This window comes from Heptranchias perlo, chromosome 10 (genome assembly GCF_035084215.1).
Source record: "Heptranchias perlo isolate sHepPer1 chromosome 10, sHepPer1.hap1, whole genome shotgun sequence".
In the NCBI taxonomy this organism is placed as follows: Eukaryota; Metazoa; Chordata; class Chondrichthyes; order Hexanchiformes; family Hexanchidae; genus Heptranchias; species Heptranchias perlo.
In genome coordinates, this window is record NC_090334.1 from 38,550,156 (window position 1) to 38,622,244 (window position 72,089).

Here is a 72,089-nt window from a genome sequence, read left to right on the forward strand (position 1 = left end):
TACTCAGAGAAGCTGTTGCAATCAGTTTTGAAGAAAATAAACCTTCACATAAGACAACAACCAAACAAGCCACAGAAAGTTCCCTTGAGCAAAATATTTTTCTTAAAGCTGCATTTTAGCAGCTCACTTGTATATGAAACTTCTTCAGGACCAAACACTAAATACTCATCATCATTACACAGTTAAGATATGAGAGTGTCATTGTACAAAGCAAGGTCATCTCCTCCAATGAGGGCATCACCCAGGCAGTCGTGACAGACCACCACCCTATGATCTTCATTCTAGCCTCCTCAAAGTACACAGGGGTTTTTTGATGCTGCATGCCCCCATTGTTTTCTTAGCAAGGTTTTCTGTTAAAGACTGTTAAAACAAGGTATAGTGATACAGTGATCAGTTTAGGCTGCAGCACACTGTAAATGGTCTTATGTATAGTTTTAGTTAATGAAAAGTACTTTCACAGGTGACCTAATAGCTGCAGAGAATACATCTGCCTTGGCAGTTGTATATGTGGATAACATGATGCAGTTGTCATTCTTTCTCACCGGCATCTTTTGATGTTTCCAGTTTGTTTTTGGCATACTGTATCACTTAGCATCCTTCATTACTCCCCCTTATGTTGCAATCCTAGCAGGTTATTGGATAAATTTGAGCTAGCCATATAGTTTGCGAAGTCACTGAAGGAGACATGTCTGATAACTGCCGAGTACCTTGATACCCATAACTGACAGTCTCAGGTTATTCACGTTCATCCTTGGGGGGGGGGGGGGGGGGGGAGTCAGAGACATTGTGGGGGATGGTCATCGGGGGCATTGGTTAGTGGGGGGTTGGAGAAAGTGGGGGGGGGGTGCTGTTGGACAATGGGGGAGGGGTCAATCATCAGGGAAGGTCGGAGACACCAGTGGGGGTCGGATATCAGGGGTCGATGGTCATCGGGGAGGTCTCTGGTCATCGGGGGAGGGGGGGTTGGAGACATGGGGGGGGGGGGGGGTCGGATATTGGAGACCGGTGATCATCGGTGGGGGGGGGGGGGGAAACCAGTGGTCATTGTGGGGGGTTGTTAGTCATCAGGGGAGGTCGGAGACATCTATGGGGGGGGGGGGGGGTGGTGATGGGGTCAGACCTGGAGGGGGGGGACGCAGACATCGGTGGGGGGGGTGGGAGTTGGCCTATCAGGTATGTGGGATCGCGGCAGATAAGCTTGTTGGGCCTGGAGGAAACACTCCTACTCCTCCTGGCCCACAATAAAGGCACTTACTTGTTGATCCAGGCCTTCTCACCTTCTCTTACATGGTGTGAAGCAGGAGGCCTGGGAATCCCGGCCCCCGGGAGTTAAAAATAAAAAAGCTATTAAAATGGAGGCCCGCAGCCTCTTTAAGAGATTTCAGTGACTGACCCGCCTCCTGACATGGGGTTGGTCGCCCACCCTCGACCTGCCTCTGTTAAAACTGAAAATGGGCAGGTTGAAGGCGAATTGGGGTGGGGTGGGTGATAATTGTATATAAATCAATTACATCAATTGATGAATGATTAAGCTGAAGTGCATGAGCAATTGGGAATGCTCTGCCTTCCATATATAAGGGAGTAGGCTTGGGGAGATGTGTGAGGGATGTATTGTGAGTTTTAGCAAATAAAGTGACAATGGTTTTAGTCCTCCCCCCCCCCTCCCCCCCCCCCTCCCCCCCCCCCCCCCCTCCCCTCCCCCCCCCCCCCCTCCTCCCCCCCCCCCCTCCTCCCACCCCCCTCCCACCCCCTCCACCCCCACCCCCCCACCCCACTATCTGGCTGTTCATTTATAACCCTGTAGTAGAGGATGCTTGCCTAAAAATGGAGACTGGAAACTGAGGGGAAAAAAAAAAATTTTGGATATAGAATGTGAAAGCCAAGTGCTGTTGTGAAGAATAGTGAAAAAACAAGAGTAAGTTGATGAGGTATGATTTCCCTCTGATGTTTCTGGAATTTGAACCATTTGACCAATGGGGGGGAAAAAAAGTTGATTTGTGGATGTGGGTTGCTGCTCTGCTGAAAAGACAGCAAGGGTTGGCCTTGGCATTATTGCTTCCTGAATGCAGTAAGATTAGGAGTAAAGTGTTTTTGGAGCTAGGAGTTGTTTGTTTGGAGGAGGAGGAGGAGGAGGAGGAGGATGATGATGATTCTTGGACAAAATATGATGATGATGATGATTCTTGGACAAAATATGGTGATGATGATGATTCTTGGACAAAATATGATGATGATGATGATTCTTGGACAAAATATATTGATGATGATGATGATTCTTGGACAAAATATATTGATGATGATGATGATTCTTGGACAAAATATATTGATGATGATGATGATTCTTGGACAAAATATATTGATGATGATGATGATTCTTGGACAAAATATATTGATGATGATGTTGATTCTTTGGACAAAAATATATTGATGATGATGTTGATTCTTGGACAAAATATATTGATGATGATGTTGATTCTTGGACAAAATATATTGATGATGATGTTGATTCTTGGACAAAATATATTGATGATGATGTTGATTCTTGGACAAAATATATTGATGATGATGTTGATTCTTGGACAAAATATATTGATGATGATGTTGATTCTTGGACAAAATATATTGATGATGATGTTGATTCTTGGACAAAATATATTGATGATGATGATGTTGATTCTTGGACAAAATATATTGATGATGATGTTGATGATGGGACAAAATATGATGATGTTGATGATGGACAAATATGATGATGTTGATGGGACAAAATATGATGATGTTGATTGGGACAAAATATGATGATGTTGATGATGGGACAAATATGATGATGTTGATGATGGGACAAAATATGATGATGTTGATGATGGGACAAAATATGATGATGTTGATGATGGGACAAAATATGATGATGTTGATGATGGGACAAAATATGATGATGTTGATGATGGGACAAAATATGATGATGTTGATGATGGGACAAAATATGATGATGTTGATGATGGGACAAAATATGATGTTGATGATGGGACAAAATATGATGATGTTGATGATGGGACAAAATATGATGTTGATGATGGGACAAAATATGATGTTGATGATGGGACAAAATATGATGTTGATGATGGGACAAAATATGATGTTGATGATGGGACAAAATATGATGTTGATGATGGGACAAAATATGATGTTGATGATGGGACAAAATATGATGATGTTGATGATGGGACAAAATATGATGATGTTGATGATGGGACAAAATATGATGATGTTGATGATGGGACAAAATATGATGATGTTGATGATGGGACAAAATATGATGATGTTGATGATGGGACAAAATATGATGATGTTGATGATGGGACAAAATAAGATGGGACAAAATAAGATGGGACAAAATAAGATGGGACAAAATAAGATGGGACAAAATAAAATGGGACAAAATAAGATGGGACAAAATAAGATGGGACAAAATAAGATGGGACAAAATAAGATGGGACAAAATAAGATGGGACAAAATAAGATGGGACAAAATAAGATGGGACAAAATAAGATGGGACAAAATAAGATGGGACAAAATAAGATGATGATGAGACAAAATATATTATTGATGATGATGATGATGGGACAGAATATATTGATGGGACAGAATATATTGATGATGATGGGACAAAATATATTGATGATGATGGGACAAAATATAATGATGATGATGGGACAAAATATAATGATGATGATGATGATGATGGGACAAAATATAATGATGATGATGATGATGATGGGACAAAATATAATGATGATGATGATGATGATGGGACAAAATATAATGATGATGATGATGATGATGGGACAAAATATAATGATGATGATGATGATGATGGGACAAAATATAATGATGATGATGATGATGATGGGACAAAATATAATGATGATGATGATGATGGGACAAAATATAATGATGATGATGATGATGATGGGACAAAATATAATGATGATGATGATGATGATGGGACAAAATATAATGATGATGATGATGATGATGGGACAAAATATAATGATGATGATGATGATGATGGGACAAAATATAATGATGATGATGATGATGATGATGATGATGGGACAAAATATAATGATGATGATGATGATGATGATGATGATGGGACAAAATATAATGATGATGATGATGATGATGATGATGATGGGACAAAATATAATGATGATGATGATGATGATGATGATGGGACAAAATATAATGATGATGATGATGATGATGATGATGATGGGACAAAATATAATGATGATGATGATGATGATGGGACAAAATATAATGATGATGATGGGACAAAATATAATGATGATGATGATGGGACAAAATATAATGATGATGATGATGATGATGGGACAAAATATAATGATGATGATGATGATGATGGGACAAAATATAATGATGATGATGATGATGATGGGACAAAATATAATGATGATGATGATGATGATGGGACAAAATATAATGATGATGATGATGATGATGATGGGACAAAATATAATGATGATGATGATGATGATGATGATGATGGGACAAAATATAATGATGATGATGATGATGATGGGACAAAATATAATGATGATGATGATGATGATGGGACAAAATATAATGATGATGATGATGATGATGATGATGGGACAAAAATATAATGATGATGATGATGATGGGACAAAATATAATGATGATGATGATGGGACAAAATATAATGATGATGATGGGACAAAATATAATGATGATGATGATGATGATGGGACAAAATATAATGATGATGATGATGATGATGATGGGACAAAATATAATGATGATGATGATGGGACAAAATATAATGATGATGATGATGATGATGGGACAAAATATAATGATGATGATGATGATGATGGGACAAAATATAATGATGATGATGATGATGATGGGACAAAATATAATGATGATGATGATGATGATGGGACAAAATATAATGATGATGATGATGATGATGGGACAAAATATAATGATGATGATGATGATGATGATGATGGGACAAAATATAATGATGATGATGATGATGATGATGATGATGATGGGACAAAATATAATGATGATGATGATGATGATGATGATGGGACAAAATATAATGATGATGATGATGATGATGATGATGATGATGGGACAAAATATAATGATGATGATGGGACAAAATATAATGATGATGATGATGATGATGGGACAAAATATAATGATGATGATGATGATGATGGGACAAAATATAATGATGATGATGATGATGATGGGACAAAATATAATGATGATGATGATGATGATGGGACAAAATATAATGATGATGATGATGATGATGGGACAAAATATAATGATGATGATGATGATGATGATGGGACAAAATATAATGATGATGATGATGATGATGATGATGATGATGATGGGACAAAATATAATGATGATGATGGGACAAAATATAATGATGATGATGGGACAAAATATAATGATGATGATGGGACAAAATATGATGATGATGATTCTTGGACAAAATATATTGATGATGATGTTGATTCTTGGACAAAATATATTGATGATGATGATGATTCTTGGACAAAATATATTGATGATGATGATGATTCTTGGACAAATATATTGATGATGATGATTCTTGGACAAAATATGATGATGATGATGATTCTTGGACAAAATATATTGATGATGATGATGATGGGACAAAATATAATGATGATGATGGGACAAAATATATTATTGATGATGATGATGGGACAAAATATATTATTGATGATGATGATGGGACAAAATATATTATTGATGATGATGATGGGACAAAATATATTATTGATGATGATGATGGGACAAAATATATTATTGATGATGGGACAAAATATATTATTGATGGTGGGACAAAATATATTGATGATGATGATGGGACAAAATATATTGATGATGATGATTCTTGGACAAAATATATTGATGATGATGTTGATTCTTGGACAAAATATATTGATGATTCTTGGACAAATATATTGATGATTCTTGGACAAATATATTGATGATGATGATTCTTGGACAAAATATGATGATGATGATGATTCTTGGACAAAATATATTGATGATGATGTTGATTCTTGGACAAAATATATTGATGATGTTGATTCTGGGACAAAATATATTGATGATGTTGATTCTGGGACAAAATATATTATTGATGATGATGATGAGACAAAATATATTGATGGGACAAAATATATTATTGATGGTGGGACAAAATATATTGATGATGATGATGGGACAAAATATATTGATGATGATGATTCTTGGACAAAATATGATGATGATTCTTGGACAAAATATATTGATGATTCTTGGACAAATATATTGATGATGATGATGATTCTTGGACAAAATATATTGATGATGATGGGACAAAATATAATGATGATGATGATGGGACAAAATATAATGATGATGATGATGGGACAAAATATAATGATGATGATGATGGGACAAAATATATTATTGATGATGATGATGGGACAAAATATATTATTGATGATGATGATGGGACAAAATATATTATTGATGATGATGATGGGACAAAATATATTATTGATGATGATGGGACAAAATATATTATTGATGATGATGATGGGACAAAATATATTATTGATGATGGGACAAAATATATTATTGATGGTGGGACAAAATATATTGATGATGATGATGATGGGACAAAATATATTGATGATGATGATTCTTGGACAAAATATGATGATGATTCTTGGACAAAATATGATGATGATTCTTGGACAAAATATATTATTGATGATGATGATGATGAGACAAAATATATTGATGGGACAAAATATATTATTGATGATGAGACAAAATATATTATTGATGATGATGATGGGACAAAATATATTATTGATGATGATGATGGGACAAAATATATTATTGATGATGATGATGGGACAAAATATATTATTGATGATGATGTTGATGGTGGGACAAAATATATTATTGATGATGATGTTGATGGTGGGACAAAATATATTATTGATGATGGGACAAAATATATTATTGATGATGATTATGGGACAAAATATATTGATGATGATGATGATGGGACAAAATTTATTGATGATGATGATGATGGGACAAAATATATTGATGATGATGATGATGGGACAAAATATATTGATGATGATGATGGGACAAAATATATTGATGATGATGATGGGACAAAATATATTGATGATGATGATTATGATGGGACAAAATATATTGATGATGATGATGGGACAAAATATGATGATGATGATGGGACAAAATATGATGATGATTCTTGGACAAAATATGATGATGATTCTTGGACAAAATATGATGATGATTCTTGGACAAAATATATTGATGATGATGTTGATTCTTGGACAAAATATATTGATGATGATGATTCTTGGACAAAATATGATGATGATGATGATTCTTGGACAAAATATATTGATGATGATGTTGATTCTTGGACAAAATATATTATTGATGATGATGATGAGACAAAATATATTGATGGGACAAAATATATTATTGATGATGAGACAAAATATATTATTGATGATGATGATGAGACAAAATATATTATTGATGATGATGAGACAAAATATATTATTGATGATGATGATGGGACAAAATATATTATTGATGATGATGATGGGACAAAATATATTATTGATGATGATGATGGGACAAAATATATTATTGATGATGATGTTGATGATGGGACAAAATATATTATTGATGATGATGTTGATGGTGGGACAAAATATATTATTGATGATGGGACAAAATATATTATTGATGATGATTATGGGACAAAATATATTATTGATGATGATTATGGGACAAAATATATTGATGATGATGATGGGACAAAATATATTGATGATGATGATGGGACAAAATATATTGATGATGATGGGACAAAATATATTGATGATGATGGGACAAAATATATTGATGATGATGATGATGGGACAAAATATGATGATGATTCTTGGACAAAATATGATGATGATTCTTGGACAAAATATATTATTGATGATGATGATGATTCTTGGACAAAATATATTGATGATGATGATGATGATGATGATTCTTGGACAAAATATATTGATGATGATGATGATGATTCTTGGACAAAATATATTGATGATGATGATGATGATTCTTGGACAAAATATATTGATGATGATGTTGATTCTTGGACAAAATATATTGATGAGACAAAATATGATGATGATGATGATGAGGGGACAAAATATGATGATGTTGATGGGACAAAATATGATGATGGGACAAAATATGATGTTGATGGGACAAAATATATTATTGATGTTGATGGGACAAAATATATTATTGATGATGGGACAAAATACATTATTGATGATGAGACAAAATATATTGATGATGATGATGAGACAAAATATATTGATGATGATGATGAGACAAAATATATTGATGATGATGATGGGACAAAATACATTATTGATGATGATGGGACAAAATATATTGATGATGATGAGACAAAATATATTGATGATGATGATACAAAATATATTGATGATGATGATACAAAATATATTGATGATGATGATGATGATGATGGGACAAAATATATTGATGATGATGATGATGATGGGACAAAATATATTGATGATGATGATGATGATGGGACAAAATATATTGATGATGATGATGATGATGGGACAAAATATATTGATGATGATGGGACAAAATATATTGATGATGATGAGACAAAATATATTGATGATGATGATACAAAATATATTGATGATACAAAATATATTGATGATGATGATACAAAATATATTGATGATGATGATGATGGGACAAAATATATTGATGATGATGATGATGGGACAAAATATATTGATGATGATTATGATGATGGGACAAAATATATTGATGATGATTCAAAATATATTGATGATGATACAAAATATATTGATGATGATGATGATGATACAAAATATATTGATGATGATGTTGATGGGACAAAACATATTGATGATGATGGGACAAAACATATTGATGATGATGATGGGACAAAATATATTGATGATGATGATGATGATGGGACAAAATATATTGATGATGATGATGATGATGGGACAAAATATATTGATGATGATGATGATGGGACAAAATATATTGATGATGATGATGATGATGGGACAAAATATATTGATGATGATGATGATGATGGGACAAAATATATTGATGATGATGATACAAAATATGATGGGGATGATGATGGGACAAAATATGATGGGGATGATGATGGGACAAAATATGATGGGGATGATGATGGGACAAAATATATTGATGATGATGATGGGACAAAATATATTGATGATGATGGGGATGATGATGGGACAAAATATATTGATGATGATGAGACAAAATATATTGATGATGATGATGGGACAAAATATATTGATGATGATGATGATGATGATGAGACAAAATATATTGATGATGATGATGATGATGAGACAAAATATATTGATGATGATGATGATGAGACAAAATATATTGATGGTGATGATGATGGGACAAAATATATTGATGGTGATGATGATGGGACAAAATATATTGATGATGGTGATGATGATGGGACAAAATATATTGATGATGATGATGATGATGAGACAAAATATATTGATGATGATGATGATGATGAGACAAAATATATTGATGATGATGATGATGATGAGACAAAATATATTGATGATGATGATGATGATGATGAGACAAAATATATTGATGATGATGATGATGATGAGACAAAATATATTGATGATGATGATGATGATGAGACAAAATATATTGATGATGATGATGATGGGACAAAATATATTGATGATGAGACAAAATATATTGATGATGGGACAAAATATATTGATGATGATGATGATGAGACAAAATATATTGATGATGAGACAAAATATATTGATGATGAGACAAAATATATTGATGATGATGATGAGACAAAATATGATGATGATGATGATGAGACAAAATATGATGATGATGATGATGAGACAAAATATGATGATGATGATGATGATGAGACAAAATATATTGATGATGATGATACAAAATATATTGATGATGATGATACAAAATATATTGATGATGATGATACAAAATATATTGATGATGATGATACAAAATATATTGATGATGATGATACAAAATATATTGATGATGATGATACAAAATATATTGATGATGATGATGATGATGAGACAAAATATATTGATGATGATGATGATGAGACAAAATATATTGATGGTGATGATGATGGGACAAAATATATTGATGATGATGATGATGATGAGACAAAATATATTGATGATGATGATGATGATGAGACAAAATATATTGATGATGATGATGATGATGGGACAAAATATATTGATGATGATGATGATGATGGGACAAAATATATTGATGATGATGATGATGATGGGACAAAATATATTGATGATGATGGGACAAAATATATTGATGATGATGATACAAAATATATTGATGATGATGATACAAAATATATTGATGATGATGATACAAAATATATTGATGATGATGATACAAAATATATTGATGATGATGATACAAAATATATTGATGATGATGATACAAAATATATTGATGATGATGATGATGATGGGACAAAATATATTGATGATGATGATGGGACAAAATATATTGATGATGATGAGACAAAATATATTGATGATGATGATACAAAATATATTGATGATGATGATGATGATGGGACAAAATATATTGATGATGATGATGGGACAAAATATATTGATGATGATGAGACAAAATATATTGATGATGAGACAAAATATATTGATGATGATGGGACACAATGGGCTCGAATTTAGCAGGCCTACGGGTTCCCAGCGGGTGGTCCTCCGGGAGCGTGGAAAACGCGGACGGCTAATCGTGTGCGTCCCCCACGCGATCGCGGGATAATTGACCTGATTAAGCCCTGCTTCCGGGTTCTCCGCTCCCCAGCTGCGTGCCGGCCGGCTGCGCATGCGCAGTACCGTCGACGCGATGTAGGAGCTCCAGTTAAAGGGGCAGTCTCCCAAAGCCCCTCCTGCTGCAAGCAAGAGGTTTGAGACAATGGCTCAGCAAAGGGGAAAGGCTGCGCCCCGTGCGGACAGCACGGTTGTGAGGACAACACAGTGTGCTGAGAGTTCGGTACGTGTGGGAGTTGAAGGGTTAATCTCTTTAAATCTAGTGCATATTGCTTCAACTGTTTAAGGTCAATTTAAAAGTTTAAATTTCTAAGTTTCTGTCAGGCTTCAGCAGAGAGCTGCTGTAGCAAGTTAATTGGTTAGCTAGATTCAATTGGTCCCTGAAGGTGGGGCAGGCCTGACTCATCTGAGTCTCAACTGTAGAAATACAGGGGCCTGTCAGTGCGGACAGCACGGTGTGAGGACAACACAGTGTGCTGAGAGTTCGGTACGTGTGGGAGTTTGGTAAAGTGGGCGAAGGAGGTGCTGCTTTGCCTTGCTTTTCCTGCAGAGCGGTAGTGGACCTGAGAGCGGTGAGCGGCGGGAGAGAGCGAGACCAGAGCGGGGATAAAAACAGCGCGGAGAGAGCGAGAGTTCAGTCGGTGAGCGGCGGGAGAGAGCGAGACCAGAGCGGAGATATAAACAGCGCGGAGAGAGCGAGAGTCCAGTCGGTGAGCGGCGGGAGAGAGCGAGACCAGAGCGGAGGTATAAACAGCGCGGAGAGAGCGAGACCAGAGCTTACTCTGAGAGCGAGACTCTGAGACCAGCGGCAGTTCGGGGTGACGTCACCAGTCAGAAAGTGACTCGGCACAGGGGAGGCAGCTGATTGGTGAGTAGGTTCAGGTGAGTATTTCTACCATTTTACTGTAAGTAAAGTAATAAGAAAGGGAAGATCTGCAGGTTTTATAGCAGATAGTGTTTTTTTTTTAGTGAACCTAGGTCCCTAGTATAGTTAACATTTTCTAATTTCAACGTAATTTAAAAGGGGTAACTCAGCTAAGGCAAGTCATGGCAGCAGACCTCGCACCCGTGATATGCTCCTCCTGCAAGATGTGGGAAGTCATGGACACTACCAGTGTCCCTGCCGACCATGTGTGCGGGAAGTGTGTCCACCTGCAGCTACTGACCGATCGTATCTCGGAGCTGGAGCTGCGGGTGGACTCACTGTGGAGCATCCGCGATGCAGAGAAACTCGTGGATAGCACGTTTAGCGAGTTGGTCACACCGCAGGTAAAGGGTATACAGGCAGGAAGTGAATGGGTGACCACCAGGAAGAGTAAGAGATGCAGGCAGGTAGTGCAGGGGTCCCCTGTGTCCATCCCCCTCTCAAACAGATATGCCACTTTGGATGCTGTTGGGGGGGATGACTTATCAGGGGAAGGCAGCAGCAGCCAACTTCCTGGCACCACGGGTAGCTCTGCTGCACAGGCTGGGAGGAAAAAGAGTGGCAGAGCTATAGTGATAGGGGACTCAATTGTAAGGGGAATAGACAGGCGTTTCTGCGGCCGCAACCGAGACTCCAGGATGGTGTGTTGCCTCCCTGGTGCAAGGATCAAGGATGTCTCGGAGCGGCTACAGAACATTTTGGAGGGGGAGGGCGAACAGCCAGCTGTCGTGGTGCACATAGGCACCAACGATATAGGTAAAAAAGGGGATGAGGTCCTAAAAGCAGAATATAGGGAGTTAGGAGGTAAATTAAAAAATAGGACCTCAAAGGTAGTAATCTCAGGATTGCTGCCAGTGCCACGTGCTAGTCAGAGTAGAAATAGGAGGATATTTCAAATGAATACGTGGCTAGAGGAATGGTGCAAGGGGGAGGGATTCAAATTCCTGGGACACTGGAAACGGTTCTGGGGGAGGTGGGACCAGTACAAACCGGACGGTCTGCACCTGGGCAGGGCCGGGACCGCTGTCCTAGGAGGAGTGTTTGCTAGTGCTGTTGGGGAGGGTTTAAACTAAAGTGGCAGGGGGTTGGGAACCTGAGCAGGGAGAGAGAGGAAAGCGTAACAGGAAGGGACAGAACGTATGGAGTAATAGGTAAAGTGTTAAAAAAGGAAAAAGCAGGAACTAAGCGTCACAAAACAGATTTGAAAGTTCTTTATCTGAATGCACGTAGCATTCGTAATAAAATGGACGAGTTAACGGCACAAATAACTACGTATGGGTATGATCTTGTGGCCATTACAGAAACATGGCTGCAGGGTGACAACGACTGGGAATTAAATATGCCAGGGTATTTAACAATCAGGAAGGACAGGCAGGAAGGAAGGGGAGGTGGGGTGGCTATGTTAATAAAGGAAGGAATCACTGTAATACAGAGAAATGATATTGGGACAAAGCATCAAGATAATGAAACAGTTTGGGTGGAGATAAGGAATAATAAGGGAAAAAAAACATTAGTGGGCGTAGTATATAGGCCTCCTAATAGTTGCAACTCTGCTGGAAGAAGTATTAATCAGGAGATAGTCAGGGCATGTAATAAGGGAACAGCCATAATTATGGGGGATTTTAATTATCATATTAACTGGACAAATCAAATTGGGCAGAGCAGCCTTGAGGACGAGTTCATTGAGTGCATCAGGGATGGATTTCTTGAGCAGTATGTAACTGATCCTACAAGGGGGCAGGCAACCTTGGACTTGGTCCTGTGTAATGAGTCAGGATTAATTAATAATGTCCTAGTTAAGGATCCCCTTGGAACGAGCGACCACAACATGGTTGAATTCCATATCCAATTAGAGGGTGAGAAGGTTGATTCTCAAACAAGCGTACTGAGCTTGAATAAAGGAGACTATGATGGTATGAGAGCGGAATTGATTAAAGTGGACTGGGAAAATAGATTAAAGGGTAAGACGGTACATGAGCAGTGGTGTTCATTTAGGGAGTTATTTTACAACTTTCAAAATAAATATATTCCACTGAGGAAAAAAGGGTGTAAAAGAAATGACAGCCATCCGTGGCTAAGTAAAGAAATCAAGGATAGTATCCGACTAAAAACAAGGACATATAAGGTAGCCAAACTTAGTGGGAGGATAGAAGATTGGGCATTCTTCAAAAGACAGCAAAAAGTAACTAAAGGATTGATTAAGAAAGGGAAGTTAGATTATGAAAAGAAATTAGCAAAAAATATAAAAACAGATAGCAAGAGTTTCTATAGTTATATAAAAAGAAAAAGGGTGGCTAAGGCAAACATAGGTCCCTTAGAGGATGAGACCAGGAAATTAATGGTGGGAAACATGGAGATGGCAAAAATGCTGAACAAATATTTTGTTTCAGTCTTTACAGTAGAGGACACTAAGAATATCCCAACACTGGACAAACAGGGGACTCTCGGGGGGGAGGAGCTAAATACGATTAAAATCACTCGAGATGGTACTCAGTAAAATAATGGGACTCAAGGCGGATAAATCCCCTGGACCTGATGGCTTCCATCCTAGGGTCTTGAGGGAAGTGGCAGTAGGGATTGTGGATGCTTTGGTGATAGTTTTCCAAAATTCCCTGGACTCAGGAGAGGTCCCGGCAGATTGGAAAACTGCTAATGTAACACCGTTATTTAAAAAGGGTAGTAGGCAGAAGGCTGGAAATTATAGGCCAGTTAGCTTAACATCTGTGGTGGGTAAAATTTTGGAGTCTATTATTAAGGAGACAGTAACGGAACATTTAGATAAGCATAATTTAATAGGACAAAGTCAGCATGGCTTTATGAAGGGGAAGTCATGTCTGACAAATTTGCTTGAGTTCTTCGAGGATATAACGTATAGGGTGGATAAAGGGGAACCAGTGGACGTAGTGTATTTAGACTTCCAGAAGGCATTCGACAAGGTGCCACATAAAAGATTATTACTTAAGATAAAAAATCACGGGATTGGGGGTAATATTCTGGCATGGGTGGAGGATTGGTTATCAAACAGGAAGCAGAGAGTTGGGATAAATGGTTCATTTTCGGACTGGCAACCAGTAACCAGTGGTGTTCCACAGGGGTCGGTGCTGGGTCCCCAACACTTTACAATCTATATTAACGATTTGGAGGAGGGGACTGAGTGCAACATATCAAAATTTGCAGATGATACAAAGATGGGAGGGAAAGTAGAGAGGGAGGAGGACATAAAAAACCTGCAAGGGGATATAGACAGGCTGGGTGAGTGGGCGGAGATTTGGCAGATGCAATATAATATTGGAAAATGTGAGGTTATGCACTTTGGCAGGAAAAATCAGAGAGCAAGTTATTTTCTTAATGGCGAGAGACTGGAAAGTACTGCAGTACAAAGGGATCTGGGGGTCCGAGTGCAAGAAAATCAAAAAGTTGGTATGCAGGTGCAGCAGGTGATCAAGAAAGCCAACGGAATGTTGGCTTTTATTGCTAGGGGGATAGAATATAAAAACAAGGAGGTATTGCTGCAGTTATATAAGGTACTGGTGAGACCGCACCTGGAATACTGCATACAGTTTTGGTCTCCATACTTAAGAAAAGACATACTTGCTCTCGAGTCAGTACAAAGAAGGTTCACTCGGTTAATCCCGGGGATGAGGGGGCGGACATATGAGGAGAGGTTGAGTAGATTGGGACTCTACTCATTGGAGTTCAGAAGAATGAGAGGCGATCTTATTGAAACATATAAGATTGTGAAGGGTCTTGATCGGGTGGATGCAGTAAGGATGTTCCCAAAGATGGGTGAAACTAGAACTAGGGGGTATAATCTTAGAATAAGGGGCTGCTCTTTCAAAACTGAGATGAGGAGAAACTTCTTCACTCAGAGGGTGGTGGGTCTGTGGAATTTGCTGCCCCAGGAAGCTGTGGAAGCTACATCATTAGATAAATTTAAAACAGAAATAGACAGTTTCCTAGAAGTAAAGGGAATTAGGGGTTATGGGGAGCGGGCAGGAAATTGGACATGAAGCTGAGTTCGGATCGGTCAATGCCCTGTGGGTGGCGGAGAGGGCCCAGGGGCTATGTGGCCGGGTCCTGCTCCGACTTCTTGTGTTCTTTAGATTTGTGGTTGGGATCAGATCAGCCATGATCTTATTGAATGGCGGAGCAGGCTCGAGGGGCCGATTGGCCTACTCCTGCTCCAATTTCTTATGTTCTTATGTTTTTCAGACCTGGCACTGCAGCTGATGCTGGAGGGCGTGAGGAGGAGGAGGGAAACGCTCTTCCCAGAAGATGGACGCAAGTTCCCTGCCGCCGCCACCAGGAAGGCATGGGCAGAGGTGGCGGCGGAGGTGAGCAGCAGGGGCAACACCCCAAGGACTTGGGAGCAGTGCCGCAAGCGCTTCAATGACCTGACTAGGTCTGGCAAGGTGAGTACACCAACGCACCCTCCCACATCCCGTCCCCACCATCACGCCAAACAGATCACAACCCCTCCTGCACAGCCACCACTGCGCTCCATCAGCAATCCTCACAGCCACTCATTCACCATCCTCGCCGTGCACGCAAGTACCCACCGTCCCTGACCCCACCCGAACACTACCACACACCCCAATCCCCATGCAATGGGATGGGCACGTGGCCCACGCATCCTCCCATCCATCCGCGCCACGCTCAACCCAACCACACCGATGCTCGATGCGTCTCACGATGCAAGACGCACCCACTCACACATCTGTGTTTTGCCTTCACAGGAGAAGAGAAGCAAGAACAATAGGGAAAGGGCACGCACCGGAGGTGGGCCGCCGCAAATGGTGGAGCTCACCGACGCAGAGGTGGAGGCGCTCGACCTCGCCCGCACGCGACATTGCCTGTCGGTGGCCGATGGCGAGTGTGTCGCTGCCGAAACGGCCGGTAAGGGAAAGCTGACACTGAACACCCATGATCGAGAGTTACCGTATCATCACCTGCCATCAGGCGCACTGTCAAGTTGGTCCACATGCCTCAAAGTGCCCTCTGTTCTCTTGCAGGTCCGTCTTTGGGTCAAGCGAGCGTGGAGGGCGATTCCTCAGAGGACATGGCGGTCTCTGAGGGTGCATCGTCACATCAGAGCCAACCATCCACCAGCGCAGAGACACGCACCTCGGTGGGTCCCCCTCGCCAACTAGTTGGGGTAGCACTTGGTGACTCACCGCGCACGAGTGAGCATGAGCAGACCCTGGTGGCAGGGGCAGCCGCGGAGGGTCCGCGACGGAGGGAGCACTCATCTCCAGGCTCTGCTCAGCCGGACCCAGATGCTGAACCCAGGGGGCCACCAGTGAAAAGGAGAGTCGTCGAGGGGCACCAGCTAATTGCTGAGGTACTGGGAGAGGTGCCGCGCGCATTGTCCACAATTGCGCAGGCGATGGAGGAGTCCAACTCCTGCATGTGGGCATTGGTGGTGCAGGCACAGGAGGGTACCGGCGACACAGTGTCGCGGGTAGGTGCGGGACTGTCTGCGGTGGAGGACAGGCTGGCCTCCCTCGAGCGTCACGCACAGCTCCAGATCGAGTCCATTCAGGCCCTGACAACGTCTGTACGGATTCAGGGTGAGCAACATTCCGACGCCATCAACAGGCTGAGGGATACACTAGGGGTGGCCTTGCAAGGCCTCACACATGCCATCCAAACTGCCGTCCAGCAGGGTGGAAGGGGTGATGTGGGCCGAGGCCAAGAGAGGGATGATGGTGACCGGGGACGTGGAAGCGGGGACGCTTCTCAAGGCGCCCCCACGTCCCACCCGTCGCCCACCTCTCAACCAGTATCCGCAATGGTGCCTCCTCTCCAGGTGGCCGAGTCTGCCTCTGCCCCGGTGCAAGAGGAGCAGTCTGTGGAGGTGCCGTCACGGGCACCGAAACCCAGGGGCCGTCCGCCAAAAGCATCTACCCGGTCAAAGCAAGAACACGAGCAACCTGCCACTACCTCTGCTGGAGCCACAGGGGTAGCACCACGTAGGGGTTCCCGGAAAAGAATTGCAAAGGCCTTATAATCACAAAGGGAATACACCAGGGTGTTTATTAATTTGTATTTTTTTTTATATAATGTCACATTGGAGATATTAAATATTCTATTCTCACCACTCCTGCCACCTCTCGTCCATTCTTCCGCGGCTTGTGCAATAGGTGCGTTCCGTGGAGGCCATCATGACGTCTAACACCTGCTGCCACCCATTGGGCACACTGCTGTGGGTGCAGGATTACTGGCAGCACTCTTCAGTGGAGGGGGCTGGTATGGCCGCTCGCATGTGCAGGTGAGGAGATGCGAGCACCTCGCAGTGTCTGACTCTAGGAGAACCGTTGACGTATGAGTGCCTCCCTGGCCCGGCGACCATCCCGGTGAGTCGCGATTCGGCGCATGGGTCGTCCACTATCCTCTGGCGCGTCCTCCGCCTCCGCCTCCGCCTCTTCCTCCTCCTCCTCCTCCTCGCCCTCGCCTTCCTCAATGTGGGTGGCGGGTGTGGATGGGGCCTCCTCCAGCGGCACCCCTCTCTGTTGGGCCATGTTGTGCAGGGCACAGCAGACAACTATGATTCGTCCCACTCTGAATGGTGTGTATTGGAGCGCTCCCCCAGAACGATCAAGGCACCTGAAGCGCATCTTGAGAAGCCCTATGGTCTGCTCAATTGTAGACCTGGTAGCAGTGTGGCTGTCATTGTACCTACGCTCCGGCTCGGTGATGGGGTTCCTCAGAGGTGTCATGAGCCACGTGTGTAGGGGATATCCCTTGTCGCCGAGGAGCCAGCCGTTGCCGGCGTTGGGTGCCTGCAGGATGGGCGGGACGGCGGACTCCCTGAGGACGAAGGCATCGTGGCAGCTGCCGGGGTATCTGGCGCACACGTGTAGGAATCTCTGGCGGTGGTCACAGATGAGCTGGGCGTTCGTGGAGTGATACCCCTTCCTGTTGATGAACAGCCCTGGCTCATGCGGAGGTGCCCGTATTGCGATGTGGGTGCAGTCGATTACACCCTGCACCCGTGGGAAGCCGGCCATGGCATGGAATCCAACCGCCCTCTCCATCTGGCTGCGCTCGTCCATGGCGAAGTTGATGTAGTGCGAGGCCCTGCGGAACAACCCATCGGTCACCTGCCTTATGCACTTGTGTGCAGAGGACTGACAGACCCCGGTGATGTCCCCGGTGGCACCCTGGAAGGAACCGGATGCGAAGAAGTTGAGGGCAGTGGTGACTTTGACGGCGACAGGTAGGAAGATGCTGCTTGGTCCATCAGAGAGCAGCTCGTCGTTAAGGAGGCTGCAGATGTCGGTGACTACCTGGCGATTGACTCTGAGCCTCCGTATGCACTGCTCCTCGGAGAGGTCCATGAAGCTGAGCCTCACTCTGTACACCCTGTGCGGAGGGTAGTGCCTCCTGCGACGCATCTCTCTGTGCGGTTGCCCTCCCTCCTGCTGTGCAGGTGGGTGTGCCGCAGCACCGTGTTGGGGGGGCCCCACGTCTCCGAGGTGGACGGCGTGGACTGCGAGGCTGCTGGGGCTGGTCATCCTGTTCGTCCTCCGACGATGTCAACGCACCACCCATCTGGCAGGTGTTGGTCTGAGGGGTTGTGCAGGGTAGGTGGGTGGGTCCTCGGACTGGGGCTGCGGTTTCGTGTCGGTCTGTCCTCTGGCTTGGCGGGGGGGGGTGGAGGGCAGGGGTTGCCCTATGTGACGCAGTGGCCTCCTGCGTGGGTGAGGGCTCTCCCCCGTGGAGCGCACCTTGGCACCTGCCACAGGCTGCTGGCTGCAACACGCTTGGTTGGAGAGGGACTGTTTCCCCCAGTGTGTGAAACTCACTGCCTTGAACGTAAAATCCCACACTTCCTCTTTTGACAGCTGCTTCAGCTCATTAACTGACCACAACGAGCAAGTTAAGTACTCTCAAGTGGAACCCCGCTGGCTTTAATTGCCTGCGGGATTCCCACCAGCGGGGCTTGCGCGCGCAGCCCCGCAGGTCAGCGCGGTACCCGGAAGTGGCCGGGATTTCGTCGCGATCCGGTCACGTGACCGGATATCGGGATTTTCTCGGCCGCCCCGCTGGGAACCGGCCGGAAACACGATCCCAAAATCGAGCCCAATATATTGATGGGACAAAATATATTATTGATGATGATGAGACAAAATATATTATTGATGTTGATGATGGGACAAAATATATTGATGATGGGACAAAATATATTATTGATGATGATGATGATGAGTCAAAATATATTATTGATGATGATGGAACAAAATATATTATTGATGATGATGATGGGACAAAATATATTGATGATGATGATGATTCTTGGACTAAATATATTGATGATGATGTTGATGATGGGACAAAATATATTATTGATGTTGATGATGGGACAAAATATATTATTGATGATGATGGGACAAAATATATTATTGATGTTGATGGGACAAAATATATTATTGATGATGATGGGACAAAATATATTATTGATGATGATGATGTTGATGATGGGACAAAATATATTATTGATGTTGATGGGACAAAATATATTATTGATGATGATGTTGATGGGACTAAATATATTATTGATGATGATGTTGATGATCGGACAAAATATATTATTGATGATGATGATGTTGATGATGGGACAAAATATATTATTGATGATGATGTTGATGATGGGACAAAATATATTGATGGGACAAAATATATTATTGATGATGGGACAAAATATATTAATGATGATGATGAGACAAAATATTTTATTGATGATGATTATGTTGATGATGGGACAAAATATATTATTGATGATGTTGATGATGGGACAAAATATATTATTGATGATGATGATGTTGATGGGACAAAATATATTATTGATGATGATGATGGGACAAAATATATTATTGATGATGATGTTGATGGGACAAAATATATTGATGATGGGACAAAATATATTAATGATGATGATGAGACAAAATATATTATTGATGGGACAAAATATATTGATGATGATGTTGATGATGGGACAAAATATATTATTGATGATGATGATGTTGATGATGGGACAAAATATATTATTGATGATTATGATGATGGGACAAAATATATTATTTATGATGATGGGACAAAATATATTGTTGATGATGGGACAAAATATATTAATGATGATGATGAGACAAAATATATTAGTGATGATGATGAGACAAAATATATTAGTGATGATGATGGGACAAAATATATTAATGATGATGATGGGACAAAATATATTGATGGGACAAAATATATTAATGATGATGTTGATGATTGGACAAAATATATTGATGATGATGGGACAAAATATATTATTGATGATGATGGGACAAAATATATTATTGATGATGATGGGACAAAATATATTATTGATGATGATTGGACAAAATATATTATTGATGATGGGACAAAATATATTATTGATGATGATGATGATTGGACAAAATATATTATTGATGTTGATGGGACAAAATATATTGATGGGACAAAATATATTGATGGTGATGGGACAAAATATATTGATGTTGATGGGACAAAATATATTGATGTTGATGGGACAAAATATATTGATAATGTTGATGGGACAAAATATATTGATGATTATGTTGATGGGACAAAATATATTATTGATGATGATGTTGATGATGGGACAAAATATATTGATGGGACAAAATATATTGATGATTATGTTGATGGGACAAAATATATTATTGATGATGATGTTGATGATGGGACAAAATATATTGATGGGACAAAATATATTATTGATGATGATGTTGATGATTGGACAAAATATATTGATGATGTTGATGGGACAAAATATATTGATGATGATGTTGATGGGACAAAATATATTGATGATGATGTTGATGGGACAAAATATATTGATGATGATGATGGGACAAAATATATTGATGATGTTGATGGGACAAAATATATTGATGTTGATGGGACAAAATATATTGATGTTGATGGGACAAAATATATTGATGATGATGATGATGGGACAAAATATATTGATGATGATGTTGGGACAAAATATATTGATGATGTTGATGGGACAAAATATATTGATGTTGATGGGACAAAATATATTGATGTTGATGGGACAAAATATATTGATGATGATGTTGATGGGACAAAATATATTGATGATGATGTTGATGGGACAAAATATATTATTGATGATGATGTTGATGATGGGACAAAATATATTGATGGGACAAAATATATTGATGATTATGTTGATGGGACAAAATATATTATTGATGATGATGTTGATGATGGGACAAAATATATTGATGGGACAAAATATATTATTGATGATGATGTTGATGATTGGACAAAATATATTGATGATGTTGATGGGACAAAATATATTGATGATGATGTTGATGGGACAAAATATATTGATGATGATGATGGGACAAAATATATTGATGATGTTGATGGGACAAAATATATTGATGTTGATGGGACAAAATATATTGATGTTGATGGGACAAAATATATTGATGATGATGATGATGGGACAAAATATATTGATGATGATGTTGGGACAAAATATATTGATGATGTTGATGGGACAAAATATATTGATGTTGATGGGACAAAATATATTGATGTTGATGGGACAAAATATATTGATGATGATGTTGATGGGACAAAATATATTGATGATGATGTTGATGGGACAAAATATATTGATGTTGATGGGACAAAATATATTGATGATGATGATGGGACAAAATATATTGATGATGTTGGGACAAAATATATTGATGATGATGTTGGGACAAAATATATTGATGATGATGTTGATGGGACAAAATATATTGATGATGGGACAAAATATATTGATGATGGGACAAAATATATTGATGATGGGACAAAATATATTGATGATGATGATTCTTGGACAAAATATATTGATGATGATTCTTGGACAAAATATATTGATGATGATGTTGATGGGACAAAATATAATGTTGATGATGGGACAAAATATATTGATGTTGATGGGACAAAATATATATTGATGATGATGGGACAAAATATATTATTGATGATGATGATGGGACAAAATATATATTCTTGATGTTGATGATGGGACAAAATATATTATTGATGTTGATGGGACAAAATATATTATTGATGATGATGATGTTGATGATGGGACAAAATATATTGATGGTGATGGGACAAAATATATTGATGGTGATGGGACAAAATATATTGATGATTATGTTGATGGGACAAAATATATTGATGATTATGTTGATGGGACAAAATATATTGATGATTTATGTTGATGGGACAAAATATATTGATGATGATGTTGATTCTTGGACAAAATATATTGATGATGATGGGACAAAATATATTGATGATGATGTTGATTCTTGGACAAAATATATTGATGATGATGATTCTTGGACAAAATATATTGATGATGATGATTCTTGGACAAAATATATTGATGATGATGGGACAAAATATATTGATGGGACAAAATAAGATGATGTTGATTCTTGGACAAAATATATTGATGATCATGTTGCTTCTTGGACAAAATATATTGATGATGATGATTCTTGGACAAAATATATTGATGATGCTGATGATTCTTGGACAAAATATATTGATGATGCTGATGATTCTTGGACAAAATATATTGATGATGATGATGATGGGACAAAATATATTGATGTTGATTCTTGGACAAAATATATTGATGTTGATTCTTGGACAAAATATATTGATGGAGACAAAATATGATGATGGGACAAAATATATTGATGGGATAAATGATGATGAGACAAAAGATGATGATGTTGAGACAAAATACATTGATGGGATAAATGATGATGATGAGACAAAATATATTGATGGGATAAATGATGATGATGAGACAAAATATATTGATGATGATGATGATGAGACAAAATATATTGATGATGATGAGACAAAATATATTGATGATGACGACGAGTTTGAAAAATGGATGGTCGTTCCACGGAAGAATTCATTATGTTTAAATTATTGGACTGTGCTAAAGTATCCCATATGGACAGGAAGCTTGTCTTAACTGGTGTTCAATTCTCTGACAGAGACTCTGTTAGATCAGATGTCTGAAGCTTTAAAAAAATTCCTAGGGAAATATTCATTCCCTTTGGCCCTCATGGATCACATGGGGCCTTCTGCTGTAACACACAGAATGGAGGATTCCATGGTGACCAGGTTTAGAGATGATGCAGACACTGAAAGCAGGTGCCAAGCTTGATTTTGGAATTCTCACGAGACTGGATGGAGATGTCAATGTGATGAATGGATTAGGGACGGGCAGACTAGGGATGAGTGCTAGCAAAGTGGATCTGGCTATATAGACAGGTAGCAAATTGGGTACAGGAATTATGCCTGACTGAATTCCAGGAATGGCTAAGGACAAATCAGGAGGTGCTTATGTTGTAGCTCTCTATCATTGTGATGAATTTCCCAGAGTGTGGATGCAAGGTATTTGAGACCACTCATGTGGACTGTAGCTCTGAGGCAGAGGATGAAATTAATACATCTAAATAAATTATTCTGGTCATAAGGAGTTTTAATCTGGTGATGAAAGTGTTAGTTGTGGATTCTTTCAATTGTATGGTACTAGATATTGTGTGTACTTTGACTGTTTGTGGGGTGGATTGGTTAACATGTTACCTTGACTCACTCAGCAGTGAAGATTGATGCAAGGCTAAAGAATACAAAAGTTTGACCTGCTTTTTGATTTGGTGATGACAACACCTTGAGGTCACTCAAGCAAGTAGTCATACCATGTAAAATTGCTAGCGAAAGCCATTTTATAAGCACAGATGTAGTCTTGAGTGAGATACCTGTGCTTTTGGGAAAACCTTCCATGGAACATGATAAGGTGATTATGTAAACTGTCAGTCAACTGATTTTCCAAATCAGTGCATTCTTGTGTCACCTTTAATGAAACCTAATGTTTCTCATCAGCATGTCAGACAGGTATTAATGGCATTGGGTGTTCACAATAGGTGAGGAAAAAGACAAATTGTCCTGAAATTACATAAACAATTTGCCCACCCTGCTGGCCAATGTTTAACAATTCTGCTGAAAGATGTGGGTGTAGTGGATAAGTGTTCTTGGCTGATAGAAGAAATTTGTAAAGTATAGATGGATGCTTCTGTGTCCTATTGTAAGTGTCCCTTTGGCATAGGAATTTAACAAGGTTGTGGCCATGGATTTAAAGGTATAGAACAAAGCCAGAAATATATTCATCCCACATTTTATTGACCTACCTACAATGTTTAGTATTTCTTCCCTAATACATAATAAGGAGGTTATTCTTGATCAGATTATGGAAAATGGATAGGGACTGGGCTTGGGATACCAGCCAAATTTTTGACTGATAATGGAGGGAAATTTGCTCATAAACTTCAGAGAAGTGTGAAAATATAAACATACTTGTCATGACTACAGTGGCTGAGAGCCCTTTTAGCAGTGGTCTTTGTGAAAGGAATCTGACAGTGAACATCACGTCAGCAAACGATCATGTACTAAGAGTCTCAGATACAGCAAGAAGGAGATCTTGCAGTCGTAGTCCCTATGGGTGTAGAAGCCGGAGCTTGAATAGATCAGACAGTGAAATGATGACCACTGAACCATCACGTCATAAAACGAGAAGCAGAAGTCCTCCTAACTGAAGTTTTGGTGGCTGCTAATAGACTTGAGGATAGAAGAATAAGGGAGGCGAAACAGAGGGAGTCGGAAAGAATTTGCCATTTATTCTGAGGTGCCAGATAAGGGTCAACCAGCTTTGTCACATAGATGGGTTTGCACTGAAAGTCCTTGCAGATGAGACTTATAAGTGAGGTTGGTAACTAGGGGTTTTGAGGAGAAATTGGGTGATATAGATGTTAGTGGATTCTCCCACTGCTGGAAAGGTAATTTTAATCTTTTTGGCTCTTTTGGCCACATATTCTTGGGCGTGTAGATTGACTTAAGCTGCATTTTTGCTGGGCAATACTTTTCAGCGAGAAGTTTTTCTGAAACCGCTTAGAGGCAGCAGATACAGAAGGAAAATTATGGAAGCTAAACAAATGCATGTATGGCCTGATTGATGCTTCTAGGGCACAGTATTTTTCGGTGAGATCTGTTTTGCTAAAAATAGGTTGTGTTCAGCTAAAAGCAGATTCCGCCATATTTTATTGATACCATAAAGGCAAACTTTCAGGCATCTTTATGATGCATGTTAATTTCTTATGGGGAGGTACTGCAGAATTTGAGAAATTCATCACTGTTAAAATTGGGAGTCGGGCCTGTGGGGCTTTTAAATATATTGGTTTTGATATCAAGCAAAGTGGGTCTTGTATAACTTTAAATCAGCAGTCCCATTTAGAGAGTGTTAATCCCATCACGGCTAACTGTACTAGGTCATCACAAAAAGGTAATGTTCTGTCTCTTTAGAGAGAGAGAGAGAGAGATTATGAACTTTGAGCACTCAGGCTAGACCTAATGCTAGTTTTGATGTGTTGGCGTTAAGTGCTTCAATGAAACACCCCATAGCAGGGAATGTTTTAAGGGCGAATAAAACATTATGGAAATTAAATTTCCATACATGTGTGCTTAAGTTCCCATCCTTAGGTGACCCAAAGAAAATGAAGTTCGTTATCTTTAGTAATGCATCACATGCTAATCTTCCTGATGGATATTCTAGTGCAGCAGGTTTCATAATTTTTCTTGTGGGTGAAAACGGGATGTGTTGCCCTTTTGGCTTGGGGAGCTAAGAAAATAAAAAGGGTGGTTAAAGTACTCTAGTTGCTGAGACACTGGCTGTCACAGATGCAGTAGATATGGGGATATATTTGGCAAATATTTTGGGTAACATCCTGTATAATGGGAGGACTGATGCTAGTATACCCATAGAATGTTATGTGGACAATCGGTCCTTAGGGGATAATGTACACTCTACTAAAAATGTAAGTGGAAAACATCTACGGATTGATCTTGCTAGTTTAAAACAAATGCTGGAGAGAAAGGAAATCTCCAAAATTAAATGGGTAGATTCAAGTCACCAACTATCTAATTGTTTTACCAAAAGAGGTACATGTACAAAGAGGCTTATCCTGGAGAAGGGTCAGATCACAATGTAATGTTTTGTTGAATATGATTTATTTTTATTTGCTTGTGTTTATACATTGTCCTTTTTTGATTTTTTAAAAAGAATCTGTTAATTGTATATAAATCAATTGATGAATGATTAAGCTCGGGTGCACGAGCAATTGGGAACGCTCTGGCTCCCATATATAAGGGAGAGGTTGTGGGTTTTTGGTGTGAGGGATGCATTTGATGTAATGTGAATCCCAGCAAATAAAGTTTATAAGTAACTAAATGTTTTCAGTTGTTCACTGTCTGGCTGCCCATTTATAACCTGGGGAGAGGACAATGGGAACGTGGCCAATTGCAGGTCTCCTGTTCCTTCTAGCTCCACATCATACTTGCCTTTTTGCTTGCGGCTGTTAGGCTGCATCTACGCCTGCTCCGCTTAGCAGCTCAATTTCCGAGAAGAGTCCTAAAACAGGCAAAAGGCCCATTAAGGGGCCTAACACCTATTTTAGGTGGCTGCCCCAGATGCCTGACAATGGGCCAGTCCCAAAATCAGGTCGGACATCTTTCAGGCATCCTTGGGGCGCAGGACATTGGCCCCCAAATTTTGCCCATTTTATGCCCATATAATGGGTGCAATGAGATGCAATGTATACCCCTTTAGTATATCATGAATTACTTAATTTTTATTTTACAGCTTCCAGTGTTATTTATTGTCTTCAGTTCTGAATTTTGCAATGATTTTTGTTCATTAAATTATAGTTTATATTCTGTAGTTGTTGTCACTTTTTAAAAATGTTATTCCCTTAACATATGACTAGAATGTATAACCGTATTATTTAAATGTTTGCGATTTGATGCAATTCTACACACTTTTTTTAAACAAAGCTATGAATTTCCCCACAGATTTTACAAAGAAAATTACATTATAAAATCCATCTTGAACTGTTAGAATACAACTTATGGTACACATCAGTAAAACACAAGCTAAATGGAATTTTGCTATTGTCCAAAAAATCCATTACAGTTCCATTTACAAAAGCCATGAAATGCTTTTCATATGCCACGGTTTGTTTCTAACAAATAAGTACATTTTACAGATTGCTTCCCTTTTCTGGATAATAAGCCCCAGAAAGTACTACTTTCCTTCAGACTGGGAGAAATATATAACACTAACTCAATAAATCCTTTACCGCACCATGTAGAATCACGACCTTTTGTGTATTGTTCAGTGGCTGATAAAGACCATGGGCTCGAATTTAGCAGGCCTGCGGGTTCCCAGCGGGTGGTCCTCCGGGAGCGTCGAAAACGCGGACGGCGAAATTAGTGGGTTGCCCACGCGATCGTAGCAGGCAACACACTAATCGGAATCAATTACCTGCTCCTCCGGGGTCCACGGCGCTGGCCTGCGCGTCGGTCGGGCTGCGCATGCGCAGTACGATCTGTCAGCTGGAGGCTCTCTAGTTAAAGGGGCAGTCCTCCACTGACAGATGCTGCAACCAATGGGACAAATTGCAGCATGGAGCAGCCCAGGGGGAAGGCTGCTCCCAGTTTAATGATGCCTCACCCCAGCTATCATCAGATGGGGTGAGGAGGACAGGGAGGACACAGATCTTCCCCCTGGCGGGCGGGAGGAAGCGGCCTGCCTCTGCCACCAAGAAGGCCTGGCTCGAGGTGGCAGAGGGGGTCACCTGCGCCACCAACATATGGCCCACCTGCATACAGTGCAGGAGGCGCTGCAATGACCGCAGTAGGTCCGCCACAGTGAGAACACGAAGTCTTTCCCCTACACTCCGTCTGCCACAACACTGCCCCCACCCCAAATCTCCTTCGGCACCGCCAACACTATTCTGTCACATCACCCTTCATACCCACTCACACCCCGTCCTCATCTTACCTCCACCAACTCACCTCGCCAGTACTCACCCTGCCACTAAAACGCAACCCACTCCTCATACAATCTCATGGCTCCATCCCATACTCACCCTCTCGTGCATCTCCCTCACGGCCAGCCTCACTCAACCTGCCACCACCTGTGCTGCAGCCACAGGGCATGCATCACATATGTGCAGTAGGCAGGGTAAGGCAAACGTCTCGTCAGCATGAAGGGGGTGCACAAGGGTGTCTGAGGGTTTGTCATGGGTGTTACCCATATTGAATTTCAGAGCCACAAACAGCACACATTATATTGACACCACCACTGCCATGTCTCCGCGAATCCTGTCCGTTGTGTCCAATAATGCCCGCTCCTGGGTATCACTATGAGGACCCACCACTGATGCCACCCATCGTGTTACTGCAGAGTAGGTGCAGGTGTATTTGCAGGGCTCGTCCGCGCAGACGACTGAGAGACATCGGCGGTGTAGCCGGCTGCACCCTGGAAGGATGCGGAGGAGAAGGTGTGGAGGGCAGTGGTGACTTTGCCAGCGACAGGTAAGCAGTTGGTGCTGGGGCCAGCCAGGAGCAGCTCGGCATGAAAGAGGCTGCAGATCTCCACGACTACATGTCGAGCGAATCTGCGCCTCCCTGTGCACTGCTGCTCGGAGAGGTCCGGGGAGCTGCGCCTCGGTCTGTGGACCCTGTGGCGAGGGTAGTGCCCTCTGCGACGCGTCTCTCTCTGTGGTAGCCCTCCCTCCTGCTGTGCAGGTGGGCGTGCAACAACACCGTGTTGGGGGGATCCACGTCTCTGCGGCGGACGGCGTGGACTGCGAGGCTGCTGGTGCTGGTCATGCTCTTCGTCCTCCGAGGGTGTCCACACACCACCCAACTGGCAGGTGTTGGTCTGAGGGGTTGTGCAGGGTAGGTGTGTGGTTCCTCGGACTGGGGCTGCGGTCTCGTGTCGGTCTGTCCTCTGGCTTGGCGGGGGGTGGTGGAGGGCAGGGGTTGCCCTATGTGACGCGGTGGCCTCCTGCGTGGGTGAGGGCTCTCTCCCGTGGAGCGCACCTTGGCACCTGCCACAGGCTGCTGGCTGCAACACGCCTGGTTGGATGGAGACTGTTTCCCCCAGTGTGGGAAACTCACTGCCTTGAAGCTAAAATCCCACACTTCCTCTTTTGACAGCTGCTTCAGCTCATTAACTGACCACAATGAGCAAGTTAAGTACTCTCAAGTGGAACCCCGCTGGCTTTAATTGCCTGCGGGATTCCCACCAGCGGGGCTTGCGCGCGCAGCCCCACACGTCAGCGCGGTACCCGGAAGTGGCCGGGATTTCGTCGCGATCCGGTCACGTGACCGGAGATCGGGATTTTCGGGGTCCCCCCGCTCGAAACCCGCAGGTAACCCGACCCTAAAATCGAGCCCCATATGTTAGTGGATTTTTCCCATTACTGTCTTGCAACAAAAATCCTTCAACAATAACTTCAGCATATAATCCCAGCCTGAGTGGTTATTAAACAACAAGCTATAATAGATTGAATCACAACAGTGTAATAATTACAATACAACTGTCTTCAGATTACATTACATGACAAGCAATTAATACAACTTGGTTTTCCCAGACTCAAACTGATCAGGTCTGACCTCTTAGGCTGTCTTGGGCTGGACTTCCAACTGTCCATAGAACCATAGAAAAGATACAGCACAGAAGGGGCCATTCGGCCCATCGTGTCCGTGCCAGCTCTAAGAACAACCAGGTGCCCATTCTAATCCCACCTTCCAGCACCCGGTCTGTAGCCCTGCAGCTTACAGCACTTTAGATGCAGGTCCAGGTACTTTAAGAGTTGAGGGTCCCTGCCTCTACCACCAATTCAGGCAGTGAATTTCATACACCCACCACTCTCTGGGTAAAAAAGTTTTTCCTTCTGCCACTCAGCTTCAATCTATGTCCTCTAGTTCTTGAACTCTCTGCTAGGGGAAACAGATACTTCCTGTCTACTCTATCTGGGCCTTTCATAATTTTGTACACCTCAATCAAGCCACCCCTCAGCCTCCTCTGCTCCAAGGAAAACAACCCCAGCCTATCCAATCTCTCCTCATAGCTGCAATTTTCAAGCCCTGGCAACATTCTTGTAAATCTTCTCTGCACTCTCTCCAGAGCAATCACATCCTTCCTGTAATGTCCAGAGCTGCGCACAATACTCCAGCTGTGGCCTCACCAGCGTTTTATACAGTTCCATCATTACATCCCTGCTTTTGTATTCTATACCTTGGCTAATAACGGAGAGCATTCCATATGCCTTCTTCATAACCTTATCTACCTGTACTGCCACCTTCAGGGACCTGTGCACATGCACTCCAAGGTCTCACTTCCTCTACCCCTCTATATATTCCTGTTTACTGCATATTCCCTTTTTACTGTTGGCCCTCCCTAAGTGCATTACCTGACACTTCTCCAGGTTGAACTCCATTTGCCACTTTTCCACCCACTCCACCAACCCATTGATATCATCTTGGAGTCTACAGCTATTCTCTTCACTATCAACTACACGGCCAATTTTTGTCATCTGCAAACTTGCCAGTCATGCCCCCTACATTCAAGTCCAAATCATTAATATATACCACAAACAGCAAGGGACCCAACACTGAGCCCTGTGGCACATTATTGGAAACGGATTTCCATTCGCAAAGACATCCATCGACTTTAACCTTTGTTTCCTGTTACTGAGCCAATTTTGGATCCAATTTGCCACATTTCCCTGTATCCCATGGGCTTTTACTTTTCTGACCAGTCTGCCATGTGGGATCTTGTCAAATGCCTTACTAAAATCCATGTCAACAACATCCACTGCACTACCCTCATCAATCCTCCTTGTCACTTCCTCAAAGAATTCAAACAGATTTGTAAGGCATGACTTTCCCTGAACAAATCCATGCTGACTATCCCTGATTAAACCATGCCTTTCCAAGTGACAGTTTATCCTATCTCTCAGTATTGATTCTAATAGTTTGCCCACCACCGAGGTGAGACTGACCGGCCTATAATTGTTCGGCCTTTCCCTCGTACCCTTTTTAAACAATGGTACTACATTTGCAGTCCTCTGGTACCTCCCCTGTATCTAGTGAGGATTGGAAAATGATCCTTAGAGCATCCGCTATTTCCTCCCTGGCTTCCTTCAATAGCCTAGGAAACAATCCATCCAGCCCTGGTGACTATCAACTTTCAAGGATTCCAGTCCCTCTAGTACTTCCCCTCTCATAATGTCTACCTTATCCAATATTTCACACCCCTCCTCTTTAACTACTACATCTGGATCATCCCTTTCCTTTGTGAATACGGAGACAAAATATTCATTTAAATCCCTACCCACATCCTCTGCTTCTATACACAAGTTACCCTTATCGTCCCTGATAGGTCCCACCTTTTCCTTAGCTATCCTCTTGTTCTTAATGTACTGATAAAACATCTTTGGGTTTTCTTTAATCTTACTTGCTAATATTTTTTCATGCCCTCTCTTTGCTTTCCTTATTTCCTTTTTTACGTCACCCCTGTACTTTCTATATTCCTCTAGGCTTTCTGCAGTATTTAGTTTTCTGTGACAGTCATCAGCTTTCTTTTTCTTGCCCCGTATACTTCTAGACAACCAGGGGGCTCTAAATTTAGCAGTGCCACCCTTTTCCTTTGAGGGGACGTCTCAGACCTCTAACTTTTGGGAGGGAGCATGCCCTATCTTTATACTATTCAGCTGCGTTGTTCTGTATGTAAGCGTCTCTGGGCTATCTCCTAGTCATAAGTCATCCCACTGAGCTGATGCCACGTTAGCAACTCAAGATAAGCTGTTTTACATAATGTAGCTAATAACCTTAACCTTCATTTCTGTTTACAAGCTGTTAGGTTCCTCTGAGGAATGCGTGACCCTTATGAGTGCAGCCCCCCTATTTGGCCTTGCATGGCCCCACCAATGTCTGTTTCTTAGCAACAACATCTCCCGTCTAGATACGGGCCATCTCTTGACCTTTTTGGGTGTTATATTTCTGAAGTTTCAGCATTCTGTCTTTTACAAACAGTCTTTGTTCATGCACCGAGACACAACTTACCACCCCCTCCCCCCCCCCACCCCCAACTCCAACATCTGCCCTCTAGCTAAGGTGCTTGGGAGCTCTATGCGAGATGGGATCCTTGACTAGTAGTTTTAAACCATATTCTTACACCATACAAAAAGAAAGAACTTGCTTTCATATAAAGCCTTTCATGACCTCCGGACCTCCCAAAGCGGTTAATAGCCAATGAAGTACTTTTAGAAATCTTGTCACTGTTGTGATATCGGAAATGTAGCAGTTAATTTGCACACAGCAAGGTCCCACAAACAGCAAGGTGATAATGACCAAATCATCTGTTTTAGTGATGTTGGTTGAAGGATAAATATTGACCAGGACACTGGGGAGAACTCCTCTAGTCTTCTACGAAATATTGCCATGGGGTCTTTTACATCCACCTGAGAGGGCAGACAGGGCCTCGGTTTAATGTCTCATCCAAAAGACAGCACCTCTGACAGTTCAGCATTCACTCAGCACTACACTGAAGTCATAGGATTTCAGATTTAATCAAAAATGTAATGTTACTAGAAGTGATGTGCAAATTTTCAAAAGGTGAGGATTGGTGACCTGGGTCAGCAGACATAGAGCCAATCTTAAACCAACAAAACTCTACATTTGAGAGTTTTTCCAATAGCAGCCGTGGGTGGGGATGTCCTGGTAACACTGTTTGCATTCAAATGATGCATTCTGACTAACTTCAGGCACTTTTACACTTTGCAGTTTAGATCTTAATCTTTTTTTAAAAAAAGGAAAAATGAAATGACATTTGGATTTTCAACAAGACCATCAATTCCCCAAAGGTTACCTCAACATCCACTCTCCCACACCAATTTTCCACTTCCCCTATCTCCTTCACTACTATCCATTCCCATCACTCCAAGTCAGCTCCTAATCTGAGTCCTGCTATGAAGTGGTTACAGCTGTTGCATATCATAGGCATGAACTCCTGTTTTGGTGAGAATTTCTATCTTATAGTGTGCAATGGTGAGAATCATTTAGCTGCAGGATGCAGGTAGGAGCTCACAGAAGAGGGACCTGATCCATGCCGATTTTTGTCAGCAAACACTGGCTTGTAGACCCGGCCCCTCAAATACTGACAGTGGGAGATGTATAAGGCTTTGGGGTGTCAACGTCAAGATGCAATTATGACCGGCTTGAACTTGCTTGGAAAACAGTCTCAGCCAATGACGATGGCGATTAGTGGGAATCGTGAGGAAATGCCCTTTAGTGGCAGGTTTAGAGTAGCACAGGAACAACTAGTTGGCACTCGAGCCAACAGCATCACAAGCCTGCTACACATGAGAGAAGGCACTACCTCCCAGAAATAATACCACCAAGACCTCCATCAGTGCCTTTACTGAAGTCAGAGTTGAGAGCAGCCAATCATCAGTGTAACTCCCTCAACTGAAGGAATATTTATGGCACATCCACAACACATATGCACTTTTAATGTATCTTACAGTCTGTCTTTTTGTGTAGAAAATAAATTCAATTGTTCAAAAGCTAAACAAAGTGACTGACTGCTGAACTGTTGCCCCCAAGCAGCATTAAACATGGACAAATTGTTCATTGGTGCATTGTCCTAAAGCTATGCCACTTTTTTGTCCTGTCTATTTGTTCAGTAAAATTGGCCAGCATATGAATACTGGGGCTGTCTCAAAGTAAACAGAATCAGACTGAGTTGGATTCAAATCTTTAGGTCATATTGTATGAGTGGCATAAACTAATTTGTTTTGCATACATGCATTAGTCACATCTATACCCTAGGATACCATCACTTGCAAATGGTTTAAGCATGGTAGTGATTCTTAAGAGAGAACTTGAAAATAATTAAGGGAAATAAAGAACACAAGTTTTGCCACTTTGCATATATTTTATGTCCTGAATTATATTATACCTATTGGTTGAATAGCATGTTAGCCTTAGATGTTGCTGTGAAGAAAGAATTAGACTCCAGGGTCAAAAAGTTAAGTTCTATTAGTTTTAAAAGTAATGACTCATCAATCATCACTAAAGTATGGTTGTATAACTCTTTGATCCACATAATACTGCTGTAAGGATGAAAGACCAGAAATATAACTGGAGCGGGACAAAAGAGGATTGATGCATTTGGCCATAAATGTCCCTGAAAATTCCAGAAGACCTGGCTCCAAGACAGAATGGAGAACAGCATCATGTCAGAAAATATGACAAAACACCAGCACCATGTTCAAACAAGGAATTGGTCATATGACTTACATTACTCTGACAAGATTGTCCAATATGATTCATGACAGTCTGGTGCAATTATATAGTGCAAATTCTGTTGGTATACTATTGAGCATATGATTGTGAAGAGTCTTTCTGCTGTGTAAAAATTCATTGCAGATGGGATTGAAGAATATATTGAGTAGCAGCACTGGCTGATTACAGCTAAAATAGAGTTTGTGCTTTTGTGGTACATTCAAAGTAGGGTGACTTTCTTACAATCAAGACTATGCACAAGCACAAAATTATAATATTTTGGGATTTATATGTTCACACATGTTCAATGTTGGCGAGTTTTCAGGATGTGTAAAGACTGGTGGATACTTATAATAGTTAGCGCTGCCTGACATTCATACCAGGGACCTAGTGCAATGATGGCAGATTGGCACAGACCGAGAACTTTTATGCTGCTTTCATACTGGTATCATTGTGGCCTCTACTTCATATTGCTTTGATATCCATTTCACTCAGCACCTAAACTTTTAACTGCTCCATGTTATAGCTGTTAATTTGAAGTCAGGAGGATCACAAAGTAGTAAGAAGCACATTCAAATAATTTAATTTTTCCTGTAAGTTATGCAAACTATCTTGTGGTCAAAAATAAACAGTTTTGTCTCATGTGAAAATGATTTAACTGCTGAGAAAGGCATACTTTTTCTTCATTATCTAATTTATTACTTATGGCCATTCAAAACAATCCTAGAAGTAACAATTCATCATGTGATAGCTGCATGAAGGAATAAAATATAAATAGAATTTAGGAAATTCACTGCTATGGATTTAACAGTATTTTTGTTGAAGTCGTGTTGCACTTAATTAATAATTGATATACTTAACCAAAGATTGCGTTGATTGCTAATAAGAAAATTGGGATTTTAACAAACTACAGGGTAAAAGCTAAAACTGTAGTGTGGTACTAATTGTATTGTTGGAAGTGCCATCCTTTGGATGAGACATTAAACCATGTCAGGTGAATACTATTCAAAGAAAAGGAGGGTGTTCTCCCAGTGTCTGGCCAGCAACAACAACTTGCATTTATATAGCGCCTTTAATGTAGTAAACCGTCCCAAGGCACTTTACAGGAGCGATTTGTCAAACAAAATTTGACACCGAGCCACAAGGAGATATTAGGATAGGTGACCAAAAGTTTCTTCAAAGAGAAGGGTTTAAAGGAGGAGAGAAAAGTAGAGAGGTTTAGGGAGGGACTGCCAGAGCTTTTGGCCTAAGCAGCTGAAGGCATGGCCACCAACCAATGGTGGAGTGATTTTAAAATCCTCCCTTGGCTAATATTCATCCCTCTGTTAATACCATCAAATGCAGATTAATTGATCATTCACCTCACTGCCATTTGAGGGATTTTCCTGTGTGCAAAATGGCTGCTGTATTTTCCTACATAAGTGAGTGCACTTCAAAATAATTCATGAGGTAAAGTGCTTTGAGATGTGAATATGCTTTACAATGCAAATCTTTCTTTCCATACAAAGATAGTATTGGCTGCATACGTTTGAGTGGCCTTGAAAAAATCTTTCCATATACACAGCTTAAGTCCTCAAACTCCAGTGCAAGAAGATTTTGTTGCTTTATCACAATGTTTAAAACAGATTCTGTCACTTCAATACAATCATTTAGGACAGGGTGCAAGGTTTAAACCTCTTTACAATTAATCTAATACAACCTGCAATGTTCCCATTCCTTCCATTGATGCACATTGAATGTTGTACATTATTTCAAAATTTAAATTCAAATACTTATTTGTCACTTTTCTCTTAAACATTGCTTTTGTAATCTGCTTTATGACAGGCCCATTAATAAACCAGATTGGGGTGGGGGTGGGGGGAAAGCAGCTGCTTAATTCTTAAATTTACAGGCAGATTTGTACTTTGGAGGAAAACGTGCCAGCTGCCCAGATATCCTGCGGCGACCGTCTTCCCCCAGCTATCCTGCGGCGACCGCCTAGTTTGTATGCCAAAGTACCGGTACTTTGGCATACAAACTAAAAGGTCCCAACTTTGAAGCCCACTCCATGCTAAATCGGCTGTTCTCAGGTGTGGTAATAGTGGAGTCTCTAGAATTGAGCCCAGCACCCTGGCAGTTGGGAAAAACAGCCAGGGTTCCCACTCTTGACAATCTGTGCTGGAAAATGAAGGTGGATTGACACTGAGTGAGGTCAGGATTAGTTTTGATAGTCAATGTGAAGGTTTGCGCATGAGGTATCATTGTCATTTGGAGGGCTGGGTGAAACCTGGAACTCTATTCGGAAGGTGAGGGGGAAAAATGGAAGAAAAAATGAAGGTGTATTACACTATATTGTTTGTATTAGTGTTTATGGTAGAACAACACCTGATTGAAATAAATTTGCTGCAAACGCTAGGTGACACCAGATAGATTAATAAGTATTTTATTTTGCAAAGACTGGTTCTGCTGTGTGCATCTTGGAAGCAGATTAGAGAAAATAAAATGAGCTAAAAATAGTCTCAATGTGATTGTGCTAACGGTACAAAAACATAATCAGAGGGCCGGTAGCATGGCTGCAGCTATACAACCGCAAAAACTCTGTTGGGTTTAAGTGTGCTGGTTGGTATGGGAAAACACATATCTGACAGAACATTGACCCTCATTATTGATTCTCCAGTCAACTTTACAGAAACGGATACCGTCAAGATAGTCCTGTGGTGGGAGTGAACTAAAACATGAGACACACATTCTCCTTCTTAATCAGAAAGTTCATTAACTTTTGACACATCTTGCATTAAATAAACTTATGGGTAATTACTTCCTTTGCAGAAGGACTGGTTTCGAGTGCCCAAAAGATAACCTGCAACCTGTCACGGCTCATTGCATTGACATAGATCTTGCTGATCGTGCAGTTCAATCACAAGTTCACCACAAAGAGCAGTAGACATAATGAAAAAGTAATTTGCTGTTATTAGTTCCTCTATTTACTTTCCAATTGCCCACCAAAAGCAAAAAAAAAATGTTGATTGGCCGAAATAAGTAAACTCCACTTAACAATTACCACTTCCACTGCAGCTTTAGAATACTGTATGGTACACCTGATTTACACACTACTTTTGGGGGCATGCACATTCTGTGACTCCGAAAATTCTAACTGAAACGGTAACGACAAAAATGAATCATGTTTCTTTAAGGCTCTGATTGTTCTTTTTCCAACTTCTGATATAATGCACAATTTTTCTGGTCACCCTCCTAATTCAGACTATGTAGAGCTCACCTTTCTAACCCTTTACTTCCTTGTTTTTTTTGGCTCCTCCAAAACAGCAATCGAAAGCGACTTACGTGTCAGAAACTGGATGGCACTACAATTTCAGAATGACTAGTGAAACATTGTAACACAGCTTACTATTACGCTGGTTGTTATGGAAACAATTTTCATTTGTCTTACTTATTTTATTATTGCAACATAACGTTTTACTACCACAAAAAAATCTCCGTGCAATTTATTTGCCGCAGACATGTGCAGCTGCTAAATTAATTATTAAGTTCTCTGGTCCATGCTTGTGCTCCACACAAGGCAGTTGTTCTGCCTCTTTCACACACCAACGATTTTCCCTTTTGTTTTCGTCGAGGATTGCTGGTGTTCAACTTGTCGTTACTCTTAACATTTGAGTCAAATACTCAATCGTCAATGTTATTCTGACTCACTCCACTTCACATGGGACTGCTTTGAGACTGAGAATTGAATACAATATGTTCGTGTTCTCCAGTCTGTAGAACGTGAACGGAATTGTTCCAATTTTAAGGAAGAAATTATTTGAAACATCAAATTACCTTTAGTTTTTTGGGGGATTTAAGAAAGTCTGTTTTACCTTAAGTTTGAGGGAGGTTTAGGTTTTGTCAGACACTGCCAGAAGAGCAGATTGCAGTTTGTTTTGAGGAGTTAAAAGAATTCTATCTCAGGTGAGTGAGGTTAGCAGTTATCATGACAAGTTAGCTTAGTAACAAAATCTTTCAAAGTAAAAGAAACACAGTAATTCAAATTATCTGATGATTCAAATATGTGAGCATTAAATTCTCACTTTGCTGTATTTTTGTTGCTTAATTCAAATTGGATGATTCAATGTTTTTAAGCACAAAGAATAACTTTGAATAATGAGTACACTGCATAGCGTAACAGTTTAAAAAAAAACGGAGAAAGCACCCGAGTAACTCAGAACAAAGGACGATTGTGTAGGATTCGCATAAGGCATAAGTTCAATACCTTTTGTTAGTCACAGCGAGAGATACTGAAGCAGCACGTCACTCAGATGGAAATTATTTGCTGCAGAGGAGGATTCAGCTTTGATCATGTGACCATAGTGTGGTTCTCAAAATTGACTGCTAAACTGAGATGTTATCAATAAAAAGCAAAACATCTGCAGATGCTGCAAATTTGAAACTAAAGCAGAAAAAGCTGGAAACACTGAGCAGGTCAGGCAGCACCTGTGATGAGAATAGATGAGTTAATGTTTTGAGTGTGGATCCTTGGTCAAATCCAGTTATCTGATGGCCACATAAGGAAGATGAAATAATGACTCTTTGTTTTTCCCATTCCTACCTCCAAAAAACTAAGACTCAAATGAATGAGGTAGGGTTAGGGGTCATGGCTGACAGTGGGGTAGGGTTCGGGATCATGGCTGACAGTGGGGTAATATCAGTCTGGAATGGCAGGAGATTAGAAACGGGGCCCTCCGTTGGCTGAGGCACGGGGTAGGATCAGGGGTTGTAGCTGACAATGTGGGGTCGGGGGTCATATCTGACAGTGGGATAGGGTCAGTGGTCCTGACTGAAAGTGAGGTCAGATTGGAAATGCTAACTGTTAATATCTCATCAGAAGGATGGAATCTCTGGCAATGCAATATTTGCTCAGTACTGTGCTGAAATGTTGGGCTAGATTCTCTATTCCGGTCTGGGACTAGGACTGGAGTTTGAAATGTATTCACAGCCACACTCTCTCACTGGGTGATGCAGTTCTACTCTTCAGTACTGGACTGGTGTTGACTGGAATTTGTCTAACATAATTCAAATAAAATACAGCAGATAATTTCTGATGAGTCCAGCTGTGTTGCTGACCACTGTCGAGTATTATCACATTATTATTTGATTTCAGTTTGAACACACATTGTACTGAAATACAGTGCAGCTAGGTATTTTCACTGAGAAATTAGATTGTTACGGAGCTGTGTCAAATAGGCGAGCTGTCTTTAAACTAACCAATCAATTGATTTCTAATGCAATTACTAGTGCAGGAGTTAGTATGAATAAATTATTTTCATTACTATTTAAGGATTTGCATCAACAATGGAGTGGAAGCCTGTAACGAATGCCTCATTTTGCTGCACATAATATGAAGATATTCAGCTAATTGCATCTCTAGTTCAGATGCAAATCTTAAAAGCAGGGTTTTATTTCCAGAGCTGAATAATGCTCTTGGCAACCTTCAGAAAATATTCATCAGAGAATATAACGATGAATTCCTCACAGAATGGATTTACTCACAAGGAAGAGAGAGATTTGAATTTATTTTCTATTTAATATATTTAAAATATTTGGTCAGTTTGCTAATCTAGTTTGTTATGTCCTAATAACATAAAAAGGGATTGACTAAGCAATATGGGGGTAATTTTGACCTTGGGTGACAGTGTAAAACAGGAGTTATTGATTCAGTCCAAAGTCAAAAGTCCCCCCTAATATCTAGTTTTTGGTAATTCCTAATTTGAAAGATTTTCTTTATGAAAACTAATTATGAAATATATAAGTTTAAAAAGTAAGCTCTCCTTCCCCCCCCCAACTCCTGACTCTGTACTTGCTTAAAAACTGTTTAATCTGCAACTTCTTCCAGTTCTGATGAAAGGTCATCGACCTGAAACATTAACTCTGTTTCTTTCTCCACAGATGCTGCCTGACTTGCTGAGTATTTCCAGCATTTTCTGGTTTTGTTTCAGATTTCCAGCATCAGCAGTATTTTACTTTTGTTTTAAGTTTAAAAAGTAACTTTCTATTTAATTTGTGCATATTAAAATAGATCATTTTACAAAGAATCAGATCTTTTAGCAAAAAAAAAAGACTGGCCACTGTCCCATAATTATAATTTCACAATTATCTTATCAACTGAGAGTGTTCCCTTGGAATAGAGAGACTTTATTACATTATTATTTCACATTCAATTTTTAACTGTTCCAATCTGAAGTTTAGCTTTTGGATTTCTTAATGGCACAATTAGTTTTACACACAGCCAAAAATGATATCTTTTGTACACTGTACTTACCCAAAGCAGCCTGAAGTGTTGTTTGAAGTAGAAATGAATTGAAATGGATAAATTTAGAGAATCAGAATAGATCTGAACTGATTTCTTTTGGATTGAGAAACATATTTAAAGATTATTGCTGTCAAATACAGTTAGTCAATTGTAAAAATGTTTGAGAGCTGATCATACTAATTTAGACTTTGGGTTATGATTTGTCTTTGGACAGCAGGATCCAAATTGGTGATCTGAAAATAGTCTCAATTTGAAAGTTACAGTGTGCAAATCAAAATCACAGTAATAATTACTTATACTCCTTATCACATGTGCAACAGTTCATCTAAGCTAAGGAGCATCTGTTAGAACTGCTCCTAGTGTGACTTGAGTATCATAAATCAGTAGATCCATCACCACAAGGCCACCTCTTTTTCTCAACAAGAATGTCCAACTGAATGCATTATCATCAACATATTATTTGCCCCCACCATCCTCATAAAGTTACTCGGATCAGGCAGTCACCTCTCAATTAGAATGCTAAGAATCAGGTAAATTCATCAGTACCATGTGGTCTCATTCTCCTTTCTCACTAGATTACTAAAGATTGGACAGATGCATAGACTTTTCTCTCTTTTAGACGACTATAATTGGAGGGTTGGGTTACACCATAAGGCTGCCTAAACCCCTTTTCTCTAGACAAATGAAAGCACACTACACACCTTTGCTATTATCCATTGGACTATGTTTCCCCATCACCTTGATCACTGTGGTTCCAGCATAGATACAGTTCAATTTGACTTCTGCCATGTCAGTGAACAATTTTGTTTGTTCAAAATATTGGTGATACCAATGCTATTTGCAGCCAAGTTAAGATATTTGGCAAATTAGTTTGAACTATAAAATTAAAGTCACCTTGGATTTATAATGCAGTTCAATTCTCATCTCTATCTTATGCATGCTTTTCATAATAAAAGTGTTCTTTCACTTTAAGCTACATTTCTTTCTACAGTGCAGGAAGGACTTTTCCATGTTTCAAAGTGTGGCTGTGGTGGGGAAGAGATCTATCACATTACTTGTGTGCATTTTGCCTTTTTCTCCAAAGTTTGCTGTAGCAGTAATATTTTGATCAGTTTACAACTGCAAGCATTCTTCTGTGACTAGGATATATCATTGTTCCTCCCAGTACCTGGCATTGAGTTCTTAAAAAAAAAAAATAGAACTTTGGAGAATAATTTTCTAGCTTTTAAAATTGTAGCCATCTCACTCCTAATAGTGATTTCAACAGGCTATAATAGAAGTATAATTGACTTTTCGAACAAGACACATCTACTAGTAAATTGTATATTTGTCAATAACATCACACCAGAAATCAGATCAACACTTACAATCTTAGCTGTTAACAGTAAATTCCTCAGTCATGAAGTAAGCTTGACCAGTGATTCTTGATTTTCCGAATTTTTGAAGTAATACTATCACAGCACATTTAGAAGCCAAAGCTGTGTTTGGTTTTTTAAAATTTGTTTTCAGGCTGTAGCTGAGGCTGGCAAAGCTGTATTTATTGCCCATCTCTCGTTAACCTGATAAGGTGTTGTTGGCCTTCTTGAATCACTGCAGTCCTTGTGGTGATGGTGATCCCACAGTGGTGTTAGATAGAAAATTCTAGGTACAAAGCTATGTTTGTCACTTCCACCATCAATTGAACAAGCAATGTTTCACATTCTCATGACCATTTAGAAGTCTGTGCTTTGCAACAGTATAAAATTGAATCATCTGTGTAATCAGTTATATAAAAAGGAAGACCTGTGATGGAAGGTACTTGTGTCTACATTCACCAGCCAATAGCTATTGTTCAGTCATTCTAAATATGACTGGACTGATGAGTATTAAAACACAATGGAACTTATTCAGTGAAGCAGCTGAAAAATTTGCTCTTGTAATGTTTAAAATCTGCAATCAATATATGCAAAATAATGAGTGAATAAACATTGAAATAAAAACAGAAAATACTGGAAATCTACAGCAAATCCATCAGCGTCTGAAGAGAAAACAATAGGTTAAAATATCAGGTGAAGACTTAATCAGTTTTGATGAAGTCAGGAGAACCCCTTTTATAGGACCGGGCAAAACAACAGAAGGTGGGATGAAAAATAGGTAAAGGTTGCAAGTCTTTTGCCATCTCCATGCTTGCCAAGCTCCACTGGTCCCCCAAAAATTGACTTTAAGATCTTCATCCTCAAACTCTCCACAGCCTTATCCCACCCTTTCTGAGCAATCCGCTCCAGCCGTGCATCCCTGTAGGGACCTTTGCTCTTTTGAAACCTGATCACTGCTGACTTCCATTCATTTCTTTTAATCATTGGCAATCAACAATCTTTCCCTCACTGCAACTCTGCCCTCTGGAATTCTCTCCTGACACCACTTCACTGTCACCTCCTTCCCTGCCTTCAAAACCCTACTCTTCGGCTTCTTCCTCACCATCTTTGTCCATCTTGTAAAATTCTCTGCGATGTTACCCTTCAATTATACATAAGTTGTTTTTGAGTCAAATATACTAACAGTTAGTACAGAGGGTTTGTGCCATCTGAGTAAATTTTGTTTCAAGAATTGTAGAGATGAGTGAGAGCTGAATGATATAGGTATCATCTCAGCCAGCATGTGACAAGGTATTAGAAAGACAGAAAGTGACAAATCAGTTCCAAAATGGAAAGAAACAAAGCAAAATATAAAGGGAAGACCCTGGTTAGTAAATAAGGGAGACAACTAAAGTCTTTGGTTGCTGAAATCAATGTTCAGACCAGAAGGCTGCAGAGTGCTTAGGTGAGATACGGGGGGGGTGAAATTTTCCTTTGATGGTAGCGTAAAACTAGTGATAGTGCATTGGCAATTGAACCATATCCTAGCAAGGAGTGTCCTCCCCCCCCAAATTTAGACAAGGAGGAGGATTAAACCTTACCCTGGCAGGGAATGGCCCCCTTCAGGAGGAGGAGGAGAGAAGTATCCACCCAATTTTCTTTTCCATTGACTTTGACTTTGGGCTGCGTGTAAAATGGGCTGCCAATGCACTGGTGCCCCTTTTGCACTACCACCTGACAAATGTCACCCACACTGTTCCTGAAGTTTGCATTGAGTTTGGTTGGAGTAATGAAGTCTAAAAATGGAAAGATTGGTTGAGAATGGGAGAAGGAGCTCATATAGGGAGGTCAGATCATATATGCAGAGTGAAGATGTTCAGCAAAATGGTCCCCTAATCTTTGGTCTCCCCAGTATAGAAGATGTGAGCAGGGAATACAGCATACAAGATTGGAAGAAGCAAATATAATTCTCTCTTCTGCACAAAAAGTGTATTTGGAACTTGGGTCAGTGGTATGGGAAGAAACAAATGGACAGGCATATTGCATCACCTCTTGTTGCTTGGAAAAGTAACTGGGCAAGAGCAACCAGAAGTTTGGTGATGGATTAGTGAACTAGAGTGGGGAAGCATATTGTTTTCATTATTTTGTATTATTATGAAAATGTACTAATTGGTTTCAGTGTATGTTCACTTGCTGTGAAATAAAACAGCTTAATGCTTTGCATCTGACTTTGGCTTGCTAGGTGCTCTCTCAGTCCATCTTTGCAAAGATTCCAGAGGCATGTGGGTGCATGTGTGAAAGACATGAATATCCAATTCAGATCACAAGAGGTATCATAGTGCTAAGCAGTCCCAGAACTTATGGATCAGAACAAAGCTCTGTGGTCCTGTCTCATCCAGTCAAGAATGGTGATGGACAATCATCCAACTAACAGGAGGAGGAGGCTGCATGAGCATTCTTATCCTAAGCCACAGTGCGAGTGCAAGACACGAAGCTGAAAAGTTTCCAAGTGTCTTCAGCCACAAATGCTAAGTGGGTGATCTCACTTGGCCTCCTCCTGGGATCTCCATCATAGGTACCTATGTCCAGCTAACTTGGTTCAGTCCATGTCACATTAAGAAGCGGTTGGACACAGTGAAGGCTATGGGCCCGGACAGTATCCTGGCTGTACTGCTGAAGACCTGCGCATCAGAACTAGCTGCTCCCCTGGCCAAGCTATTCCAGTGTAGCTACGACAGGCCACTATGTGGAAGATTGCACAGGTATATCATTGGGTCACCTTGCTTGGCTTCTGAGCCTGGCCAAAACTTTCTCTTGCAACTTTCTGTTTCAAAATTTGTTGACTATTTGTGTCCCTGGCTCTATTTCTACCTTGTGTTCACAACCAGAAGCGAAGATCCTCCAAACAACCCCCTGCTGAATGCTTGGATCCAGAGATTCGGCAACTTACTGCATACAGTGTTTGTGGAAAATTAACATTTTAACTACCTTTTTATCTCAGCACCTTTTCTTCCAAACGTATGTGTTAAAAAAAAAAAGCCTAGAGCTAGAAATTGGGCCATCTAGCGCCCATTGTTTCAGCGCTACATGGCCTCCCAGAGTGCCAAGATGGCAGCTTGGCTACACACGCACGTCTCTAGCGCGATGTGCACTGGACACCATCTTGGTAGGGATAGTAGTGCATGCAGAAATAACGAACACCGGCAGCATTTAAAGTAAGGAGAAAATGGCTACAACCAGTGTGCAGCGCTGATTTAAAGTGATAAGTACCAAAATGGTGTCTAACGCTCTCACTCAACGCACTGTCTTAACCACGACCATCTGAACATGTCTTAAAGTGTCTGGAGGACCCCCACCAGTGCTATTTAAAGGGACCATGCAGGATTTACAAGTTAGTTACTGGATTGTTGCTTCAGGCTGCTGATGCATTTATACCTGTTTTTGGAGGTCTCCTATACTTGAATACTAGGACGCGGGGACATAGTCTAACTTTTAGAGCCAGGACTTGCAGGAATGAAGTTAGGAAACGCTTCTACGTGCAAAGGGTTGGAGAAGTTTGGAACGCTCTTCCACAAACAGCAGTTAATGCTAGCTCAATTGTAAATTTTAAATGTGAGATTGATAGATTTCTGTGAACCAAGGGTATTAAGAGGGATGGGGCTAAGGCGGGTATCTGGAGTTTGGTCACGGGTCAACCATGATTTAATTGAATGGTGGAACATGCTTGGGGGGGCTGAATGCCACTGCCACTTGCTGCCTCCTGATATGCACCACTTTCTCCTGCAAGAAAGCAGGATGTGTGTCTGGGTGATGTTCCTGTCATGGTTGAATAGCTGCCAGTGTGTGTGGCCTGCGAGTTGTGGGTGGGCAGCTTGCAACAGTGATAATTGTATAAGGGTGAGAGGAAGCATCTGATTGCAGAGTTGAGTACGGATGGAAAGAGTTTTAGTATGTGGGTGATGGGGGCGTAGTGCATGGAGCAGTGGATGCGGCTAGTGGTGCAGTTGGTAGATAATGCCACTTGACTATTGACCTCACTCACCTTGAGCATTTGTGTCAAAGCATTGAACTTCTTCCTGCATTGCATCCATGTTCATAGTCAATGCCAGGCACTTAGCAATCCATTCCCCCGCTGCCTCCCTCTGCCTTTTGTGCATATGTCTGGAGGGCCTCTTGCACCCTTCCTTCTCCCACCTCCCTCCCCCCCCCCCCCCCCCCCCCACTGCAGATATCAGATGCCCCTCCTTCGGTCCACCTCTTGCACCAATGCCTCTAGTGCATCAGCGGAGAACCTTGGTGCACACACTCTCGCAGGCCTGGTACAAACTCAGGTCGGCAGATTGGTGAGGTCTGGCATGCAGATTGGAGGATATGGGATTTAGTAGTGCGCAACCTTTATTCAATGTTTTAACATAATTCATCAGTGTGTAAACATAGGGATGGGACCGGCCTCTGTGTTTTACGTGTGCGATGTATGATCTCGTTCAGACTCCATGCAGACAGCAGACTGCTATTTTCAGCAAATAACTGGTACTGGCTACCTTTAAAAGATCTTGAGACAGCCTGCCTTTAAGAGATTTGGGCTTCCCCTGCTGGTGAAACGTGCGAATCTCATTCAATCCTCGTGTGGAAGGCTGCATTTAGGTGGGTGTTCAGGTTGGACGAATACCTCGTCCTGCCTGTGACTGAAGCACCGGGCGCAGGTTAATTGCAGATTCCGATACCCATACCCGATTTCGGGGGTTAATCAATTTACCCCCCCCCCCCCCCCCCAATTTTTTTATCCAAGACTTTTTCTGTGGAAATGATAAAGGGGGTGATTTTTTAAACCCCAAGAACGGGTGGGTTGGGGGGGGGGGTGGGAGTTGAAAATAGTTGTTTTTTTGGGTCGTGACCGCTTTTATTTCCGGGTTTAACGTCAGCGCGGAAAAGTACAGGCTTCCCACTGGGAATGCAAAGTCCAAAGACTTTGCGGTCGCGACCCAAAGAAACAACTATTTTCAACTCCCAACCCACCCGTTCTTGGGATTTAAAATCACCCCCAAAAAGTCCTGAAACATGACACTTACATAAAGGAAAATGCTTGTGGCTGTTGCAGGTCAAACGTTGCAATCACCAGGAAATCACTGCAGGAGTTCCTTTGGAGAGTGCCCATGGTCCAACCATCTTTAGCTCCTTCATCAATTACTTCCTCTCCATTATAATGTCAGGAGTGGAGTTGTTCAGTGATGATTCTAAAATATTCAGCTCTATTTACAATTCATGTGATAATGAAGCAGCCAATCGTGTCCTACAATAGGACATGGACCACATCCAGGTTTGGGCTCACAAGTGGTAGATAACATTCAGTAAATGCCAGCCTATGACCATTTCCAACAAAATAAGGCACAACTACCTCCTCTTACCTTCAGTGGCACCACCATCATTGAGTTCCCTATCAATGTCCTGGGGGTCACCATTGACCAGGAGTTTAACTAGATCAGCCATATCAACAAGGTGACTACAAGAGCAGGGGAAGGAGTGAGGTACTCTGAGATGAGTGGCTCATCTCCTGACCTATCAATGCCCTTCCACCATTTACAAGGCTCAAGCCAGGGGTGTGATCAAATAAATACTGGGTTGGATGGATGCAGCACAACAACACATAAAGCTCACCACCACCCAGGATAAAGCAATCCACTTGCTCTGTGCCCCCTAATACTGGACTCAATATCCAGCCTTGCCACCACTGTGGCTGCATAAAGTATGATCTACGTTACGCACTGCAACAACTTGCCAAGCTTGTTGTGACAGCTTCTCCCAGAGCTACGACGTCTACCAACAAGAACAGCAAGATCTTGGAAACACCATCACCACAAGTTCCTCTCTAAGTCACACGCCATCCTCATCTAGACATATATTGCCACTCCTTCATAATCTCTGGGTCAATATCTTGGAATTCCCAGCCTAACACCGTTGTGGGAGCATTATCAGCACAAGAACTACAGCGATTCAAGGATAAGGCTCACTATCTCCTTCTCAGGGTAACTAGAGATGGGTAATAAATGCAGCTTTTGCCAGAATCTCGCATATCATGATAGAAAATGTGAGGGCCCCAGGAGGTGAGGGCCCCACTGCACACGCCTGTTACTATTAACACAATATTCGTGTTGCCTGATTATTTTAATCAGGCTGTTTCCTTCAAAGGTCTCACAGGTTATTGGATTGTGTAAGAAATATGCTCTGAAGAAAATTCTTTATTCCCTCGTGGACAGATTCTATCATTATTGTTTTCTAATTATTTGTACCTTGGTATCTTACTGTATTTTTCTGCTTCTGTAAAATTAATTTTGTAAATAAATGTATTCGTTTTAGCTAGAATGTAATGGTATGATGTGGGGTGTTTACCATCTTTTGGGGTAGCCAGGAGGCTGTGGTGGGCATCCCACATGCTCTCCTGGATGAAAATCTGTTATTGACGGGTACTTATTAGTCTTGTGGCATGCTATTCTGATCACAGCATGCATAATAATGCAGGTTTCAGTTCGTAGGAGAACCATCTGGTTATGGAAACTGCCTATTGCTGAGAACACTGAGCGCTAACAGGAGTCAGGAGTTGAAAGCTCACGCTGTGTTTAGGAACTGCGTTCTGATGGATATGCAGCACTATTCTGCATTACATAGAGCTTTCAACAAAAGACAGATTGCTTTAAGAATCAAACAATCACTTTTCCTCTGATTTTTAGCTGTTATTAAAAATGTAATTTCTTAACAGCATTGCTTATGGATGAATATAAACTAAAAATATGCAAAGGGATTGTGCTTCCTGTTTTTTTTCTTGTAGTTGTATTATCATGCATAATTTTTAAAAACTCAATATTCAGAGAATATTTTACTCAAACCATTCTTCACTGTGTTTCTTGCACTCATTCCTTTTTTAAATATTCAACTTTTCAGTGAATCGCAATCCTGTAAATGTGAGATTCAAAGGATGATCTTTGTATTTGGATTATTAATATCAGAGTTTCCTGTGATAAATTACTAGATGTTACATTACTTTTATGACTATAACTTTGTCCATTAGATAACTCATCATTTGATTTTAATTTTCAGGAAATATTTCATTTGCTGCATTCTTACTGAATCCTATTCAATAATTCCAATGAAAAGAATCTAGTTTTATTTTGTATGTTGCTTTAAAATGCAGCTCACCTATTTGCCGTGTCTGTAACTATTCATTTTTTGATAGTTTAGACATTTGAACAGTCACATGCTGTGATACATGACTTAATCTCTGTCAAGCATAGTAGGTCATTTGTTATTTTTACTTCATACATTGTCTAAAATTTTCCACTTCCACTGCTACTGTTGTTATAATAACAACTGTTTAAAGTAAGGCCCACAGGCACACCTTAGTATAAATCGTAAATCATTAATAATCTTGCATTCAGTGATAAGGTTTTATATATGCAGCAAGTGCATATTTCATTGGTCTCATATGTGTCTTACAACGTGACTGGAAATATAAATTTCAGCTAAGATGATTCTAAAAATGTCAACAACCACACACATTCCATTGACTAGTTTCTACCCCATTATCTGAAGAATTTAGTCAGAACCCAGGCTCGGCGCTGTGAAGGCAGCACGTACCTTAGCTACATGTCATCAAAGTTACATGCGTTTGTCTCTGCCCCCGCCTCAGCTTATGTGCAGCTGAAACCCTCATCCACGCCTTTGTTACCTCCAGACTGGACTATTCCATTACTCTCCTGGCTGGCCTCCCATCTTCCACCCTCCATAAACTTGAGCTCATCCAAAACTCTGCTGCCCGTTTCCTAACGTGCAGCAAGTCCCGTTCACCCATCAACCCGGTGCTCGCTGACTTATATTGGCTCCGGGAATGCATCAATTTTAAAATTGACATCCTTGTTTTCAAATCCCTCCATGGCCTCGCCCCTCCCTATCTCCTTAACCTTCTCCAGCCCTACAACCTGAGAGATCTCTGCGCTCCTCCAATTCTGGCCTCTTGCACATCCCCGATTTTAATCGCTCCACCATTGGCTGATGTGCCTTCAGCTGCCTAGGCTCTAAGCTCTGGAATTCCCTCCCTAAACCTCTCTGCCTCTCTCTCCTCCTTTAAGACACTCCTTAAAACCTACCTCTTTGACCAAGCTTTTGGTCACCTGTCCTAATATCTCATGTGGCTCGGTGTCAAATTTGTTTGATAACGCTCCTGTGAAGTGCCTTGGGACATTTTGCCATGTTAAAGGTGCTATAAGTGCATGTTTGTTTTGGTTGGTTTGGTTTGTTTGTTTGTTTGTTTGTTTGTTTGTTTGTTGTCGTCACCTTCACACCATGGGCATAGCTGTCTCGGCAGATGATCGTGGCCACCGGTCTTTATGTAGAAGTTGGCACAGCTCCCTATTACCTCTATGGTGGAGCACACACTTCTAAACAGAGTTCCTAACTGAGGCCTTACAGGATCTGTATGGCCTAAAACAAACAACTGCGAATGGGCAAGTTGATACCCGAACATATTGGCAATGCCTCAGAGAACTGAGTTCTCGACCTGAGTCAAGATGGTCATAGTACCCCCGTAGTGACCCTAGGAGGTCACCCCATACAGGTTCTCTGGACAGCCCATTTAGCCAATGTTTGTATGCTGTTACCGGCGGGACCACGAGGAGGCACGGCTCGTTGTGACCGACAGTCTCCAAGAGGGTTGCAGCTACAAAACTATGACTCTCTTGGGAGACCAAACAATATAAAGAATCCCAAGAGAGTCATAGTTGCATAATATTGGCCCCTAGTTCTGGTCTCCCCTGCAAGTGGAAACATCTTCTCCACATCTACCCATCAAAACTTATCATAATCTTAAAGACCTCTATCAGGTCACCCCTCAGTCTTCTCTTTTCTAGAGAAAAGAGCTGCAGCCTGTTCAATCTTTCCTGATAGGTATAACTTCTCAATTCTGTTATCATCGTAGTATATCTTTTTTTGCACCTTCTCTAGGGCCTCTATATCCTTTTTATAATATGGAGACCAGAACTGTTCACAGTATTGCAAATGCCTAACAAAGGTTCTATACAAGTTTAACATAACTTCTCTGCTTTTCAATTACATCCCTCTAGAAAGGAACCCCAGTGCTTGGTTTGCGTTTTTTTAATGGCCTTATTGACCTGTGTCGCTACTTTTAGTGATTTGTGTACATGTTTCCCCAGATCCCTTTGCTCCTCTATCCCATTGGACTCTTATTATCCAAGCAGTATGTGGCCCCTTTATTGTTCCTATCCTCACATTGAAATTCATTTGCCAATTACATGTCCATTCTGCAAGTTTATTAATGTTGTGTGGTATTTTGTCGCAATCCTCCTTGATATTAATTACACCCTCCAACTTGGTGTCGTCCGCAAATTTTTTAATTGTACTTATGATTCCCGAATCCAGATCGTTTATGTAAATGTTGAATAACAGTGGTCCCAGCACTGATCCTTGTGGAACATCACTTCCCACCTTTTGCCAGTCTGAGTAACTAACTACCTTTAACCCCTACTCTCTGTTTTCTGTTTTGTAGCCAGCTTCTATCCATTCTGCTGCTTGTCCCCTGACTCCACATGCTCTGACCTTAGTCATGAGTCTACTATGCGGTACCTTATTGAAGGCCTTTTGAAAATTCAAATATATTATATCTAATACATTACCCTTGTCTACTGTTTGTTACTTCTTCAAAGAATTCAGTAAGATTGGTCAAGCATGTCTTTCCCTTTTGAAATCAGTGCTGACTATTCCTTATTATAGTTTTGGTTTCTAGAAGTTTTTCTATTACATCTTTGAGTAAGGAGTCCATTATCTTTCCTACCAGAAGATACCAGCCACCAGATACCACCCTCTTCCATATGTCTATGGGAAGTCCAGGTTCTTTGAGAACCTCCTAGGAGGAGGTCTGTACTCGACGGTTGCGATTGCCTAAGGCTGCCATTGCACATTTCTGCGACATTCTTCGCAAAGAACTTCAGCCTTGTTCCACTGCCAGAACTGCTCTGTCTATCTAAATGATGGTGACAAATGCTCTGAATTATTTTGGCACTGGATGTTTTCACGGTGCCACAGGGGATCTGTGCAACATGAGCCAGGGAGCAACCATGACAGCCATTCAACAGCTCACGGACACGGTCTTCAGCAGAGCTGCAAAGTTCATCCACTTTGGCATCACACCCAAGCAGCCGAGGGAGAGAGCTTGGGAGTTCTGGATTGCTGGATTCCTCGGTGTGGGGTGCCATAGATGGCACAAATGGGGCACTGAAGGCGCCAAATGAAGATTCACTGACATTATTGAATAGGAAGCCGTTCCATTCACTGTATGTTGTGATTGTCTCGATACCAACCAGCGGATCCTGCACGTAAATCTCCGGCTCGTCGGCAGCTGCATAGATGCATTCACTCTGAATCACTCTATTCTTGCTGACCTCTTCTGTGAGGGCAACCATGTGTACAGGGATAGCTCCTAGGAGACAAGGCATACCCCCGAAAGCCATGGCTCACGATGCCACTGAAGCAACTGATAACACAGGCAGAGGACGCATACAGCCAGGCCCATGCAGCAACAAGACTTGTGATGGAGAGGACTATAGGACTGATGAAGAGCAGATTTCGGTGCCTGGATGAGTCTACTGGAGAACTGCAGTACACTCCCCAAAGGGTCGAGAGAGTCAGCAAAGCATTCTGTCCGCTGCATAATTTTGCACCGAAGGAAGGCCATCAATTCTATTTCGATAATGAGGAGCCAGTGCTGCCCAAGGAAAGGGAGCTGTGGGCTCCAGCAATTCAGGAGGATAAACATTCGGAGGGATCTTCCCTGGCTGCTGCAAGGGCCATCGGAAATCAGATTGTATAGGAGACATTCGATCACTAATCGGCTACAGCGGCGTATGTTTTTCGAACACGAGACGAAGCATGAGAACAATCAACTCGCTCGGGCCCCTCAAAGGATTTTTGGAAGTTCTCCTGTGCCAGCTGCCGAAAAGTGATCTTCGTTGAAACCAACCTTAGCACATGACTACTAAGCACCCCTCGATGCCCCAACAGGACTGTGCCAATATTCATCACTTGAGTATGAATGTCCACACCAGCAGAATGCTCGCTTTCAAGAATTACTTTAATGTCCATGAACAATAAAGTGCAAGATCAGTGCAAAATGAACAGTAATAAAAGAACACGTTTACCATCTGAAACTAACAAAGTACTTGTAATTACACCCTGATTTCCCCTTGCTGACTATGCGTCATTTCCTATCCCTCAGTTGCTGCTTCTAAGTGCCACCTCAGGGCCAGGCTCGCAGGAGAAATTAAGTACATAAGGGTCATGGGACTGAGGTGGCCCTTGACCCATGACACTGATCCGCTGCTGACTGTGTCTCTGGAGGGTGCTCCAGGGCAGCCCGGTCTCTCCCACCACCATCCGCAGATATTTTGCTCTGAGGGGGATTGTCAGAGTCCTGGCACGTGCTGCCCTCCTGAGAGACGTCAGTATCAGGCACAAGGACTCCAGCCACCGCCATTCCAGTGGACCCTGGATCAGCAGCCCCACTGATCTGTTGGATGGCTGGTCTAATGACAGCTGTCAGATATGTCCAGCCCTGAGACACGGCACAGCTGAGGTCTGGAAGCCGCGATCCATGCTGTGCTCAAATTTGTCCCCAGTTGCATCCAGAGCTGCAGTCTGTGCTTCCCATGGAGGTGGAGGCCCTGATTGATCCCTGGCCTCTCATCTGGGACTCTAATGTCATTTAGCGTGTACTTGGACACCAGCATCATTGACTCTTTCATGTCCAACATACAGACTTGCTTGCCAGAGGCTTGATTCTAGTCTGCATATCTTCACAGGAGCTAGCAGTCGGCGTGGAGTAAGTCACAAGATTGAAACACAGTGGAGGGTTTTTGATGATTCATAAACTGAGTGAGGATTGATTGAGTTATGTAGTCATGAGAAGTCTGAGATTGTGTTTTAGCCTGAACATACTCCCAGCCGAATGTTAAATAACATGATATGTAAAAGACACTGATTTTGAACTTTAACAGTTGGCTGACTTTGCAGTTTCTATCTTCTGCTCCTGCTGTCAAGTTTTGCTGAACAGATTTCCATCTTGTGCTGCAGTTTAGTTTTGCCGTTTTGAGTACAAATAACATCATAAAAATGCCAATTTTTATGTTTTGCTATCACTGCATATGTGCAGCTCCATTATCTACATAGCACAATAAAAGGTTACCTGTCAGTTGTCATTATATGGGGTCATAATAATGTTATATTTTCTGTGCTCCTTTCTTGTTTAACTTGCCTCTTCGCACTTATCATTCTGAATTATTTCCAAGACCTTCCCTTCCCAACCAGTCAGTATATTTCTAAATACTCCCCCTTGCCATTTTTTCCAAGTTCCCATTAACCCATACTCTGAAATTAGTCCATCCCTTACAGTGAAAAACGATCAGATTCAGATGGTAGAAGAAATCAAGACAACAAATGATAGACCTGCCATATGTTTCAATCACCATGTACAAAAAGAAAAGGAAGGTTAATATTTTGGGTGTAGACCCTTTGAGAACCCCATTACAGGATGGAAGATCTTGGGATAGCCCTGCTAACTGACTCCTCCTTTGTGAAAACATGAGCCAACAATGCACAAGAAAACATGTCATGAGAACTGACTTTAAGTTATATTAGGGCTAGATTGGGAGCGGGGAGTTCAGAGTCACATTAAAAAACTGCAAGGAGGATTCAGAAGTATACTGAAAAGCCATGGAGGTGAGGAGGGGAAGGGGAACTTTGTAAAGGTAGAAAGGTCGTCATCTATTATTTTAAGTTCCATACTTTGGGGAAATATTATTGTCCCCATTGTACAATCAGCCAAATACTCCTTGTCTTAAACATGCTTGAAAATTAATTCCTGGGCATGTGAGCACCTAGTAATGTTGGCCTTTGTCTCCTCTTTGTAGTATTGCTGCCTGGCAATCAGCTGGGAATTTCCTTGGATCTTCTCCTGCTCCGCTGGGGAGTGGGAGCAGCTCTGGGGAAATTCCCAGGCAATTGACAGTCTGGATGGGGTGGGAGCATTGAATACGGTGGAATGTACAGAGGTGCTTGGTAGATAGTCAAGTATCTGATCTTAGCAGCCTAGTTGCGGATATATTTATATAAGGGTTTCTCAGTCAGGACTAACATCAAAAGAGAGATATCAAAATAGTTACAGCACAAGAAAAATGGAGATGAAGATGGACTTGTACAGTGGTTGCCTGTAATTGGAGTTACCTAGGCAAAAGTTTTTTTTGTCAATTTGATCTCTGGCTGCCTGTAAGTAGGATTGCCTAAACAATGGTTTAAAGGTTTTTTGTTAATTTGTAATCTATTCACCTCTTGTTTTTTGCAACAGTCTTAATTTTTCAACAACAACTTGTAGCATCTTTAATGGAGTAAAACGATCCCAAGTGCTTCACAGGAGCATTATCAGACAAGATTTGACACCAAACCACATAAGGAAATATTAGGACAGATGACCATAAGCTTGGTCAAAGAGGTAGGTTTTAAGGAGAGTCTTAAAGGAGGAGAGTTAGAGAGGCAGAGAGGTTTAAGGAGGGAATTCCAAAGCTTAGGGGCTAATCAACTGGAGGCACGGCCACCAATGGAGGGGTGAAAGAAATCAGGGGTGCACAATAGGCCCGAATTGAAGGAAAGCAGAGTTCGCAGAGGGCTGTAGGGCTGGAGGAGGTTACAGCGATAGGGAGGGACGAGGGCTTTGAACACAAGGATGAGAATTTTGAATTTGAGGTGTTGCTGGACTGGTAGCCAATATAGGTCAGCGAACATAAGGGTGATGGGTGATGAGTGAACAAGACTTGGTGTGAGTCAGGATACGGGCAGCAGAGCTTTGGATGAGCTGAAGTTTACGGAGGGTTGAAGATGGAAGGCCGGCCAGGAGAGCATTGGAATAGTCGAGTCAGGAGGTAACAAAAGCATGGATTGCAGCAGCAGATGGATTGAATCGGGGAGGAGATAGGCAATGTCAGTTATTTAACAGCTTCCCCTTTCCAAATCATTCTGCAAAAGGTTGTTCATAACCCATTTTTGATGTTTCTGCTGATCCTCTCCTCCATAAAAGTGAAAGACCAGTTATGTGCTGGCTTGGATTATTACTATTATACTTGGGGTTCACACAGTATCTGAATTTTTGGAGCCCTGCAACTCTTTCCCCCCACCCCGCTCCCAATTCTATTACTGAATTCCATTTTACAGTCTAATTAAGGGTGATTTCCTCTGGTCACTATGCACAGTGACATTGTTAACAGATGTGGGAAGATTCCTTCTGCCTGGCATTTCCAGTAAAATTGGAAACAAATTATTTATTATTTCACTAGAAACACTGGCCAGAGAAGGTCTTGCTGCATTTGTTTATGATGTAGCTACACACAATGATTCGAATTTGAGATAAGAATTAAATGTAAGGTTCTGAGAGTTGACAAAGTCATTAAGTGGTTGGTACCACTATATTCATAGAGCAAATATAGAATTCTTAGAGCATTGATTAATAAACACTGTTTAAGAAGGAAATCACAACCAAAATCGTTACCCAAAATAAAAATAAAAATGTTTCCTCCAGACTGTCCATTAAACATTTTCACATAGGATGCCACAAAGGATGGGGGTTATATTTGATAGCCCCCGAAAACGGGCACTGGGATCACGGTGCGCGATTAACCCCCGCCTGCTGATGCAGGCGGCACGTAACATTCATGCTGCCTGATGATTTCAATGATTGCTGTGTGCAGCCAGTGCTACCTGTGTTGTTGATTGGCTGCATACATCAGCAGGGGGGTCCAGATATCGGGAGTGTCTAGCTCTACTTAAAGGCAGCCTGCACCTCTTAAAGGGGAGGTGTACTGTGGGTGTAGGAGATCCTTTGGGAAGTGCTCGAAGATATTGAAGAATGGCTGCGCCTGGGAGAGAGCGTGCACCAAGGTTCTCGGATGGTGGACTGGAGGCCTTGGTGGAAGAGGTGGACAGACGGAAGGGCATTCTATATCCGCAGACATATGCTAAAGAGGCAGTGGGAGGCTGTGGCGGACGAGGTAAATGTTAGGAGCATCGCACCATGGATGCAGTGCAGGAAGAAGTTCAATGATTTGACACGATTGGTCAAGGTGAGTGCGTTCAACTATCACATGGCAAATCCGACAAACTGCACCACTAGCCTCATCCACTGGTCCACGCACTTCCCCCCCACCCCCCCCCCCCCCCGGCCCCCACCAACGACTTAACATCTAACTCTTTCAATCAGTACGCAACCCTGCGAATCAGTTGCTGCATCTCACCCTCACACATTACCACTATTGCAAGCCGCACACTCACAACTCACAGGTCACACACACATTGGCACCTAGTCAACCATGACAGCCATATCACCCAAATACCTTGCAGGACACTCACTGACGCACTTCCCTCATTCTTGCAGGAGAAGGAGGCGCACAACATTAGGCAGCAGGAAGGAACTGGGGGAGGACAGGCAAGCCTACGCGTCTTCACCCCCATGGAGGAGACAGTGCTGTCCATTATTGGGCGGTCCATTGGTGCGGCTGTGGCCACTGGTGGTGCTGGAGGTATCGATGATGAGGGTCTCTGCATACCTAATCCTCCTTCTCGCTTCCCACTTCTCCCTCAGCTTTTCTGACTCACGTCGCAGATGGTGCAAGCACACACGTCTTACTTTCTCCTTTCCCTGCACCACGTCACGCGCAGCTGCCAGCTCAGATACTGACATTGCGCATAATTTAGAGGGTAGTTTAGAGGAGGGATATGCACGTGGTGAGACACCGGGATACAAGTGTGCAGGAGCCGAGGCGGGGGGAACACATACCATAGGTGCCAACTCGCCGGAGGGTGAGGTCACACACTGGTTCTGCTGCAGAGGAGTCAGACGATGACTTCGATGGGCCAGGCTACAGAAGATGGCTTATAGTCGTACACAGCCAAATACTTGGTGCACTGGAAAGCCTGCCAGAAAGCCAGAGCACCATGTCAAGGGGCATGGAGGAGTCCAGCTCCAACTTGGCACAGGGCTTTGTGCAGAGCTAGGAGCCCACATGGAATGGGCAGTCACCTCCATCAGCACACCTGTGGAACCCACCATGATGCAGCATCTGATGACCGATGTCACAGCTTCCATCCAAGGTCTGACTGCTGCTTTGGAAGCTCAGACTGCTGCTATCATGGCTCTGGGTATCACTGTGGAACGTGACTTCCAGGGCATCAGAGTAGTCCAGCAATCTGTTCTCCATCAGATCACCAGGATTGCTGAGGCGCTGCTTGGGAAAGTGGCAGTGGCCCCATGGAAGACAAACCTGCTGTCCTCTCTCAGGATGACAGCTTTCCTACTCCCACCCCTGCCACTCCGCCAGTGCCCTTGCTGTTGCCTGTCAGCCAGCCAGGCCAGACTCCTGCAGCCCAGGCTGAGATGGTTGAGTATGAGGCCAGGCCCCCTCGGCCCAGAACTGCTCGAGGTTGTCCTCCAAGGCCATCTGCACTCTCTTCAATTGAAGGTCAGCAGCCTTCCACCACCCATGCTCCAGCCATTGGGGATGCACCTTGTAGAAGCACTAGGAAAGGTAAAGGCACACAACCGACAGGCACTAAGGGAACACACAAGGGTGAATAGTTTGTTTGAATCATTTCATGTGTAAATCTATAAATGTGGTTATGAATTTATATTTGGTGTTGGTTTTTATTTCTGTGTTGAGCTGAGGGAGGAAGCAATGTGTAATCATAAGGAGGATGATTTGATGGCCATGTGTGAGAGGAAAGGTAAGGAGTGTGGGACTGTTGATGAATGGGGAGGTGTCGTTGAGGTTACTGGTATTGTTCATTAATCATCTGATCATGCAGAGCCCTGGCAGATAGGACCTGTCTACCTTGTTGCCTCCCTGCCTCTTCCTCCACTTCCCCCTACTCCTCCTCCACTTCCTCCTCCATTTCTTCCTCCTCCTCCTCCTCCTCCCTCTTCTGGCAGCTTGTCCTGTTCTGTGTGGTCTCTCTGCATACGCCCAGTCATGCTCAATTCCCAGAGGAAGCCCTAGCAGGCCACACATGTCTGGAAGCAGCTTTGGTCAGTACATTATTTTAAATGCCACTAACAGTACTGTAAAACCAGCCAGACCACTCTCTATACAATAATGCCACTTTCTCCAAGATAGGAAATTTCCAAGAACACATGCAATTGTACCAACAGCTAGAAGTAGTAGACTCATAACACAATCAAGAAGAGTCAACATGGTTTTATGAAGGGGAAATCATGTCTGACAAATGTATTAGAGTTCTTTGAGGAAGTAACGGGCAGGGTGGATAAAGGGGAACCAATGGATGCAGTATATTTGGATTTCCAAAGGCATTCGATAAGGTGCCACATAAAAAATTACTGCACAAGACAAGAGCTTATGGTGTTGGGGGTAATATACTGGCATGGATAGAGGATTGGCTAACAAACAGAAAACAAAGAGTCGGGATAAAAGGGTCATTTTCAAAATGGCAATCTGCAACTAGTGGGGTGCTGCAGGGCTCAGTGTTGGGACCTCAACTATTTACAATATATATCAATAACTTGGATGAAGGAACAGAGTATTTTGGGGCCAAATTTGCTGATGATACAAAGACAGGTGGAAAAGCAAGTTGCGATGAGGACACAAAGTGTCTGCAAAGGGATATTGACAGGTTAAGCGAATAGGCAAAAATTTGGCAGATGGAATATAATGTGGGAAAATGTGAAGTCATCCACTTTGGGAGGAAAAATAAAAAAGCAAAATATTATTTGAATGGAGAAATACTACAAAATGCTGTGGTACAGAGAGATCTGGGTGTCCTCGTACATGAAACACAAAAAGTCAACATACAAGTGCAGCAGGTAATCCGGAAGGCAAACGGAATATTGGCCTTTATTTCTCTGGGGATGGAGTATAAAAGCAGGGAAGTCATGTTACAACTTTACAGGGTGCTGGTGAGACCACATCTGGAGTACTGCATACAGTTTTGGTGCCCTTATTTAAGGAAGGACATACTTGCATTGGAGGCAGTTCAGAGAAGGTTCACTAGGTTGATTCCGGGTATGGAAGGGTTGTCTTATGAGGAAAGATTGAACAGGTTGGGTCTATACTCATTGGAGTTTAGAAGAATGAGAGGAGAACTTATTGAAACATACAAGATTCTGAGGGGACTCGATAGGGTAGATGCTAAGAGGATGTTACCCCTTATGGGGGAATCGAAAACTAGGGGGCATAGTCTCAGAATAAGGGGTCGCCCATTTAAGACGGAAATGAAGAGGAATTTCTTCTCCCACAGGGTCGTGAATCTTTGGCATTCTTTACCCCAAAAAGCTGTGGAGGCTGAGTCATTGAATACATTCAAAGCTGAGTTAGAACAAATTTTTTTGATCAGCAAGGGAGTCAAAGGATATGGGGAAAGGGCGGGAAAGTGGAGTTGAGGTAAAAATCAGATCAGCCATGATCTCATTAAACGTAACCTCATGGCCCGGCATATTCCTCACTCTACCATTACCAACAAGTCAGGGGATCAACCCTGGTTCAATGAGGAGTGTAGAAGAGCATGCCAGGAGCAGCACCAGGCGTACCTAAAAATGAGGTGCCAACCTGGTGAAGCTACGACTCAGGACTACATGCATGCTAAACAGCGGAAGCAACATGCTATAGACAGAGCTAAGTGATTCCACAACCAAAGGATCAGATCAAAGCTCTGCAGTCCTGCCACATCCAGTCGTGAATGGTGGTGGACAATTAAACAACTAACGGGAGGAGGAGGGTCTGTAAACGTCCCCATCCTCAATGATGGCAAAGCCCAGCACATGAGTGCAAAAGACAAGACTGAAGCGTTTGCAACCATCTTCAGTCAGAAGTGCCGAGTGGATGATCCATCTCGGCCTCCTCCCGATATCCCCACCATCACAGAAGCCAGTCTTCAGCCAATTAGATTCACTCCACGTGATATCAAGAAATGGCTGAGTGCACTGGATACAGCAAAGACGATGGGCCCCGACAACATCCCGGCTGTAGTGATGAAGACTTGTGCTCCAGAACTAGCTGCGCCTCTAGCCAAGCTGATCCAGTACAGCTACAACACTGGCATCTACCCGACAATGTGGAAAATTGCCCAGGTATGTCCAGTCCACAAAAAGCAGGACAAATCCAATCCGGTCAATTACCGCCCCATCAGTCTACTCTCAATCATCAGCAAAGTGATGGAAGGTGTTGTTGACAGTTCTATCAAGCAGCATTTACTCACCAATAACCTGCTCACCGACGCTCAGTTTGGGTTCCGCCAGGACCACTCCGCTCCAGACCTCATTACAGCCTTGGTCCAAACATGGACAAAAGAGTTGAATTCCAGAGGTGAGGTGAGAGTGACAGCCCTTGATATCAAGGCAGCATTTGACTGAGTGTGGCACCAAGGAGCCCAAGTAAAATTGAAGTCAATGGGCATCAGGGGAGAAAACTCCAGTGGCTGGAGTCATACCTAGCGCAAAGGAATATGGTAGTAGTTGTTGGAGGCCAATCATCTCAGCCCCAGGACATTGCTGCAGGATTTCCTCAGGGCAGTGTCCTAGGCCCAACCATCTTCAGCTGCTTCATCAATGACCTTCCCTCCATCATAAGATCAGAAATGGGGATGTTCGCTGATGATTGCACAGTGTTCAGTTCCATTCACAACCCCTCAGATAATGAAGCAGTCCGAGCCCGCATGTAGCACGAACTGGACAACATCCAGACTTGGGCTCATAAGTGGCAAGTAACATTCGCGCCAGACAAGTGCCAAGCAATGACCATCTCCAACAAGAGAGAGTCTAACCACCTCCCCTGGACATTCAACGGCATTACCATCGCCGAATCCCCCACCATCAACGTCCTGGGGGTCACCATTGACCAGAAACTTAACTGGACCAGCCACATAAATACTGTGGCTACAAGAGCAGGTCAGAGGCTGGGTATTCTGCGGCGAGTGACTCACCTCCTGACTCCCCAAAGCCTTTCCACCATCTACAAGGCACAAGTCAGGAGTGTGATGGAATACTCTCCATTTGCCTGGATGAGTGCAGCTCCAACAACACTCAAGAAGCTCGACACCATCCAGGACAAAGCAGCCCGCTTGATTGGCACCCCATCCATCACCCTAAATATTCACTCCCTTCACCACTGGCGCACTGTGGCTGCAGTGTGTACCATCCACAGGATGCACTGCAGCAACTCGCCAAGGCTTCTTCGACAGCATCTCCCAAACCCACGACCTCTACCACCCAGAAGGACAAGAGCAGCAGGCACATGGGAACAACACCACCTGCACGTTCCCCTCCAAGTCACACACCGTGCCGACTTGGAAATATATCGCCGTTCCTTCATTGTCGCTGTGTCAAAATCCTGGAACTCCCTTCCTAACAGCACTGTGGGAGAAGCGTCACCACACGGACTGCAGCGGTTCAAGAAGGCAGCTCACCACCACCTTCTCAAGGGCAATTAGGGATGGGCAATAAATGCTGGCCTTGCCAGCGACGCCCACATCCCATGAACGAATAAAAAAAAAAATGACGGACCAGGCTCGCGGGGTTGAATGGCCTACTCCTGCTCCTATCTCTTATGGTCTAATAACGAATCCAGCAACTAACCTGCATGATCCCTTTAAATAGCGCTAATGAGGGGTCCTTCATGCTGTTTTAGTTCTGTTCAGCTGTGCGAGTTTAAGACCAGGAGTTGGCTGGAGCGGGCGTTCCAAAATGCCGCTGGCTGCTTCAAATTAGCGTTGCATACTGATTTACATCATAATCTCCCTACTCCACGTCCTGCTGTCGTTCATTAGGTAACCACCTTCATCAAGGTGGCGTCCTGCGCACTTCACGGTGGAATTGTGCGTGCACAACTCGTACCCATTTTCGGGGCTTGGGAGTCGGTGTCGCGCCTACCAAACGGGCGCTACACGGCCCAGTTTTGCCCCCATATCCACACTTGGCAATCTGGAAAACTAGCGAAAGCTGAACAATGACTTCAAAAAAGGTGACAGAGGCCCCAAAGAGTTGGCATGTGAAGACAAGTAGTTACGCAAGCTTTGTAACTTAAGCTGTGAGTATACACAACATTCCTTCACTTGGATTTGAAAAAAAAATTACATGAAAGCTTGCAAAGAAAATCTAAAAGTTGAAAGCATGAAATTAGTGGTGAATTTTTGCAATAAATACAATACATTCTCGTTAATTTTTAGCACTTCTATACTTCACAATCAATAGATTTTTAGGCCTTGGTTTTCCTGGTGAAATCTGTCCAATTGCGGGCAGTATAGAGGTCATCTAGCAAGGGAAGTGGGTTGTGGACATTGACCACTCCAATTTTCCTCTGCTGATCCTGCCATTAATCCGATTTGCCCCCACTGTGCCACATGCAGATAAAGGAAGAGGGGTGTGGCTAAATGGTCCCTGCTACTTTCTTATATTTGCATGAAGTTCCTGCCCTCAGAAAGCATCACCTGCACTAATAGGGTGGTGTTGGGGCCAGGACCAGTGGTGGCCCAGAGGTGAGAAAGGATGGGGAAAGTCAAAGGCCAGTGCAATCAGAGTCCCTGCAGGAGTTTGAAGACTAGGAGCAACTTCTATTACACCACAATACTGAGCTTTCAGGATTTAAAGATAGTTGCTGCTTTTTCAAAGAACCTAAAGTCAGGATGACATTATAAACAATTAACGCAATTCACTCTCTGGGAATTTGTTCCTCTGCTTTGAGGACAGGAAGGAGTGGGACGCAGTACTTGAGTGACCCATACACTTTTTAACAGCATTTTAAATTCAATTCTTCTTCCTCACAATATTTGTAATGAGTGCATATTCACCTATAATTATTTCCCTAATTTTTTTCCCATATTGTCTTAACCTCCTGCAGCCGAACATGTAGGGAGATGGCTGTTCTGCTCTGTATTGGCTGCTAAGAGTTTGTGACAGTGGCCAAGTGGCAAATATATTGGCCCATAAATTGCTCATGAAATAACGGTGAGGCTAACGGGGCTCACTGTCATTTCAGGGCAATAGGAAAAGCAAGTTGCGGCGACCACGCATGTGCAGTCAAAAGCGGAAAACCAGGAATTGCTCTACCGTTTGCCCTCTCGTTCGAAAGCTGTATGGGAAGAACAGCTCGCCAGCTGAATGAATGGACCAGCGCAAACTTGCTGCACTGCCCAGTTGGAAACGAACTAACCGCTCCATAAAAATGGCATGCTGAGTTATATCAGATCTAAACTAACTTTTAACAGCGTGGTAAGAATTAATGACTGCCAAACAACCTCTCTGGCACTGAAAATTAACTTTCAAAAATGTGGAGACTCATTCCTCCCGTTATTAATTGTTGTTGGACATTTTAAAAAAGAATTTTTAAATTTGAAATTTTTATTTTTACTTTTTCTTTCTGTCGTTTTTATCTCTGTCTTTTAATCTTACCATCTTTTTATTTCTCTTTCTCTGACTGATTTGACATTGAATTCATTGTTGTAGCCTTTACTTCCAGGTTCTGACTGCACGGCTTGTCAACGATGCATCAAGCTGATCGGTTGAGGGGAGAGAGCGCTCCGTTCCCTGATCTCACAGCTGACAGAAGCCCGGGAGAGCCCGCTGCACTTCTTGCAGCTCACCACCGAAGCAAGTTGGCGCCCAGAAGCCCGCATAAAGTTTGTGGGCGAGTTATAACTTCGTTCGCCGCTCAGTGCAATTTCCTGGCCGTTATCTCCCCTCCTGGATAGGAAGCAGCAGATCTCAGCTTGGGACCTATCTCCAGTGATCTGATTGACACTGGCAGTGTAGTGGAGTGGGGGATTGAACCTACATTCCAGTATTCTGTGATACAGCACATTAATGTGTGCCTCAGCAGGATTGTTTTAATAACATTGTTTCATTTTCATATATACATTAGGTTGCCTTATCTGATTTTATCCAAATATACATCCCAGCTTTTTCAGTCCCAGTCTTTGTAAATATGAAAATTACATTGTAGTTTATTACTAACCTGATTTTAAACCCTTGACATAAGGAGAAAACATTGAGGAAACTTTAAAAAATACTGTATCCCATTTCTTGGTTCATATCAGCTAAATTCAAAAACTCTGCTGTCATGTACACAGTTATTTCCTTTATGGTCACATCATTCTTAAAAACTGTGAATTTAATAAAACTTTTAAAAAAATCTGTGAATATTAGTTCCAATACTTTGTTCACCTTACACACATTATATCACAGGATAAATAATGCAGAATAAGTTTGAGTTTCGATTAATTAGGTGATCTGAACATAGGGCATAGCTGTATTTCTGAGATAAAACATCGACTAACAAAAGCCTTTAATCCAGTTTTTCCAGATGCAGACAGATTTTACTAATCATACATACAAGTCATGACATTATGATAATGCTTTTCATATTTCTTTGAAATGTCAGAAATAGTTTGTAATTAGATTTTCTAAAACAGGGTTTACCAGATCAGAATAGGCAAACCAATTTCTCTCAGAGCAAATTGCATCCTACACATCCATACACCACAAAGGTGAGGAACCTTGTTTATCATGTGCTGCTAATCTAAAAGTACAGAAGGAATATAATTTTTGGCTTAATTTTTAGGAAGGACCTAAGTTAAACCGTTTCATCAACCAAGCTTCTCCTTGTCCTAATGTGTAACCAATTAGTGATTTCGGCTATCTTAGTTCCACAAAGGTGCTTCATGGTTCTGAAAGTTCACCTATCCATGATAATTCTGCTAAATGCATCACAAATTTATTAATAAATGTCACGTTCAATCAGAACATCTGCTTAATCTAATGTATATGAAAATGAAACAGTTATTAAAACAATTCTGCTGAGGCACACGTCAACATGCTGTGTCAGAGTGGTGAGAGATAGACTCAATTCCCCACTACACTACGCTGCCAACGTTAGTCAGATCACTGAGGACAGGTCCCAAGCTGAGGCCTTGGCTTTATTAATAGAGGCATAAAGTACAAAAACAAGGAAATTATGCTAAACCTTTATAAAAGCCTCAGCTGGAGTATTGTGTTCAATTCTGGGCATCACATTTTAGGAAGGATGTCCAGGCTTTGGAGAGGGTGCAGAAGAGATTTACTAGAATGGTGCCAGGGATGAGGAACTTCAGTTATGTGGAGAGACTGGAGAAGCTGGGGTTGTTCTCCTTAGAACAGAGAAGGTTAAGGGGAGATTTGATAGAGGTGTTCAAAATCGTGAACGGTTTTGATAGAGTAAATAAGGAGAAAATGTTTCAGTGGCAGAAGGGTCGGTAACCAAAGGATACAGGTTTAAAGTGATTGGCTAAAGAACCAGAGGCGACAAGAGGATTTTTTTTTTATGCAGCGAGTTGTTATGATCTGGAATGCACTGCTTGAAAGGGTGGTAGAAGTATATTCAATAGTAACTTTCAAAAGGGAATTGGATAAATACTTGGAGAAAAAAAAATTACCGGGCTATGGGGAAAGAGCAAGGGAATGGGACTAATTGGATAGCTCTTTCAAAGAGCCGGTACAGGCACGGTGGGCCGAATGGCCTCCTTCTGTGCTGTATCATTCTATGATTCTATGTTTCTATGAAAATAAGTCACAAACTTAAACACGTATGTCCCCGATTCAAAGTTTAAGGCTTGTCTCATTTCATTGTCAGTGGACCATATCCCACAGCCAATAGATTTTAACTGTGTGACACAAAATTTCATAGACCAGTTGCGGTAACATATAGCCCCACTGCTGTAACGTATAGAGTTCTGTGGAAGGCTGAATGAAACTAAAATTTGAACCTTTGATGTTTCACCACAGTTGTTGCTGTTGGCTGTTAATTTTCTATTTCAACTGTTCTTTATAGTTATCAGTTTATATGAGCTGTGCTCTTTCAAAATTGATAGGCTATTTTTTTAAATTTAAGATTATCTAATTTGACTCATATTTGCATATTTGTATACACGCACTTTGGTGGTTGTTATACCAATGGATGCACCAACTTTAAAAGGCCTAAAAGTGCCATAAAAATTATGTAATGGCATAGCAGAAATATAAAACTCAAAATATTTAATTTGCAACTTATTTTGGGGACACTGTTAAGAAATTAGATTTGTCAGTTCAGTTATTTCCAGTGAAAGTCAGTGGGCTAGAAATTGGGCCATTTATCAAGTGCTACGCGGCCTTCTAAGGTCCCAAAATGGTGTCAAGAATGTGTGCGCACGCTTCTAGAGTGACGTGCGCCAGACACCATCTTGGTAAAGGGATTCGTGCACGTGCAGCTTGTAAAGTAAGGAGAATATGTGCTAGATCAGTGTGCAATGCTGATTTATAGGGATAGATACCATTTTGGCACTCAACACTCCAGCCAACGCGTTGTCTTAACCACAAACAGCTGAACATGTCTCAGATGGCCTGGAGGAACCCCCCCCCATCAGCACTATTTAAAGGGACCAAGCAGGATTTACAGGTTAGTTGCTGGGTTGTTGCTTCTGGCCCTGATGCATTCGTACCTGTATTTGGAGGCCTCCTGTACTTGAATACTAGGACTAGGGGACATAGCCCAAAATTTAGAGCCAGGACTTGCAGGAGCGAAGTTAGGAAACTCTTCTACATGAAGGTGGTAGAAATTTGGAACGCTGTTCCGCAAATGGCAGTTGGTGCTAGCTCAATTGTTAATTTTAAATCTGAGATTGATAGATTTTTGTTAACCAAAGGTATTAAGGGAAATGGGACTAAGGTGGGTATATGGAGTTAGGTCACAGATCCACCATGATCTCAATGAATGGCAGAACAGGCTTGAGGGGCTATATGCCAATGCCACTTGCTGCCTCCTGTTATGCGCCACCTTCTCCTGCAAGAAAGTGGAACGTGTGTCAGTGAATGTCCTGCAGGATGTTTGAGTGATGTGCCTGTCATGGTTGAATAGCTGCCAGTGTGTGTGACCTGTGAGTTATGGGTGTGCGGCTTGCAACAGTGGTAAAGTGCGAGGGTGAGAGGAAGCATCTGATTGGAAGAGTTGAGTACTGATTGAAAGAGTTTTCAGGTTGGTGGGTGATGGAGGGTGTAGTGCGTGGAGCAGTGGATGTGGCTAGTGGTGCAGTTGGTAGGAGATGCCACTTGATAGTTGACCTCACTCACCTTGACCATTTGTGTCAAAGCATTGAACTGCATTGCATCCATGTTTGTGGTGCTTTGTGCCTGGCATTGATTTTATCCCCTACTTCCTCCCATTGCCTTGGCAGCATATGTCTGGAGAGCATCTTGCCCCCTGCGGATATAGGATGTCCCTCCTTCTGTCCACCTCTTGCACCAAGGCCTCTAGTGCAACAGCAGAGAACCTTGGTGCATGGTCTCTCACAAGCCAGGTACAAAGTCAGATCGGCAGATTGGTGAGGTCTGGTGTGCAGATTGGAGCATGTGGGATTTAGTAGTGCACAACTTTATTCAATGTTTTAACATAACTCATTGGTTTGTAAACACAGGGACGGGACCTGCATCTGCATTTTACATGTGCAATGTCTGAGCTTCGTTCAGACTCCAGATGGACCTGTATCTTGTATTTTGCACAAAAGAAGCGGAGGCTGCCTTTAAGAGTTGCGAGTCACTCATCGATATCTGGCCCCCCTGCTGGTGAGATGTCACTGAACAACACAATTCGGACTGGATGCTCTTGCTGGAGTCAGGTAAATGAGTAGGCAGCACGCATCTCATGTGGCTGCCTGCATCGGAATGACCGGGCGCGGATTAATCTCACATAGCAACCCCCACGCCCGGTTTCAAAGGTTAACCAATTTAACCCCCAGTTTTCGTAGTGAAGAAAGTGTAGCCATTAATTATGTGCCCCTGCCACAAACTCTGTACCCTCGCTACTGATTCCACCCCCTCCCCGGCCATTGTCTCAGGTTGAACCAGACTGTATAGGCCTTAATCTAAGCGGTTATTGTGGCAGACACTATAACATCATTTAAAAAGGAGCAGGATAAGCATTTGAAAAGCAGATTAATCAAATGATATGGGAAAGGACAGGGAAATTAGATTAAGAATAGATGGGCTGGATTTTCCAATAATTGTTGTTAGCTGTGTATACCTGCTGAGTACAGGATTGGCCACATCTGATGGTCAAATAGGCAGGCTTACATGAATGATGACATCTAGACCAGGTACAAAAGCATTGATTGAACCGGTGGAACTGTACCCCAGTCTGAGTCAGTGCTATCAGGAGCGGAGGAGAGAGCATTGAAAATGAAAAGCACTATTCTGTTTTTGGCTGGAGGGGGGATTATCTTGATTAAACATAAAAATATTGCACGTTGTATGTTCAGCTTTGCAGAGGAAAGTAGGATACAAAAGAAAAGCTAAGTGTTGGAGATCCTCTAGCACAACTCCAAACTAAATGGTTGTATATGAATTATAGCAAACATTATCCGTTCCTCAGAAGTCATCCAGTCTCTGAAACAATCCCTCTAATACCCTGTTAGCCACCTCTTTCCATGTTGATGCTGCTCCCTTAAGAACCATCTTTTGCTGAAACCAGGTGGTAAATTATAACCGGGAGCTGGGAAGAGGGCGGGGGGAATTTCCTGATGGGAATTCCAGAAGTCCGGTTTTCCTGGATGTCCTTGCGATTTTGACATAAGGACATCTTTCATTTTTTTTTGTAGGATTCTCTTCCCCCACCCCCGACAGACGGGAGATCAGCCGGGAATGGATACCAGCAGGTAAGTCGTAGATAGGTGGAATCATCGGCATCGGGGGTTATTGGGGATTCGGACATCGTGGGGGGTCAGAGATAGTGGGGGTGGGGGTCAGTCGATCGTGTTTGCGGGGTAGGTAGGCTTGGAGGCCTGGAGGAAACACTCCTGCTCCTCCTGGCCCACAAGCAGTACAATAAAGGCACATACCTGCTGATTCGGGCCTTCTCACCTCATCATGGCATGAACGAGAAGGGCCAGGAATCCCGGCCCCCAGGAGGTAAAAATAAAAAAGCTGTGAAAATGGAGGCCCGCAGCCTCCTTAAAAGTTTTCATTGACCGATCCGCTTCCTGAGAGCGGATTGGTCGCCCGTCCCTCGAATCGACTCCATTTAAACTGGAAGTGGGCAGGTTGGGGGCTGGTTTTAGTTTTTACAATTTTTACCTTCGCACCCGCCCCCAACACACCTGTTCGTGGGGTTAAAATTTACCCCCGGTTATTTACCCACTTTAAAAGTTTCCCTCCTATTCTGTGCCTTTCTACTTTGTAAAGCAATTTCCTGTGAGACTTCAACAAAAGCTAAAGTCCAGGTAAATTCTATCATCCTGTGCTTGTAGGGAGCACACTGTGGGAAATCACGGGTGCACTGCCCATGATTTTTGATCCATTAATTTTAATGGGTGGAAAACCATAGGCAGTGCACCTGCCATTTCCTGCAATGCACTCCCGAGGACAGTCAGCATGGATTTGTTAAGGGAAGATTGTGTCTGACTAATTTGATTGAATTTTTTGAGGTAACAAGGAGAGTCGATGAAGGTAACCCATTTGATGTAGTCTACATGGATTTTAGCAAGGCTTTTGACGAGGTCCCACATGGCAGACTGGTCAAAAAAGTAAAAGCCCATGGGATCCAAGAGAAAGCGGCAAGTTGGATCCAAAATTGGCTCAGTGGCAGGAAGCAAAGAGTAATGGTTGACGGGTGTTTTTGCGACTGGAAGGCTGTTTCCAATGGGGTTCCAAAAGGCTCGGTACTTGGTCCCTTGCTTTTTGTGGTATATGTTAATGATTTGGACTTGAATGTAGGGGGCTTGATCAAGAAGTTTGCAGATGATACAAAAATTGCCAGTGTGATTGATAATGAGGAGGAAAGCTGTAGACTGCAGGAAGATATCAATTGACTGGTCAGGTGGGCAGAAAAGTGGCAAATGGAATTCAATCCAGAGAAGTGTGCATTTGGGGAGGACAAACAAGGCAAGAGAGAACACAATAAATGGGAGGATACTGAGTGGTGTAGAGGAACAGAGGCACCTTGGAGTGCATGTCCATAGATCCCTGAAGGTAGCAGGACAGGTAGATAAGGTGGTTAAAAAGGCATATGGG

At 42.1% G+C, this 72,089-nt stretch overlaps 1 pseudogene; it reads left to right on the top strand.

The window, feature by feature from the left end:
* The first annotated feature begins 23,810 nt into the window (after positions 1 to 23,810).
* On the top strand, positions 23,811 to 53,846 carry LOC137326779 (putative nuclease HARBI1; annotated as a pseudogene).
* The last annotated feature ends 18,243 nt before the right edge of the window (positions 53,847 to 72,089 follow it).